General features: G+C 37.3%; 2 protein-coding genes across 7 annotated transcripts; one reads left to right on the forward strand and one right to left on the reverse strand.

Moving 5' to 3' along the window:
* Window positions 1-2,599: 2,599 nt before the first annotated feature.
* On the forward strand, window positions 2,600-17,658 carry gpnmb (glycoprotein (transmembrane) nmb). 2 transcript variants are annotated; one of them, XM_084130305.1, is made up of 12 exons: window positions 2,600-2,766; window positions 3,578-3,709; window positions 7,079-7,222; window positions 7,367-7,540; window positions 7,624-7,785; window positions 10,989-11,309; window positions 11,500-11,559; window positions 13,227-13,466; window positions 15,030-15,135; window positions 15,397-15,620; window positions 16,621-16,714; window positions 16,795-17,658. In XM_084130305.1, the coding sequence occupies exons 1-12, from the start codon at window positions 2,697-2,699 to the stop codon at window positions 16,940-16,942; spliced, it is 1,875 nt and encodes a 624-aa protein (XP_083986431.1). In that variant the 5' UTR covers window positions 2,600-2,696; the 3' UTR covers window positions 16,943-17,658. The 2 variants fall into 2 exon arrangements, with proteins under 2 accessions (XP_083986431.1, XP_083986430.1); XM_084130304.1 differs by having other exon boundaries at window positions 2,602-2,766; window positions 7,079-7,240.
* Window positions 17,659-18,465: 807 nt separating this feature from the next.
* On the reverse strand, window positions 18,466-48,284 carry igf2bp3 (insulin-like growth factor 2 mRNA binding protein 3). 5 transcript variants are annotated; one of them, XM_084130833.1, is made up of 16 exons: window positions 47,666-48,284; window positions 46,668-46,728; window positions 39,894-39,942; window positions 32,686-32,737; window positions 32,519-32,582; window positions 31,231-31,509; window positions 30,197-30,331; window positions 29,676-29,798; window positions 26,781-26,916; window positions 26,556-26,690; window positions 25,197-25,268; window positions 24,214-24,333; window positions 24,003-24,077; window positions 23,772-23,903; window positions 20,802-20,915; window positions 18,466-20,461 (listed from the first exon to the last, which is right to left on the reverse strand). In XM_084130833.1, exons 1-16 carry the CDS (start codon window positions 47,838-47,840, stop codon window positions 20,363-20,365), a joined length of 1,821 nt encoding a protein of 606 aa, XP_083986959.1. In that variant the 5' UTR covers window positions 47,841-48,284; the 3' UTR covers window positions 18,466-20,362. The 5 variants fall into 5 exon arrangements, with proteins under 5 accessions (XP_083986959.1, XP_083986958.1, XP_083986960.1 ...); XM_084130832.1 differs by having other exon boundaries at window positions 24,214-24,336; window positions 47,666-48,175; XM_084130834.1 differs by lacking the exon at window positions 25,197-25,268 and having other exon boundaries at window positions 24,214-24,336; window positions 47,666-48,281.
* Window positions 48,285-52,236: the final 3,952 nt, after the last annotated feature.

The raw sequence follows: 52,236 nt of genomic DNA on the forward strand, positions 1-52,236 counted from the left end.
CCATCATAAAATAATCCATACTACTCCAGTGGATTAATAAAGGCCTTCTGAAGTGCAGCGTTTGGTTTTTGTAAGACAAATATTCCATATTTCAAACTTTATAAACTAATCACTGGTTTCCAGCAACAGCCGTACGTGTGTTTACAAGGGAGTCGAGGTCCAGAAGGGTGACCTCTGACCTGACGTAGCACATACAGTAGCATAAGCTTAGGTGAGAATTGAAGAATGCGGATGCACAGAGGATAGAGCAAAACAAAATGTCCTGTATGTCATACATCAGGTCAAATGTCTCTGCCGGAACCAAAGTTTGTCTTCATAACCTTTAATCAGTATATTTTCACTGAATATCCTGTTTCACATGGAAATGCATTGCATTACTGGTTGCAAATGGCATTTTATTTTGACATTGACACATTTCTTGTGCATGCACATCTTCTGTGCATAATTATTGAATTAAATAATTAAAATAATCAGAACTCTAGAGAGCTATATTCCATATATGCCACTATTTAATAGATTTAGTCAAATTTACTTTCAATAAAACATTTGCAATGTGTTTGTTTTTATGCATGTTTGACCTGAATTTTTGTTGCATTTACACTGTTCTGACCAGCAGGGGTCACCAGCGTGTGGCGTTTCGAACGCTTCGAAACAGTGAATCATTTTGTGAAGCAATTGGTTCAATTGATTCGAAGCTTTGAAAAGCTTAATTTCTCTCATCACTACAGTTCGTGATAAGAGAGGTGTGTGCCAAACATTATCAAGCAATATTAATCAGTTAAATATAATATTGATAATAATATTGAAAATGTATTTCATTGTACCTATTTAAGATACACAGCCTAAATTGCTAGCTGTGAAAGCAATAGGTCCAGGCTATATTCCCAAGCAAGATGTTCACGACAAAATTGACAAAAATAATAGCCTATAGGCTACTAGATACTGAGGGTTGTCAGTGAAACATCGCGATATGACTGTACTTGAAAATAGGAAAGTCTCCACATACTTTTCATCAGTTATTTTCTTTTTTAAACTATTTCTGGGGGGGGTTCTGTCTTTTCAGTGTTGGTTCTGGTGGGCAGGATAAATGAATGTCACATAAATGTCATGGAAAGTCACGCCATTATGATTGCATTAAAAACTGGGAGGAACTTTCAAGCTGAGCTCGTGAGAGACGCATCAAAGCATGTGATGACATGACATGCCAGTTTCCTTATGGGCAAACATGAGCTGATGATTTAGAGATGCATATATGATTAACAGTTATTAGGCTATGCTGCATAACTGCCTAAATACATTTTTCTCATGTTTTTATTTTTTTACTGTAGGCTATTTTAGCTGACTACTTCAGTCTTACTTTAAAATAATTAAAGGAGCTTTGCGCTCAATAAATCTTCTGCAATCGTTCGTTCCTTTGACCTCCAACCGTTTCCCAAAGACTCTGTCTCCTGAAAGCGCGCGGATTTGTGCAAACCTCAGCTTTATGTCTTGAAATCTTATGACATCCGAGTTTCTAAATTGTTTTTAACGCTTTGCAATTAGATGACACGACCTTTTTTTGTCACGAAAATATTTTACCCTATGCTGCTAATATGCATTTAAGCACATGCCAGTTAATTTAAATATACTTTTCTGAATATTTCATTCACCACCAGACTGTGCGAATGTTATTTAGTCTAATTTAATCTCTTTTACTGTCAACGGACATTCTGTGCAACACAAATAGCCTAAAACAATAAAAAGTAGTCTACATAGCCTAATGTTAGTTAGCCTACGTAGCAAGACTTTAATGATGTTTTTAAACTGACAATGTTTCATGCTTATTCACTTGAATACATCTTCAATAAACCTCTTTTGATTAACATGTTTTAAATGTTTGACTTAAATTTTGTATAGCCGATTTTCGTAGGGGTTAAATGCCTAGCAGTGAAGTTTTATTATTAATAGGACTATATTTAAACAATATTGTCCCCAAATCTAAGTCAGTGGAAAAGATATTTTGGCCTTTTTAATGAAAAGGCAAGGTTAGTTCAGGTCAAACAGAGTAACTCAAAGAAAAATTTTCGCGATTCAAAACTTTTTGAAAATAATTATCAAGTTGTACACCCAAGTGTAGCCTATCCCAGGTCAGAAATTTTGTTGAAATTTTATAAAGGATTTTCAAAAATGTATGAAATGATCAATCCAAATATTACATTTTTAATAACGTGTATATACGTTTTTAAAAATATGTCCACATATAATCATTCTTACTTGTCGTTGACCCTCAAATCTAAAAAAAAAAAGAAGAAGAAAAAAGGACACTACAGATCAAGAATATGTAATATAATGGGCCATTAAAAAGGCTACAATGTAGCCTACCATTTGTTTTGGACAAGACTATAAGTCTCAGACAACAGTCTAAGAAAAATAAGATTATTTTGAAATAGCTTGTGTTTCGAAATGCAAGGAGAAAGCAACAAGGGTCACGCCAACATGAGACTCCGAGGTCTCCTCTCAGCTCGCGCTCGATCCCAATTAAGAATCAGATGCTTCTTGTTACAGAAACGTCACATGATTGTTGTATTAAATTAGAGCTCGTGCGAGTGACTGAGCAGAAGAGAGTTGAGGGGTCTGGGACGAGCAGCTGGACTGGCAGAGTGGGACATACAAGAAGAAGAAAAAAAAACAATCTGATCAATTCTATTTGTATTGACATGATGCATTTGGAAATGTTACTTGTGCTGGCCTGGGCATTTTTCGTTCCTATAACGAACAGCAAAAAAAGTAAGTAAAAACTTTTTTTAACGAAACGATTAGTTTAAAAAAAAGTAATCAGTGTATGTTTATAATTGTTACATGCTGTCCGCACATTTTCATAATAAAGTTTTTACGTTTTTGGACAAGTGATTGTTGAATCAAGGTGATTTTGAATAGGCTAAACCACTAAAATAATCTTATATAGAGTGTAGCCTAGTGTAAAATATTCCTGGTTGCCATTTCTAAATTCCCCCAATATCGACGTAAATTATGTTTGGAAAAACATATGATAGGCTATAGCCTACATAACTTAAAAATGTTTTACAGTGTGTTGGAATAGCCTAATTGTTTTCGTCCGCGCGCTGCAGTCTCATGAAACTAATTAGGCTACGATACTTGCGTGCAGATTCCAAGTCAGTCTTGTGAAAATACTTTCCTCAATATTTCGTCCAGACTGTGCGAATATGCTTTCTAGTCTTTTCTTTTTAATATATGAGTTCGTTAAAAGTATCCATACGCAGAATGCAAGGATGGATAAAGTTAGTGCGTAAATTAAGCGCATTTTAAGACTTATTTTTGGGAAGAAGGCTATATCTGGGGCTATTGTCCCATGTTTTAGTAGGTTGATATTTTTACGTTCACCTCTGTTTTTGTAGATATAGCCCAGTGAAAAGTGGCAAATTCCCTGTGTGACAACTAGCCCAGTTTTCCCTGATATGGTTTATAAAATTTCAAGACTAATTAATGTAAATTGTGTAATGGAGCCATGAGTTTTGCATGGTTTTATTTTCATTCACAATGCTTTTAAAATATCTGTTTTCCCTTGTCATGAGTGCAGCTTATGGTGACATGTTCCCTCACAAACACAAGCTCCCTTTTCCGTTCCCAATCCCTGGATGGGATCCGGACACGAACCCTTGGGACGAATCTCTGTATCCCCCCATCAAACAACAGCTGACTCGCAGACATGGTAAGAGTTCTGTAAAATAGCCTATCAGTGTTACTTATATTGATCCACAAGATCATTCCTGAGTGAAATAAATATAAAATAATTTGTATAAAATTGTACACCACGCTTCAGAAATGCACAGAAGAACCATTTTTGGTTCCACAATGAACTTTACAGTGAATTGTTATTAAACAAACAAACAAACAAACATGTTTTTCTTAGTGTGAAGAAAAAAAAGAAGAAAAAAAAGATTTTTTTCCACTATAAAGAACCTTTTGTGTAGGCTAATGGAAAGGTTCAGTGGATACAGGTTCTTCATGGAACAATCGATGCCAATACAGAACCTTATTTTTAAGAAGTGTATTAATTATAACATGATTATTTATATTTACACAATAGATATGAGATAATTATTACCCCGTTTTAATAATTGTGATATCAAAATAATTTCTGGACTTTTGGCAAACATAATGTAAAGTTTTAGAGTGAGACAAGCCAGCTAATAGCACACATCACAGAATTCATCAAACTGCCAGTGGGTGCGTCTCAATCAGCTCTCTAGCTCCCTCGGTCGGGAATCAACATATCGTGTTCACCAATTCAGGCACTGGGATGGACAGTAAGGACCCTGGCTCACTACGCTAGTAGTAATGAGTTACTACTATAGTAGTATTATTAGTAACTAATGAGTATAGGCCTACTATAGAAAAAATAGAGACACTAATGACTCTATTTCCGGTGACATGATAACGTCCTCATTGTACAACATGTTATGAACAACAGCAGAACTGATATCGTTCAGACATTATTTTTTACATGTTATTTAAAGTAGCCTACATTATGATAAATACCTTGCTTGTTGCATATATTTGCAACATTTGCCTGTTACATAGGCCTATGTGCATAATTTCAGCTGTAAATAAATTATAGTATTAGTTAACTTATGTTCACTATACCTGTCTAGTGATGTAGGCTATGCTTATGCTATAGGCCTATTAAATCTAAACAAATTAAATCTTTTTTTTTTTTTTTTTTTTAAGTTGCCAGGCACTGCAGCGTTTTTGATCATTTTCACAAAAATGTCATGGCCCCCAGAATATTTTGTTGTATGAATATCTGAACATGCAATATATCAATAGAAAGAACATACCCTCATTAAAAAAAAAAAAAAAAAAAAAAAAAAACGTTTTATTCTAGCCTGCATATTCTCATATGCAAATGATTACATATGACATCGCTTGTTTCTGCTTCTTACTTCTTCGCCTGTGCTTTAATCTTCTTCTTCTTTTAGTTTTATGGCGGATTGCAACCATGACTTATTATTTTATTAAAAATAAATAAACTAAATCCTATAGTATATACTCCTATATCCTTCAGGTATTCCACAACAGCTTTCTATGTATCTTTTCCCCCTTCTCCTGTTGTTCCCAATACACCCTCAAGGTTCCATTTTCTTCCCGCCTGACTTATCTTTTGCTTTAGTCTAATCCTCTCTTCCCTGTATTTCCTACAATGAAACATTATATGTTCTGCACTTTCTGTCATTTTACATTCCAAACATTCATCTGATTGACTTTTACCTTATAAAACCCTTTTTTTTTTATTTAACCCTGTGTGGTCATACCTCAGTCTGGTTAAAACGGACTCTTCCCTTCTGTTCATAATCACACCCTGCAGATTTCTACACTGTAATATTTCCTTCCACTATTCCCACCTGTCCTGCCCTTTCTTCATCATTTCTTTTTTGATCACTGCCTTAGCTTCTCCTTTACCAAAGGTAATATTTATAACATCGCTCATCCTGGTTGATTTTTTTTGTTCCTATTTTGTCTGCTCTCTCATTCCCCTTTTTTACTTAAGGTAGCCTACCCAGCAAAATATCACATCTATCCGAAGCCTCCGCAATCTAAATAAACTTTGATGTATTTCTAGCATTTCAGTGTTTTAATCAAGAGATTTAGTACTCTTTCAGAAGATGTGTCATAGCGCCCCCTAGGGGCCCTTGCGTATTACAGTGAAAACACAGAAGCCAGGAAAATTCTGTGTTTGTCTGGGAAGCGTTTTCTCACAAATAACGGAAAATTCTGTGTTTGGCGGGGAAAGAGTTAAATAATTCATTTATAATAAAACAATGGTTTGTTTTTTCAAAACATCTATTAGGCCTACATGTTATTGTGTGTGATGAGTTGGCTCGCGGGATGTAGGCTATGTTTCACACTTCAGAACTTTCATTAAGGGAACAGGGCTGGCCTGGCTGTGTCCGAAATTACATTTAGCCTACTCTTTTGAGTAGCCTATGTAGCCTACTTATTTTAATTAATTAATTAGGCTACTTCACGACCGCTAAAAAGTATGTTCTTTATAGTATGAATGTGAATGTGAATATAATCTGGACAGATACTACATTCGCCATGTTTTCATTAACATGCCATTCACAAATCCTCTCCAGTGGCCTCATGGGATATTATGCACACTTCAGAATCTCGCCAGGAGAATAATTTGCTTAAGGAAGCTACTTTTTGCCCACTCTTTTATGAGGACTGTGAATTTAGACATACTACTTTTGTCACATACTGTTTTTTGCCTGCTATAGGAAAGTATACGATTTCGGATGCAGCATAGTGAGCATCGATGTTCCCTGGTTTTCATTATACATTGTGGGATTGTTTAGGAAGCGAAAGTTTCAGTGAACTGGAATTATTTTGCGACTGAGACAGCCCTTAAAATGGCAGGCTCCCTGATCAGTGCCCTGACTACTGAACTAGGGAGCTGATTGAGACGCACCCCATACTTACAGATATATGTGCTGATGTTTTCCCACCAAAATTATATCTCTTACATCCAGGAGGAAGATGATCTCATTAGTTAAGTGATATTATAAAAGTTTGACAAGATGGAAAGGTCATACTAAGGCCACACGAAAAACCTAAAAAAAGACTTCCAATTTAAACAATATTCCAAAGAAAACGTTTTAGAAATTGCCATTTTGTCCTTTTATAATTTCCATTTTTTAAAATTGTGAGATTAATATTTTTAAAAATGTTTCTCCATTATGTTAACAGATATTGAGAAAAAAAAATACTAATCTCACATTAAATTGGGGACATGAAAATACACTGCATGACAGGAATAAAAATGTACATTAAAGCTGGATGATGACATCACGGTTTTCTCCAGAGCCGCTATATATATATATAAATGAACAAAGTTAATAACTTTTTTACAACAAAATGAAACATCACTGAACTTACTTAAGCTGGACTGTGACGCTATTTTCTTCTGGACTTTGTTGCATTTTCCTGTTATCTCTATAAAGCTGCTTTGAAACAATCTGTATTGTAAAATGACCCCACACAATAATCAGTCAATGCTCTCTCGTGAACATCACAGACAAACCACCGAAGGTGCGCCTCACGAGCGACAGCCCTGCAATGAACGGCTCGAGCATGTCGTTCACTGCAGCTCTGGAGTTCCCACCATGCCAGAAGGAGGACAGCAGTGGCAACCTGGTGTATGACGATCACTGTGACGACGGTATGATGGAGGCCTCAGGTGCTTCATACCCCTATAATCTCTATGCACAATTGCAAGGGGAAAAAATGAGCTGTATTTCAAAAGGTTGCATTTACATATCACACATTATTTTTTCATCTGTTCAACCCCTTTGCTTTTTTTCAGCTAATGGGCAGGTGCGTTCAGGGTATGTGTTTAACTGGACATCCTGGTTGGATGACTATGGCTTTGGGAAGTGTACAGATTTGAAGAGGTGCAATGTTTTTCCTGATGGAAGGCCTTTTCCTCAGACCAATGACTGGAGACGTAGAGGTTATGTCTATGTGTGGCACACCATGGGTGAGTTTCAGCCATTCACTGACCCAAATGATATCAGTGTAACCACACTAATGTACCATCATCCTGTGGTTTTTCCCTCACAGGCCAGTATTTTGAGACATGTGATGGCTCCTCCTCCCATCTGACCCTGAACACCACTAACATGACATTTGGAGCTGGTGTGATGGAAGTGATGGTTTATCGTAAACGTGAGCGCAGAAAGTACAGCCCGCTCTCTACGGACAGTACTGTGTTCTTCATAACAGGTCTGCCAGTTACTTTTAGTCATATTTATGTACAGGATCATACATGTCCCTTGATTGATATATATATATCAATACATAAATAATATTATATGTATAATATTGTTTTTTATTATACTATTAATATTATTATTTAATTCAATATATTACCTTTATTATGTAATTATTTTGTTTTGGGTAAGATTTATTTAAAAAAAAGAAAAGAAATTGATACTATTCAGCAAGGATGCTTCAAATTAATCAAAAGTGACAGAAAAGACATTTATAATGTTACAAAATATTTACATTTTAAATAAATGTTGTTCTTTTGAACTTTATATTAATAAAAAAATAAAAAATAAAAAATAAAAAATCCTGAAAAATGTATCATAGTTTCCAGTAATTATTAAGCAGGAAAAACTATTTTGAACATTGATAATAGTAAGAACCATTATTGATAATTGAGCACCAATAATATCTGACAAGTCAGCATATTATAATGATTTTTGAGGCTTAGTAATTGAGACTGGAGTAATGGCTGCTGAAATTTACAGGAATAAATTACATTTTAAAATATAAATATATATAAATATATTTAAATAGAAATCAGTTATTTAAAATTGTAATAATATTTCACAATATTACAGTTTTTTTCTGTATTTTTTAATTAAATAGATGTAGCCTATATAAATGCAGCCTTAAATATGTATATATATATATATATACAGTGAGGAAAATAAGTATTTGAACACCCTGCTATTTTGCAAGTTCTCCCACTTGGAAATCATGGAGGGGTCTGAAATTGTCATCGTAGGTGCATGTCCACTGTGAGAGACATAATCTAAAAAAAAATCCAGAAATCACAATATATGATTTTTTAACTATTTATTTGTATGATACAGCTGCAAATAAGTATTTGAACACCTGTATATCAGCTAGAATTCTGACCCCCAAAGACCTGTTAGTCTGCCTTTAAAATGTCCACCTCCACTCCATTTATTATCCTAAATTAGATGCACCTGTTTGAGGTCGTTAGCTGCATAAAGACGCATGTCCACACCATACAATCAGTAAGAATCCAACTACTAACATGGCCAAGACCAAAGAGCTGTCCAAAGACACTAGAGACAAAATTGTACAACTCCACAAGGCTGAAAAGGGCTACGGGGAAATTGCCAAGCAGCTTGGTGAAAAAAGGTCCACTGTTGGAGCAATCATTAGAAAATGGAAGAAGCTAAACATGACTGTCAGTCTCCCTCGGACTGGGGCTCCATGCAAGATCTCACCTCGTGGGGTCTCAATGATCCTAAGAAAGGTGAGAAATCAGCCCAGAACTACACGGGAGGAGCTGGTCAATGACCTGAAAAGAGCTGGGACCACCGTTTCCAAGGTTACTGTTGGTAATACACTAAGACGTCATGGTTTGAAATCATGCATGGCACGGAAGGTTCCCCTGCTTAAACCAGCACATGTCAAGGCCCGTCTTAAGTTTGCCAATGACCATTTGGATGATCCAGAGGAGTCATGGGAGAAAGTCATGTGGTCAGATGAGACCAAAATAGAACTTTTTGGTCATAATTCCACTAAACGTGTTTGGAGGAAGAAGAATGATGAGTACCATCCCAAGAACACCATCCCTACTGTGAAGCATGGGGGTGGTAGCATCATGCTTTGGGGGTGTTTTTCTGCACATGGGACAGGGCAACTGCCCTGTATTAAGGAGAGGATGACCGGGGCCATGTATTGCGAGATTTTGGGGAACAACCTTCTTCCCTCAGTTAGAGCATTGAAGATGGGTCGAGGCTGGGTCTTCCAACATGACAATGACCCGAAGCACACAGCCAGGATAACCAAGGAGTGGCTCTGTAAGAAGCATATCAAGGTTCTGGCGTGGCCTAGCCAGTCTCCAGACCTAAACCCAATAGAGAATCTTTGGAGGGAGCTCAAACTCCGTGTTTCTCAGTGACAGCCCAGAAACCTGACTGATCTAGAGAAGATCTGTGCGGAGGAGTGGGCCAAAATCCCTCCTGCAGTGTGTGCAAACCTGGTGAAAAACTACAGGAAACGTTTGACCTCTGTAATTGCAAACAAAGGCTACTGTACCAAATATTAACATTGATTTTCTCAGGTGTTCAAATACTTATTTGCAGCTGTATCATACAAATAAATAGTTAAAAAATCATACATTGTGATTTCTGGATTTTTTTTTTTAGATTATGTCTCTCACAGTGGACATGCACCTACGATGACAATTTCAGACCCCTCCATGATTTCTAAGTGGGAGAACTTGCAAAATAGCAGGGTGTTCAAATACTTATTTTCCTCACTAAGGTTGCATTTATATAGTTTATAATATATATAACTCAATTGAGCATTCACCCAATATAATTATCTCATTTTTGACAGAGGTGGCTTTTAGAGGCTTCTGCATCAGAGGTCTTCATATATGTATAGTTAGTGGTATGTATGAAGACTTCTGATGCAAAAGCCTCTAAAAGCCACCTCTGTCAAAAATGAGATAATTATATTGGGTGAATGCTCTCCGCACATAGTATGCATTCATCAAATACTTTCACTTCAAACTCACTAAATCGCAGCCTCAGCCCATTCTGAAATGCCGGTACTTGGGTAGAAACCTATACATAGGAGCCTGATAAAAATGTTAATATTAAAGAAACACGTTAGATGGACTTAGAGGCTTTTGCATCTGAAGTATATATATATATATTGTCGTATACCCCGATCCAGAGCATCCTAAACATGCTCAATGGGTGACATGTCCGGTGAGTATGCTGGCCATGCAAGAACTGGGATGTTTTCAGCTTCCAGGAATTCCCGCCCCTAACCCTAAAACAGTAAAATTGCACATTTTAGAGTGGCCTTTTATTGTGGCCAGCCTAAGGCACACCTGTGCAATAATCATGCTGTCTAATCAGCATCTTGATATGCCACACCTGTGAGGTGGATGGATTATCTCGGCAAAGGAGAAGTGCTCACTAACACAGATTTAGACAGATTTGTGAACAATATTTGAGAGATATAGGCCTTTTGTGTACATAGAAAAAGTCTTAGATCTTTGAGTTCAGCTCATGAAAAATGGGAGCAAAAACAAAAGTGTTGCATTTTATAATTTTGTTCAGTGTATATATATATAAAGATTAAAACCCCTTCAACTTCTTTTATTGATCAATTTTTGATTTTTAACCAAGGTTTTTTCTTTCATCCAGATAAGATTCCGCTCTCTGTGAACATTTCCCAGAAAGAAGCAGCCAGCATAACTGACAAAAACATCTTTGTCAGAGGGTCTGATGTGATTTTCAACGTCCAGATCCACGACCCAAGTAACTATCTGAAGACAGCTGATGCGGTGGACTTCAGTTGGGACTTTCGGGATGGCAACCAGTTGGTCACCCACAGCAATGTGGCAACCCATGCATACAACACTCTTGGAAATGTTACAGTCAAGCTCTTAGTGGTGGCATCATTCCGTGTACCCTGCCCACCACCGACTCCAACACCAATGCACTTCACACAGGCTCATACCCCAGGTAATCTCATCAACACAGGCACTTTACACTCCTAGACAACAGATATCCTCTTACCTAAGCCAGACATATAATATTCATTATTATCCAATAAAATCAGGTCAAAATGTGGACACTTATGCTTAAAACTGCTGTCATGTTAAAGGCCAGCCAATATACAGCATTAATCTGTTTGATGTGTTTTGTGTTTCAGCAATGCCTACTCTACCTCCTGGCACTCATGCATTTACTAGCAAAATGGAGACCACCAAGGGTAAGACAAGTTGTATTTGACGCAAGAAAAATTTCTAATATGAATGACAAACAGAACATGTAAAGGACATTTCTACAACCTCAAATCCTGAAAAGTTGGGACCTTTTGTAAAATGCAATGGAATCAAGAATCTGTGATTAGTTAATTCTCTTTCATCTTTATTTAACTGACAAAATTACAAAGAAAAGATTTCCAATGTTTTCACTGAACAACTTAATAATATTTTGTAAATATAAACAAATGTTGATTTTGATGGCTGCTACAAAAAAAGTTGGGACAGAGGCAAAATTAAAAAAAAGATTATACAATATCCAAGTCAAACTCTTTTGAAACAGTTCACAATGAGCAGGTGAATTGGTAATAGGTGAGGGTATTGTGATTGAGTGTAAAAGAGCTTCTCAGTCTTTGCAAGCAAAGATGGATCATGGCTCATCACTTTGAGCCAAATATCACGAGTGAAATGTCAAACAATTCAAAAATCACATTTCTCAAATCAAGATTGCAAAGAATTTATGTCTTTCACCATCTACCATACATAATATTGTGAAAAATTCAGGGAATCCATAGATGTCAGTAGATGTAGGGCAAGGCAGGAAACCTCTGTTGAATGTGCGTGACCTTTGAGCCCTCATACGGCACTGCATGAGAAACAATCCTGCTGCTCTGTTAAATATATCCACATGTGCTCGGGAGTTCTTTGAAAAACTTTCGTCACTTAACACAGTCTGACGCTGCATCAAGAAATGCAACTCGAATCTCTGTTACTTCAAGGAGAAATCTATACATCTGTTTAATGCAGAGATGCCGGCGAGTTCTCCGGGCCTGAGCTCATCTCAGATGGTCTAAAAGACAGTGGAAAGACAGTGTGCTGCAATCAGTTGTGTCCATGTTTCAGCTTGTTTTTTGGGAAAACGGACATTGAGTTCTCAGTCCCACAGATAGACGAAAGGGACCATCCAGACTATCATCAGCGACAGGTACAAAAGCAAACATCTGTCATGGTATGAGGTGCATCAGTGCAAACGGCATGGCTAAAGGTGCATGTGTGTGAAGGTACATTGACATGGTGTAGGCGTATATATTTGTATATATATTTGTATATATATATTTGTATGTATATATTTGGATTGTACAGAGACATAAACTGCCATCAAGATGACATCTTTCCTGGGAAGCAAGACAATGCCAGGCCTCATTCAGCATGTTCTACAACAGTGGTTTCTTAGACACTTTACACCATAGAGTGGATGTGCTTGACTGCAGTCCAGATCTGTCTCTTATTGAAAATGTATGGCATATCATCCAAAGCAGAATCAGACAACGACGACCACGGACTGTTGAGCAGATTTCTGATATCAGGCGAGATTAGGCAAAAATTCCACTTGCAAAACTTAAACAATTAGTATCCTCATAGTGTAATTAACAGTTGTAATCATGCCACTGTCCCAACTTTTTTGGTGTGTTGCAGCCACCAAAATCAACATTTGTTATTATTTACAAAATACAATTAAGTTCAGTGAAAACATTGGAAATCTTTTCTTGTACTTTTGTCAGTTAAATAAAGCTGAAATCACAGATTCTTGATTTTATTGCATTTTACAGAACGTCCCAAATTTTCTGGATTTGGGGTTGTACAATGTGTTTAATACTTTTTAACTATTCTCTAGCTCCTATCACCAATCCTTCACCAAGTACAACCCCTCAAGTTCATACAACTGCTGTCCCAGCAACCGAACCATTCCAAACTGATTCAGAGGTGACATCTATTACAGCAACTGCTGTACCTGAGGCCAGTTCAACCTATAAGCAGCCCACCTCTCCGCCGATGATCAAACACACACACTTCAAGGAGTCAGACTGTTTCCGCCACATGTATGGTTCATTTGAAGGCGAGATAATCATCACTGGTAAGAAAATTACCAGACCACGATTTTTTTTTGGTTTGTATCAGGGTTATCGCTAAAACTAAAACCATTAAAAAATAATTGTTTATAATAAAATAAACAATAACTGAAATAAAATAAAATATAAAAAAGATACATTTCTCATTTTCATTTACTTTAAAGGTGCAGTAAGCAATTTCTGAGAAATGCTGTTGAAAGTGGATCAGACGGAGCAACACAACAAACTTGTAGCCAATCAGCAGTAGGGGGCGTGTCCACTCATGATGGGGGAGGAGAGAGAGTGAGCAAGAGGGAGATTTGAAGAAAGACTTTAGAAAGAGAGATGGCTGAGAGACATTACAAAAGAGAAAAGCTCAGGGGAATATCACTGGAAAAAATAAAGGTTATGATCAGGCAACAGTTTTAGGACCCATGTTACCACCTCACACAAGCTTAAAAACGGTTTTGCGATATATGGGAGTTTTTGTGAAATTGATGTGTTTCCATTGGGCGTATTTTCAATTCATGATTTCAATTTGCGCAATATGAAGGGTAATGGAAACGCAGCTGTTGTGCTGCTGGCAACTAACAGCAAACTCTTGCTTGTATACTTCTGTGTACTGTATATGTTAATTTTTTGTTCTTCCTTGTTCTTCGTTCATCATCTTTTCTTTATGTTTCGCCAAGCATTATTTTAGCTTCTGCTATGATAAAAGAGACATCCACTATTGCATTCATCCAATACCTTTAATTTGTTATACTTTATGCTTTTCAGCAAAAGACATCAGAAACTTAAATTTTGCCCCATTATGAAACCCTCTGCACACAGTTCTTAGCATATCGGACATACCCGAAAGACTCAGTTCAGTGTACTGTTGGACTAACTGGAGTGCAGAATGAGTTGGCAAAAACCCGCATCAAAGGACATACTCCGGATATTGGCTCATTTCAAGATGGTATGACTGTCAGACACATCTGAAAGTGTTTGATTGAGTAACTGGTAGATCTGTGCTGATTTGAGCCACAAACTGTTTCAGACGGTTCAGTCCAATATGGTGAACTGGTTCAGCCAGTTCACTAAAAAGAACCGGTTCAAAAGAACGATTAGTTCGCTAACTGGACATCACAACTGTGTTCGTTTGGGTTGATTTCAAATATCAACAGTGTTTCTCAGAAATCGCTTTCTGCACGTTTAAGTTGAACTAAATAAACAAAAAAAGTTCCCCGCTGGTTCCACAGACTAAAATGCATGTTTGAGCTGGTTTAACTGGAAGCAAATTGCACTGCCATGTGTTGTTTTTTCCTAAGGCACGTTTAAAAAAGCTACTTAAATGTCCTTATTGAACTAAGGCCTAATCCTGGCTTTATCTAAGTCCTGTCTGTGAAACCATGCCTAAAAATACTAAATTTAAATGTAAAATGTAAACAGAAAATATACAAATAAAATCTAATATACTCTAAAATATTACAAAAAATATATTAATATATCAGTGATTCTAAAATAACACTGGTATGTTTTGTCCTTATTATAATAATACATTATTGTTTTTTATTTAAAAACAAAAATGTTTATGTCTGTTTCTACAGAACCTCCTCCAGCTCTTCAGAATCTGCCAGCTAATCAGATTTTAAAAGTGTCAGCTGACAAAATTTCCAACACATCTGTAAACTTCATGGTGACATGCTCAGGCAGGTAAGATTTAGACAAATCGCATATATATAGCCTATATATATATAAGCAGACAGAAGATCATGTGCTTCACATGAGAAGACAGAAAGTGAAGAGCATTTTTAGATGTAGTTGATTCTGATCTGCAGTGAGCATTTGAGGCCCTCCAGCTGAGACATTTCACAGCACGTCACCGTCATGTCAAAAACATTCAGTCACATTTACAACACAGATGACGTGTGGATCACACCCAATATGATTGAGCATCATCCCTCCTTTTCTCAGTGTTCCCTCAGTGGCCTGCACCATAGTGGCCAACTCCGCCTGTCGGGAGGTCAAGAATATCTTGTGTGAGGACGTGGCCCCTTACGGCGAGGGCTGCAAGATCAGTTTGACACGCATTTTCCAAACGCCAGGCACTTACTGTGTCAACATCACACTGGGTGTGCCTGGAGGCTTGGCTCTTGCCACCACCACCTCAGTCACAATTGGCAACAGCCCTGACAAGAGTAAGTTTGTATGAAGTGTCCCTTGAATTTTTTTTTTTTTTTGCAATTTATTTTTATAGAATTATCCGGTTTCACTTTATTTTGACGGTCCCTATAACACATTCTGTTGACTAAGTAATGTTGCACCTACATGTCTACTAACTAACATTAGTAAAGTATTAGTAGACTGGTAGGGTTAGAATAAGTTGGCATGTAGTTGCAAAGTTACTTCTAGTCTACTGAATGTTCAAAAGGGACCATCAAAAGTAACTACCAATTTTTTATAATATATATTGTTACAAAGTTATTTTAGTATTATTTATATAAAATTATAGTATTTAATATTGTGAATTAGCTTTTTTTCTCGTATAATTTTACATTTATTTTGTTATGTGCTTTTGCAGTTTTTATTAGTTTCTAAAAATATATTTCAATTTATTTTTACTTCAGTTTTAGTTTTGGTCATTTTAGTACTTAAACTTATTTTATTTCAGTTAGTTGCCAAAGCAAATTTTCTAATTGTCATTTAAGTGTTTTATGTAAAATGTAGGCTATAGATTTTTTTCAGCTTTTTAAATACAATTTTTGTTTAGTGGTGCCAACTATTTCCCATAGCTAAAGCCTGCTCAAAAAAGTCGTTAAATGTTACTAGATGACGTAATGCACCAACTCCTAATATGTGCTCACATACTGTATTTTAATATTATATATATAGTATTTAATACATAGCTGATCATTTACATATTTTCTGTCAGACAGCAGAACAATATAGTGACTGACTAAATGTTAACCAGCAGTCCAAAAACTCACTAGTTGCTTTTTTTCCCGTTAAAGTCGCTAAAGGGGTGTGAAGTCTCTAAACTGAACATTTTCTGTTTTGGTCCTCACAAATATTTAACTTTAAATCAAACTTTTATAAAGATTTAGAAATGTATAAATGTACAGACTTATAAATAAAATATTTATAGAATTATAATTGGCTGATGAATATTTAAAAAAAAAATGTTATCCCTCTTCTTAGACTCTCCTAAATCCTCCCATGTTGCTGAGGTGGTTCTGTCTTCCAGCGCTGTGCTTATTTCCATCTTTGCATTCATTGCCATCATGGCTTACAAGTGAGTACCACTGACCAAACTGATGTTTTAAAAACATAATACGAATCTTAATCCCTTCATTTTTTTTCTATTCCTTTTAGGCGATATAAGGTGTATCGTCCAGTGAGACGCTCTATGCTGGAGGATGCCGAGAGAAATACTGGTAGCTGGAGTTTAAGCGGACTAAGAGCAGCTCTGTTTTCTGCCAACGAGGAGAGAAGTCATTTATTGACAGAAAGGCCACAATAGACTGATCCGAGTTGTCGCAGCATCTAGTTTCTGCAGCTGCTATTTATTCGATACATCACTCAAAGCTGTAGTCTATCTATAAGAATAACAAGTGATCTCGTAGACCAGTGTTTTCAGCAAGATTAGATTACTCTGGCATCTTCTATTCAGTTAAGTTAGAATAAATAATCAAAGCATTTTAGTTACCGCACATACAAGCTTTAAAGATTTTTAATGGGAGATATGGGATGAATGAGCTCAAATATACCAGATCTATGAACCAGGACTTAAAGCTGAAAATTACCGCTTTTGGCCAATTTTGAGTGAAGCTTTGTGGCATTTGATTTGACATGTTCATATGAAATGTTTCTTAATGTGCAGAAAGGATGAGAAAGTTGAGTGAGAAGGGTAGTGTAATGTTCCGAGAAGATGCCAGGTTTTGAATATATTCAAGAGATATTGGATTCATTTTTGAATGTTTGGGGAGTGGATTTGGTGCACTTTTTTGGAGAAGGACCGATGTCTTTCAGTTGATGGTAATTAAGCTGTTATTTCATAAGAAAACACTTTACTAACAATTTCTTCTTATGACATGAATTTGGGAAATTTGTATTGATCACATACATGCAGGTTGGGTATTTAAATTAATTTGACAGCACTTCTGGAAAATATAATTAACCACTCCTGTAAGTGCTGTATATATACAAAAATATTCTAATAAACTTTCTAAACCACTATCTGCTAATGTATCTGCCATTTTTATATATTGATAACCCATTTTGAAAATTCTTCAACCTTTGTAGGGGTCATTGTATTTTAACTGAAATTAGTTTTGGGGATGGGGAGGGAACAACCTTCCAGTTCACAAAGTGACAAATATGGACACACAGAACAGCCAAGGAATCACAAACAATGGTTGCTAGGAGCCAACTTGACTTTTAATTATTTTCTTTGTATCAGAGGCATTTGACAAGTGGAGGTGTGTGAGGGCGCACAAGCACGGTCGGAGGGGATGTTGCTCATCATGCTGAAATCGGACCACGTTTTTCCCAGGAACTATTCCAGATCCCAGAATTCCACATCACATTCCCACTGAAACATGATTCACCACACAACACAGCCATGAAATGAAATTGGATCAGATCAGATCAGTCAAAAAAAAAAAAAAAAAAAAAAAAAAAAAAAAAAAAAACTGTAGCATCCATAAGACATGAAAAAGGTAAAAAATAAAGACTCCATTGTTCATATTTCATAAGCAAGAAATGAAGCAGGCCCTTGAAAAAAATTCTATAGCCATCATTAATCAGATTCCAAATTAAACACTTTGACCTTTAATACAATACCTATGCAAGAAATAAAGCCCAATACAAGGAAGCCACACCACCAAACCAAGAAGCGGAAAGAAAAAGGGGGGAAAAGCAATTAGGTGAGGTTTCAAATCAGTTAGCAGAGAATAAATTGCAGGCAAAAATGAAATCATTTTCTTAGTCATCTTTAAAGCCTAGCCATACATGATTTTTTTTTTTTAAATGATATTTTTTTTTCTGTGAGGAAAGGGACAGATGAGATATGACCCTATAGATTCTAACAAATAGCAATATGCCTCTAATTTAAATACTTTTCTAACAAGAGGTAGATCAAAAAACGGTGTAAGAAGTGTGGAAAGAAAAACAATACGATCACTTGTGCCCCTCTGGTCAGCGCTCGGCGCCACGCGCATTCCCAGTGCGGAAGTGTTCGCGAGGGACTCGAGGTATCGCTGCGCGCGCTGGAGGTCTCGGGTGAGATGGAAGGATTCCCGCCACACACCCTTTCCTCAGCTGAGGTAGACAATGGTCTAACTAGTGTGGAAGCATGGATGCACTCTTTTACCACAATCAAATCATATTTACATTCTGCATGAAAACAAAGGAATATTGGTTTTTTCACTTATTTACTAAACGTTTAGTTTCTTTGCTAATGTTCATTTTATATATTTTTTTGCTTTTTCACTTTGAATGATAAACGAAAGATATAAATGAAACCGTTCGCGCGTTCATCTCTACGTCATAGCTCGTTAGCCTAGAGACGCGCCCCCGACTATTGTAACCTAATAGCTATTAACGCAAAAGCATCAGAACAGTGAAACTTCCCAACCCCGACATGCATTGACTGACGTTAAACACTGAAAATCTTCGGCATGTAAAGCCCAGTTTGATGCAAAAAGCCGTCCCAAGACCAAACGGAGCGCATTATTTGGAAAAGGGGGAGAGAAAAAAAAAAACGATGAGCACGGGAAAAGAAAAAACAACCTCAATCGGGCTGGTCGTTCTTTTTTATTATGATAGACAACTAGTCGCGTTGAGGATGAGGGGGTGTCAAAGAGGTTACAGCAGGACCTTGATTATCCCTGACCTCTATTGCTTGCATCCAACCCTAACTGAAGTGTAATGAATTGCGGGTTAAACGTATGCTACCGCCGAGACAGGTATTAGCATATTAGCACGGCATTGCTGCGGTATGTATGGTTGGCGTTATTTCTCATTACCTTGACGTGTTCAGAGGGTGGTGGCTCCTCAGCGACACTGAGGCGCTTTTCTTTTCTTTCTCCTATCTGTAGTTAACATAGAAGCCCAAACTCCGCACTTTTACACACCAGATATGCGCAAACTTATATACAGTTGAGTTATTAATCGTGCGCACGCTGCAAACGGAACAAGGCGGAGTCCGGGATTCATCCGTTCACTACAGACTAAATTTTACATTTTCTTAAAAAAATAAAAATGTTCAAGAACTATTAGCTTTATAAAGTATACAAAATACCACAAAGCAAAATAAAAAAACAGAACATTTTTTTTTCATATATCATTTTCTTTTTTTCTGAGGTACTCTAGCCTGAGGTAGATCAGTAAAATGCATATTAACTTGGTTTCCTGGCCAACACCAATCAACACTTCCCTCAGTCATAAGTGGCAGTGTTGCTCCACCTTTCATAATTTTACATATGTATATATATATCTATTAATCTATAAAATGCATCAGAATTTATAAAATGCCACTATGGATCACAGGACAGCGTGCGTACTTCAACAATCCTCTTTCCATCTCAAGCCGAAGACCTTAAACCCCACCCCGTGTCACCCATTCCGCACCCCAAAAAAACAGGCTCAAAATGCCTTTTACACTCAAATGCTGCATTTCCCAATGAACTCAAATATCAAAAACTACGTTTAACGTTTGTCAATTAAGGACTGTGCATTTATCGTATTAAGGCAGGGACTGGGTGGCTGATTTTCCTATGATTTGATTCAAAGAAATTGTGAGGGGAGGGAAGGTGTACACAGTCTCAATGAAACTTCAGGAGGAATGGGTGTAAAAGCAGGCGGGGTTGTAAGGACATTCCCTGACCCCTGAGATGGACGCGTCCCGTGTCCTGTCAGTCTCCGAGAAGACGCGGTGGCTCTATTTCCTCCGGGTGACTGGTGGACCTGTGGCCGAGGCCTTAGGCTGCTGCTGCCGCCTCACCTGAGAGATAATCTCCTGGATCTTCCGCTGAGCCAGCTGAGAGACATGAAAGATAACGGAAAAATACTCAAATCAAAGCGCAAAATAACATAATATCACAGTATTTGAGCAATAAATGAAAAAAGGCTGGATGATTGTATACTGGATAAAGCTGTGTGTAAGGCTCAATGAAGAATTAAGAATTAAGAAATGATCAAATGTGACTAAAGTCAAAATAAATATTGAAATTAATAATAAAATATTTATATATAATTGTAAGCATTATTTAAATACAATACATTAACACATTTATTGGGATCAGAGAAAGTATTTTACCACCAGAGAATTTCACATTTTAACCATTATTCAGCTCTAGCATGTCTAGTAGCTCAATCACCTGGCTTGCATAGAAGTGGCCTGTGATTTTTACTACTACTTGGTCATTTTCATCAGGCGTCTGGTCCCGCGGGACAACCACCTCTGCACTGGTCAAGTTCTGTAGTTCATTCACCTAAAGACAAACAGAGCAGCTCGGTCATTCCTGGGAATCAGTGCCTTTGGTGTCCCCCAGTTAAGATTATGATTTTACTGCCTTAAAATATTGAACAATATCAAAGCTGTCTTAGTCATAAATAACACCATTTGAACTCTAAGCATATTGAAGTAGATGATAATTGTTTTTTTTTTAAAGACATTTTACAGCATTTTGAACCACCATATAGCTCCATTTTTCCTATGTCCCCAGGTTTGCATACCCCATTTTCATGTTAAATACAACACATACGATGTGATTTTTCCTATTTACATTTTTTTTACGTTGTTGGGTATATCAGTATTGATTCTCTCTAAATAAAGAGTTTAATTATTAAATTAATTTTAACAATTACAATAAACATTTTTAGCTTGTCCCTTAATTTATTGTCCACTCTTATTTTTGACTACTTTCTCACTGTCTATTTTTTTAAAAATAAATTTTATCTTTGAAATTCAATGTCAACCTGTTAAATCAGAAGACGTAACAGAGTGGACACCGAGTGTGTATCCGAAGGACAGTGCTTGCACAGTAGTGTCCCCACTCCCATCAATACACCGGGGCATTTGGACCCACACAGACCACAGGGAGAGCACCCCCTGCTGGCCTCATTAACATCTTCCTGTAGCAACCTGGTTTTCCCAGGAGGTCTCCCATTCGGGTACTAACCAGGCTCAACCCTGCTTAGCTTGCTTAACTGCTTTTATGCTTTTAAAGGGACATGAGTTGTCCAAGATAAAATGTACGCCCATAAACTAGAATCTTTAAAAAGTGTTTTAAAGGGGATCTATTATGCAAAATTCACTTTTATATTGTTTTTGAACATAAATCCATCCACTCCAATTGTTATTTTCCCCATTAATATGTAACAGCGTCTTAAAGGCTACGCGCACACTGTGAGCCTTAGTGCTTAATTCTGATTTATTGCTCAGATCAGATTTTTTTGTATAGTTGTTCATGAGATGATGAAAAGAGCAGAATTTAACATTTCTGATACGAGCCCTCATTGATTTGCTTGCATTTAAAGCTGTTGCTGTAATACCGGTACTTATAAGTTCAGAGACATCACTGTCCTTTCACAGACTTCCTTGAGCAACTGCCTTAACTTCAGCTAAGCAAAATCTTTGAAGTGGCTCCTATGAGCGCAGAATTGTGACGAATATTGCTCAAAAGGAGTGTCGTCTAAAGTACCGACCTCGGTACCAAGTCGGTACTGAAATTTTAAAAATGTGACCGGTCCGCTGATAGACGCCTGCGTGTGCTCTCAAACGCTCCTGTGCGTTGATCATTGTAGCCAATCACAGACATACAGTATCCTATGAGCGTGTGAACAATCAGATGAGTTTTACGATTCCGCGCTCAAGAGTCACATTTTTTAAATTTCAGCACCGTCTTGGTACCGAAGTCGGTACTTTTGACGACAATTCCGACTTATTCATATTAACATCATACACAGCAGTAGGTATTGTATATTATAATGCATTCACTTTAATAAAGATTTGGTATACACATGCGATTTCTTTCCCCACCGTTTACATTCACATACATAACCGACTGTGTGTGAACTTTGTGCGTTTTTGACAATCTTGTGTGAATGACAGTTTAAGCGCAATAAGACGCGAAAGTGAACTTAGTTTAATACTCACGCGACGCATCATCTGACATCCAGCTTTCTATGAGTGGGCTCAGAAAACCATAAATCAGAAGTTGGTATGAACTGATATAGCTTTAAAACTCATGGAAATAAACTTCCATGATGAAGAACTGCAATGTCACGTGAGCATGACCACGATAGAGATTGCCAAAAAAATCTCAGCATCTGTTTGATTTTGATTGAGTATACAAGGCACGAGCTGTAAAGGCACAGCGCTATAGAATGGTGCAGGTATGACGTAAAATTGTAGGCCAAAACAAGTCACTTTCCTACTTCCGGATCTTCCCGAAGTGAATTTTTTTTTTTTTTTTTAAATGGGTTTTTGGTTAAATGGCTGAAATAAGGTCTGTGGTAGTCTCAGCCTCAGACGTCACGCCCACGGAACGTTGGCTAAACGTCTGATGCATATGGTACACTTAACTGGAAACACTTCAGGAATGTCGAAGTCGTCATCTGATTGGTTGAATTTTATCGGATTTCCGGGGGGCGCGAGTGTCGCGTTTATTTTCGGTCCGCCGGGAAACAAAGCGCAGACGTGTGATTGCGGAAGAAAAACTGTTGTGTTTACATGAGTGACAATGAGCATTTATCAAGATCAGCTAAAAGATGTGGTAATGCAGACGCCATTGTTATACGTGCACGAACAGATCAATGACTTACTGCTTGTTTTCTTCTCCTTCTTTGATTTTCTATGCTGACTGACTTGTTGCACGCCGGTCTGTTGTTGTGGGGACATTTCCACGCCCAGAAACGTGACGCTGAACGAAACGAACTGTAATTGGTTGTTTGACATGTCGGTCAAACGGCCTTATGGGCGGGCCTTGGCCAAAGAAAGCTGCTATGAATTCCAGACCTTCAGCCGTCAGTCTGAAGGTCTGGCTACGCGAGACTAGGTCTGTGGTAACAAGCTCAAGATACTTTCGTGTTTTATTCTACCACAAAATACATCAGTATAACCCTCCTCGTGATTGTTTTTTAAAGCTGTTATTCATCTTGTACCCGAGCTTGACAAATCATTTTTCAAATGTAAAAACAGAGTTTGATTTTCTAAATTTTATGATGTCCAAAAGGCACTTCATGCCAGGATTTAGCTAGCTATGACCATTGAATGCTGGAATAAATGCATCTGTAAAGCAAATATGAGCATTGAAAACTTATAAAAAAGAAAAGTGCCCGTTTACCGTTTTGCCTCCTTTGCCAATGACTCTGCCAGCGGCGAATGATGGCACTTTTATGTGAGCCTCTAATTTAACCTCCTCCTTCGGTCCAAAAAAGTTCTCCTCTTTTAACTTCCCAAATATACGTCCCTGAGCCTGAGAAAAACAGCGGAGAGAATCAATGCATGAACACACAATCAAATGACTGTATATTCATGCAATGAATTGATTCATAAAACGTCAAAACATTGTTACCTTGAACTGTGCCTCCGGTGGTCCAATAATAATGACCATTCTTTGCTTGGCGTCAACTTCATCAGCAGGTGCAATCTATTGAAGACAAAGTGACAGATCTTAAACTTTAATATTGCATTAGCATGGTAAAAATAATACATCATACCTATAACTATTAAGGTTAACAAACAGGATTAGAAAAAGATCACAAGTCATTCTTGCGGTCACTCACTTTGATTGACGCACCAGCAAAGCGACTTAGCTGTTTAATGTGCTGGCCCTGCTTGCCGATAATAGCACCAACTGCCAGGGCAGGAATGAAGAGGTGCACGGTTTCTGACTCCATCTGTGACTGCTGACACAAAATACACTCATGAGTTATGATCACACATTTAACAAAATAAATCTGCTTTTATGCGAGATACATCAAGAGAATATGCCACAAGACAGCAAACAACGTCCTAGGAAAAACCATTCACTTAACTAGTCAACTATCAGGGGTCATAACATAAGGAATGAAGACTTCATTTATAGATATATTAATACCCAGCCTATTCAGCAACCAGAAAATCTGCTCACCAAGTTATAGTGGGATAAAACTATTTAACTGATGCTGTTATTTTTATGCTATACGATTACTTTTTAACAGAAGTCCCCAGTTCAGTCTCAACTTTGTGGCATGCAAAAAATGTATTTTAGAACTTATCACAGGTGCGACCAAACCGCTTGAGCAAACGGTTTCAACTCAATTCACATATGAAGAGGTTTTTATTAAAAGGCACAGCAGTCAGAAAAAATAAAATCTCTAAAACTGAGTCATACAAATGTAGATTGAGCAAACATTCAACATGAGAACTATTCAGAAAAGCCAAGGGGTGAAAAATAAATCCCCAATAAGCCACTATAGACACAATATTACACACCTGTGCATTTCATTCTAGTTTTTGGGTTAGTCCAACTCCATGTTATTCATGCCCTTTCAAACTTGACAACGTTCATTCCCACCCATCACAAACACACACACAAAGCACTTTATGTCTACATCACGTGTTAAATATTTGACCCGCAGTTTTTCTGCATTTCTGTTAGCTGTGGAGGCTGAGCGACGTCCCCGGGGCAGCAACTAATCAGGGAGCAGACGTTTGTCCCTTCAGCAAATCCAGTAGCGAGCAGCCAAGCCATGCAGTGCATGGTGGGTAATAAATAAAAACTTACAGAAAAGGCTGTACTGCTGCTGGAGGAGAGCGTAGAGGCCCAAAACGGCACCTCACTCCCAAACACGCTGCACTAAGGAAGAAACATACACATTAACACGCACACTCCCACACACACACTATACAGCCGTGATCAAAAATATAGGCAGTGGCATGAATTGTTACGCAAAGTTTGTCACCTTCTTCATAGCCTCCCTCTGCAACTCACTCTGGCATGCTGGGTATCAGCTTCTGGGCCAAAACCTACCACAGATCCAAAATTGCTATGTACCGGTAATGATCTTCAAGCCACTTCATTACCACTGTTGTCTTCTTGCTCAAACATGCTGCAAAATGCACGGATCACCAAATTGCTTCTGGATCATTGGGAGAAGTTGTTCTTGCTGGACATTTTGATTCCATTCTTTATTCATGGCAGTGTTTTTGGGCATACTTGTGAGAGAGCACGATTCCTTGGATGAAAAGCAACCCCACCCATGGATGGTTTCATGATGCTTCACTGTTGGCGCAACACGACTCATGGCTTCTTTTCTGCCCTTTTTGACACCAAGCCATTGTCCAAAAGTCTTCTTCATACCCACCTGCTGCCAATATTGAGAAAGCTCTTCACTGGCGGTAATGTCTAGTACTTGTTCACACTTTCCCCATGTACTGATGATATTAGTGAAAATAAGTTAGCTGGTCATTTTGTGCCAGGGCCAAAAATATGAAATAATGAAATTTGGGTTTTGTCAGTGTTAATTTCTTTGGCCAATGAGGCCTTTTTGCACATGATCACTCTGCACAATAATCTAGAAACAATGTGAATCAACACCACAACAACTTAAGCAGCAAACAAAGGAAAACTATTTATGTCACCGCCAATAATTTGTCCACGGCTGTAGGCGCCAACTGTACATATTGCCGTTACATACGTAAATAGCGGTGTCAAAAGTACAGACTCCGGAACCAAGTCGGTACTGAAGTTTTAAAAATGTGACTGAGCGCTGTTGAGCGGAATCGGAAACACCTCTGATTGCCCATTGTGTTCAAACGCTCATCAAATATGTCTGTGATTGGCTACAATGATCAACGCTTCAAAAACATGTTGTATATATACACACACACATTAATGATGATCTTCACCTAGCGCTTGCACAGATCCACACAGAGCGTTTGAAAGCAGGCGTCTATCAGTGGACTGGTCCGCTCAACAGCGCTCAAAGTGTCACATTTTTTAAATTTTAGTACCGACTTGGTACCAAAGTCAGCACTTTTGACAACACTATACGTACATTAACACGCTCTCAACTTGCATAAGTGTACACCAAACATACATCTCTCACACACAAATACAGACAATTATAGCTAATTTTGTTACCCCAAAAGATTGATAGCCAGCTTGAGCCCCTGCCGGAGGTCCTGATACCACAGAGGGTGACATCCCTCCACCCGCTGCACCGGGAAAAATACCCAACGCGTTTAGATTGAGCCCTGGAATCAGGTTAGATTGTAGCTAGAGGAATAAAAGGGCAGATATTTTGTTGTCGTGCTGTATGCAGTCTCATATGAAAATGAATCCATAATGATATCATTGCAGACTTACATGCATGGCGGCTACATCATTCTCATAGGACTCGCGGATTTTCTTCATGACTTCTTCTTCTGCTTTTGAGCAAGCATCTAATGTACCCTTAACAGTAATGGTGCGCTCTGGGTTATACAAGGTCAGATCCTGCAGACTAGGATTGGAGGGATATGGAAAGAAAGATAAAGAAACATGAAGTAGCTCTGTTAATACAAATATATGCTAAAGAAATCTAGTGTTACATTAACTAAAACTATTAAAAATATTTGATCGTAGAAATAAAGCTGAAGAATTTTTTTTTTTAAATTAATCTAATATGTGTATATATATATATATATATATATAGTGAGGAAAATAAGTATTTGAACACCCTGCTATTTTGCAAGTTCTCCCACTTAGAAATCATGGAGGGGTCTGAAATTGTCATCGTAGGTGCATGTCCACTGTGAGAGACAATCTAAAAAAAATAAATCCAGAAATCACAATGTATGATTTTTTAACTATTTATTTGTATGATACAGCTGCAAATAAGTATTTGAACACCTGAGAAAATCAATGTTAATATTTGGTACAGTAGCCTTTGTTTGCAATTACAGAGGTCAAACGTTTCCTGTAGTTTTTCACCAGGTTTGCACACACTGCAGGAGGGATTTTGGCCCACTCCTCCACACAGATCTTCTCTAGATCAGTCAGGTTTCTGGGCTGTCGCTGAGAAACACGGAGTTTGAGCTCCCTCTAAAGATTCTCTATTGGGTTTAGGTCTGGAGACTGGCTAGGCCACGCCAGAACCTTGATATGCTTCTTACAGAGCCACTCCTTGGTTATCCTGGCTGTGTGCTTCGGGTCATTGTCATGTTGGAAGACCCAGCCTCGACCCATCTTCAATGCTCTAACTGAAGGAAGGAGGTTGTTCCCCAAAATCTCGCAATACATGGCCCCGGTCATCCTCTCCTTAATACAGTGCAGTCGCCCTGTCCCATGTGCAGAAAAACACCCCCAAAGCATGATGCTACCACCCCCATGCTTCACAGTAGGGATGGTGTTCTTGGGATGGTACTCATCATTCTTCTTCCTCCAAACACGTTTAGTGGAATTATGACCAAAAAGTTCTATTTTGGTCTCATCTGACCACATGACTTTCTCCCATGACTCCTCTGGATCATCCAAATGGTCATTGGCAAACTTAAGACGGGCCTTGACATGTGCTGGTTTAAGCAGGGGAACCTTCCGTGCCATGCATGATTTCAAACCATGACGTCTTAGTGTATTACCAACAGTAACCTTGGAAACGGTGGTCCCAGCTCTTTTCAGGTCATTGACCAGCTCCTCCCGTGTAGTTCTGGGCTGATTTCTCACCTTTCTTAGGATCATTGAGACCCCACGAGGTGAGATCTTGCATGGAGCCCCAGTCCGAGGGAGACTGACAGTCATGTTTAGCTTCTTCCATTTTCTAATGATTGCTCCAACAGTGGACCTTTTTTCACCAAGCTGCTTGGCAATTTCCCCGTAGCCCTTTCCAGCCTTGTGGAGGTGTACAATTTTGTCTCTAGTGTCTTTGGACAGCTCTTTGGTCTTGGCCATGTTAGTAGTTGGATTCTTACTGATTGTATGGGGTGGACAGGTGTCTTTATGCAGCTAACGACCTCAAACAGGTGCATCTAATTTGGGATAATAAAGGAGTGGAGGTGGACATTTTAAAGGCAGACTAACAGGTCTTTGAGGGTCAGAATTCTAGCTGATAGACAGGTGTTCAAATACTTATTTGCAGCTGTATCATACAAATAAATAGTTAAAAATCATATATTGTGATTTCTTGATTTTTTTTTTTTAGATTATGTCTCTCACAGTGGACATGCACCTACGATGACAATTTCAGACCCCTCCATGATTTCCAAGTGGGAGAACTTGCAAAATAGCAGGGTGTTCAAATACTTATTTTCCTCACACTAATTAATTATATATATATATATATATATATATATATATATATATATATATATATATAAATTAATTAGTGTGAGGAAAATAAGTATTTGAACACCCTGCTATTTTGCAAGTGATATATATATACACACACACACACACACACACACATATACACACACACGTATACATATATACTGTATACATATATTTATTTTATACATTTATACATATACGAATAAATAAATTAGAAAAATTACCAATATTGCCATGGCTTAAGTTAAATTAGTACTAAAATGACCAAAACTAATAAAGCCAAATATAAATGACAAATGCACAAAATTACTGGGAAAAAAAAGAACAAAAAAGAGAAAATAAAAGCCAATTCAAAATATCAATAAATCCTATAATAGTATCTAATTAATACTAAAATAACACTAAAGATAACCAGTAGAAGCAAAGCGAAAACACACCAAGTTAAGTCCTTTGGTAAAGTGGCATAGACGGAGTCATCAACCTTAGACATGTGTGCCAAAAGAGGCAACCAGTCACACACGAGTGATAAAAGTGAGAAAGAGGCATAATTTAGTAATATATAATAATAAAATAATAAAAACCTAAATCCCCTCACATTTGAAGGTCAAACTACCACTTGAAGTAACAGTCCTCATTATTATGCAGCCTACATTATTTAGTAATATGCTGGATGGAATCCAAACACTCCAACTGAACTGTGCAGCATGGATAAACCCACTGGACAAGTTAAATGCATATTCAGTGGGTCACACAGTGTATATCTGAGAATGTTGCCTCGAGCAAAGTTTTAAAACAATGATCTCTGCAGAATAAATGACATCTTCGGAAGTTTGTATGGTACCGAATAAAGATTCAACCCAGTGTACATGATTTATTCATGTCATGGTGCATGCTGGGAAACATAACCAAGCAAACAGACCTCAAGGTATAAAGTATAAAAATAAAAATACTTACGGTGAGATTGTGATCTTTGTGTCAGTATCTTGTTCAATTTTCTTCAAGTTGCGTCCCTCCTTTCCAATCAGACGGCCGACAAAATTATTATGAGCCAGAATCTTTAGAGGGATTTCCTCAGTGCTGTGTATATGGAGGGTATAATGGGTTTAATGTGACTAAATGTGCAACATTGAGTGTAAATGACTATAGTTGTGTCCCACATGATACACTGTACACAATGTACTTATGCACTATGTACTTAACAGTGTAGTGTATGAATTCTATATGGATATTTTGTCATTCTCCCTCCGCTATGTAATTAAAGCTGCAACTTTTCTGTCAATTTAGTGCATCATCCGGGGATTTAAAGTGCACTTTTGGGAATTTTCAGTGAGAACTACTCGCACTATTTACACTACAAAACGTCATAGAATAGTGCACAAGTACACAAATTGGGACCAAGTTTGTGTAACAGTGTAGTATGACATACAAAAAGGGATCAACAGAAACAGAATGACAGAGTTTGTATATCATCGCACATTTTAGTGTCAATTGCCTCTTTCTGCATGATCTCCATGATGTTTCGACAGGCAGAACTGCATCCCTCTGGAGTGGAGTGAACAGTGATGGGCTTCTCCGCTGCCCCTGCATTCTCCTTACGATGGATATCAATCCTGTGTGCACATACACAATATGTTATCAACTTGTTAGAGCAGTCTGACCAACGCTGGGTTCCCATCCCAAACGCAAGGATGTATTAAATAGACCGAAGGTGACAGGTAAAGACATTCATAACGTTACAAAAGATTTCCATTTAAAACAAATACAGTTCTTTTGAACTTCTATTCAAAAGAATACTGAAAAAAAAAGTCTTACGATTTCCACAAAAAAGTAGTTTTTCAACGTTGATAAGAAATGTTACCTGAGTATAGCATATTAGAATGATTTCTGAAGGATCATGTGGCAATGAAGACTTGAGTAATAGTTGCAGAAAATTCAGTTTTGCCATGACAGAATTATTATTATTTTTTATATATACATTAACATGAAAAGATATGACTTGGATATTAATTTTGAGCAACATATACTGTTAAAAAAAATAATAATTCTTACCAACCCCAAACGTTTGATTGGTATTGTAAGTACATTTGCACAATCGGAAACCATTAAAATCATTTGTACATCATCTACAGAGCTGGGAATTTGAAAACTGGTTGTAAAATGGGCCAATATTTTTTTCTAACCACTTAAGTTGTACATAATTACGCATCAAGCAGTGGTTACACTTTTTAAACAAACTTTTCAAAAACAGTCTTTAATGCATCAATTTGGAGAGTGATTTTATAATTTTATTAAATACATTGATTTTATTTAATCAAATTCTTCAATCATCGAGAATACAACTTTGATCAGTTCGATTTCATTAAATCCAATATTGCAAAAGATTTTAATAAACTGGTATATAGAGCAAATAGGCTCAGTGTTGAGTGTAAATGTTGTAATGTTAATATGTGGTACTTGTGCGCATTGTGAAACGGGACTGTTTACAAGTACGTACACAGAGCATTCTTACTTTGAGTGAGTCTGCTTGGTTATGTTGCGGATGGTAGCACCTTCCTTGCCAATAATAGCTCCTACAAACTGGGTGGGCACCAACATGCGTAGAGGCACGTCTGACTGTAGTTTAGGTCTCGCGCCCAGATTGGGAGAGCCTTGACGAGGCGGTCCGCGTGAGTTGAAACCTCTCCTGCCGCCCACGGCAGGGGTATCTGCTGTAGCCGTCTCATCTGGGATATAGGAAACCTTTAGTGCGTAGTTCTCCATAAGGAAGCCATTTAATTTGTCCAATGCTCTGGAAAAGTGAGCGCAGAGGAAACATTAACTTACTAACGAGAACAGATCTTTTTATTAAAGAACTCATTTTTAAAAATCATGTTTCATTTAGAAGTTATATTTCAGTGAAAGGACCAAAGCAATGATGGATGAACAACGCTACTTTTATAAACAAACATCCCACTTTTATGTGTGGGATATTATGCTTAGTTGAATAAAAAAAATAAAACTGGGCCTCATTAATGAATGCAATTCTGCATTTCAGCAAAATATTGATTATATTATTGCATAAACACATTTGAAAAATGTAAAAAGTTTTTGGTTTAACTATCCCTTTAAACAGATTGGCTCTTGCTGATTTGGAACAAATTAAAATAGTACAAGTATAAAAAACAACTGCTGAAAATAAGATAGGCCTCATTTATAAGAGCATTTAGTAAATATACATAATTCAATTTTTGCAACAGTTTATACAAAAATAGTTTTAATGAACATTCCATGAATGAGGCCCAGTGTTTTGCAAAACTATTTTTTATTCAATATTGGCCATTTTCGGGGAATAGCCCTGGCGACTGAGACAAAGGGCATGAAATCTGCTTTTCAGCTTTCTTCTCAAACAGGACACATGTAAAACGTATGCTCTTCAACTCCCCATCGGTTTCGCTTAAGGCTTAGACATGATGTAATGCCAGAGCCCTTTAAAGCCACCAAATCTTTCATTGACATCTACTAGCGGATGGTAACAGGAACTCCCTATTGTGTGCAAACAATTGCAGAAGATTCTTTTATCCAAGCCTTTCCATTCATTTACCAGAGGCTTCTTCACCAACCCCTGTGACCGCTCTGCAGTTCAACTAATCAAACAGTAGGTGGCACTGAATGAGTTATTATAATTGCTGAATAAATCCCAATAGCAGTGCATGTGTAACCGACAGTCTCACATTTCACTGCGAGACGTGGGACAGAGATGCACTGGAGGGGGTGGGGTGGTGACCGAGTCGGCCGAATCCGAGGCAGATGATACTCACTCTCTGGCTTGGTCCTTGGCGGCATATCGCACATTGACTACAGCAGTCTCCGTGTCAGTGTTGACTGAAGATGGAATAGAAAGGAGGAAGACAGAAGGGGAGAGAATTAACTAATCTTTTAATATATGAATTACTAAAGTAACAATCTGCTGAAGAGCACATCCTACCTTGTTCACAGCTCTCCACTGTGCCGTACTGGGCTAACAACCCGTCCAAAACCTGTTGGTGAAGACAAGAAACAAACCTTCAGAATAAGATTAATGGTGTAAGAGACTGGAGGTAGAACTCCAAGAAATAACCAAATAGTCTAAGTAATGGGGTCAAAAATATTGAACGGTTGAAGTTAAGAGTTGACCCAAAAACCATTTACTCACCCAAACCGGCATGACTTTTTCTTCTGTGTCAGAAGAAATGGTTGCTTCTGAACCATTTTTAGTTTTTTAAAACAAAAACAAACAAAAAAGCCATTAGCTTTTGTGTTGCTCAGAAGAAAGTCACACAGGTTTGGAACAGATGAGGGAGTGTAAATGACAACATACATTTTCTTCAATATACATAGTCACTGCAGTTAATGAAACAAAGTAACAATAGATCTTTCATAATGCGATGTTAATCTGAAATTTAACGGATTATCGAAATGGAAAAGGAACTTTGTATGCATCAGTTGGCTTAGATTAAGGGGTTAAAGTGGAATAAATGGGATATATGATTGGAAAAGTCCAGCATACATCACTAGAGCGAAGTCTGTTTTAACTGGAATGTCCAGTTGTGACAAACTACCTTTTTTTTTTTTTTTAAACACCCACACGGATAAATTGTTCACATTAAGATCTATAACATGCATTCTGAAAATAAATAGGGTGATTTTTCATTTCATGTTGACTTTAAGCAGTTTGCCTCTTAATGATTTGAAGGGGTCTTGACCAAAGATTTGAACTCAAAAGCACACTTATGGTATCTTATACTTTAAAAAAATAATATCCTCTCCAAATAAATAAATAGCACTGTTTTACACCTCATTTGCCACAGTTCTTCGCTTCTACCACTCCTGCTCTTAAGGAGGCGTGCAGGCAAACACTGAACATGGGTAAAAGGAAGCCTACAGGCTTTCACATACACCAGCCCCCTATACGTCACACATAATGCCCCAAACCACCGCCACTTCCCTTCTCCATTACAAGCAGTCCTATTGGTTGGCGTGTGCATTACTATGGAATTCCCAGCAGCCATTGTGCATCTCTAGTCATTGGCTACATAACCAGTCAGTCATTGAGTCCAGGCCAATAAGACGACGCTTCCTTCAGTCGGGTGAAAGAGGAAGGGGGTGTGGTTGGCTTTCAGACAACATGCAGTGAGGGGAAAGGTGGGAGGGGGGGGGAGTGGGGTTGATCTACACATTCTGGGCGTCCGCACATGGAGCAGGCCTGTAGCTAGACGGGGCAGCAGGTTAAAATCCAGCCCCGGCTAAGCTCGCCTGAGCTTGGTCACACAGCAAAATGCACATCCCCAAAGCTACGCCATCACAGATAACACACACACACACACACACACACACTCCAAGATCTCAACATGTGCCCACAGTAACAAGACAATACACATACCTTCTAACTGAACACAAATGGCAGGTCAAATTCAAAGAAAAGCAAAGGGAGAGATTAAATAACTAAATCTCGCTTAAGTAGGTACTTGACATTTTTGCAGCCTGACATCATGTGACTGCCGATTCATTTTGAGCTGAAATAAGAGATGGAAATTTAATGCACTATAAATTAAGTAAGTGTATTTGCAAGTGCATGGGAAATAAAACAATTAGACAAGGTCCAATTTTTTTTTGTTAACTTTTGGTTCATGCCAAGTTGATACACCTATCTGAATATAAATACAGCATATCCAACTAAATGCTTGTGGTTTTAAAAATAGTACATCCGAAATTCTCTCAAATTATTTATTGAGATGTACTGCTGAAAAAGTACTCTTTTTGTACTTTTAAAATAATAAAATGCTTTTATTCAGCAAGGATAATTAAATTGATCAAGTGATAGTAAAGACAAATATATACACACTTCAAACAATAAAAAAAAAAGAAAAAAAAAGTTTCTTCAGCAACAAATTAGCATATAAAATTAATTTCTGAAGGATCATGGAACAATGTGGACTGAATGTCTGTCAAAAACTCAGCTTTGCCACTAGAGAAATAAAGTACATTTTAAATAATATGAAAAGTTATTTAAAATTGTAATAATGTTGCACAATATTACTGTATTTCGTTTAAATAAATGCAGCCTTGGTAAGCATAAGAGAGAAAAAAAAAATTGAACTTCTGAACAGTACACTAAAATAATGACTCTTCTTATCTAGCTTTCTTTCACAAATGGACTACAGGCTAAAATAAATAAATAAAGTGAGCCTTTATGACCTTTACAATTGACTTAATCTGCCAAACTGAGAGGCTAATTCACCATGGGTTCCTTCTGGAATTTATGGCTTTTTAGCATAGCGGTTTCAGTTTGTTTTGTTTTTTCTCAAAAAAAAAAAAAAAAAAAAAAAGGTCTGTGATAAACATCACTTTAAAAGACTCATGCTTTGTTCCAAAACAAATGACAATCATACTTCAAAAGTGAATTTTAAAGCATTTACTACATAGTTGATTTTTATTATTATTTTTTTTTAGTACATTTCTTGCAGTATTACATAAGTTACAACATAGGGATTTACAATGGTTCGCTTTGTCAAGCACAGAAACTCACATACTTGCGGTAGTCGTAGCAACTTATAGAACAAAACGTGAAGGTATCTACAAGTCTTAAAGTCACTGGAAATTCCCAAGGAAGCCCATGGTTCAAATGATCATTGTCTTCCGGGTTAATGGACTACAAACAGATTAGTATTATCCAGCAACAGAGCTTAACGCCACAAGGCAAAACCTGAGTAGACATGATTCATCAGATGGATCATAAATACTTCAGCAGAATTCTGCTGCAGAAAACCTAGTATATCAGGATGACGCAAAATTTACACAAGTTTCATTTTGATATTTTATATACACGTTTAACATTAAAGGTGTTATTTACAGTGCTAACAGCCCCCCCCAACAAATTTCTCAAATTCAGACCTAACTGCTTAAAACGTACAGAATGCATACAAAAGTTTTGCAGATTACATCAGCCTTGTAAATAGATACTTTTTAATAAGTTGACAACATCCCATTCACTTTACTGATAGATTGTTAAAGAATTCCATCAATTCAATTCCAACCATTTGCATACTGAATTGTGATTGTAAGAAAACCAGTCTGTGTGCCTATTATCTATTCAGGGAAGACATCATATTTCATTTTTCACATATGAGACAATGAGGCCACGAGGAGTTAAAGTCTGCTATATCGGTGTATTGATCAAAACACACACACACACACCCCCCCACACACACAGGTGACAAACTCTGGAATATATTAATACATACATGTTTAATTATAATAATTAAACTGGTTTAAATGGTCAATGTTCTATAATCCATTTAAGAAACATTTCCCCCAGAATGTTCTCTTAAGAGAATACATCATTCTTACTGTCTTCTCTTAATGTCTTCTACCTGAGTATGGATCATAGCTACTTCAACACGAAAAGGAAACAGAAAGCATGTGGCCATTTAAATAGGAGATTTTTTACACAGCTGTGCAAAGAAATTGAAACTAAATTCAGAGGTAATAATGAAACACTTTTAAAAGTTGAACTGTTTTGACATGGTATTAAAATTAAAAATGCTAGGGAGAGAAAAACAAACAAACTCACTTACACACCAATTAGTTTCTGTTCTCAGTCTACACCAGACACAATTACGTACAACAATATCAGAGAAAAGTGGTTCTTAAGTCGAATAAAACACTGTTCAAGTTTTACAGCATCTTTTAGGAACCTTTAGACAAAAATATTAAGATAAAAAAAAAAATATTAACCCTAAAGACTACTATATCAATTTCTAAGGCCTCGATTCAGCATAATCACAATTTCGCTGAAACACCTGTTGTTCACAATCTACTACATGCCTTATGATTGATAGTTTATACTTCATCACATGAAGGTGTTTATTTTCTTTTACTTGATAATGCAAGTGATGTTTTACAGTGAAATCTTTACAGATTTTTATAAAGTATACGCAAGAATAAATTTACTTTAAAAACACATACTGGACTTAAGCAACTCCAGTTTACTTGATTACTCTTACAACCAACCATAAAAAACCCCCACTATTTAAAGAAAGATACATCAGGCTTTTGAGGACTGTTTCTTTGTACATTTGCCCCACAATAAAAAAAATACGGAGCTTTGATCATAAAACTAACCATTTAAATATCTTGAGTTTATTAAAATGAATGCCATGTTAGCATCAGGGCTATTTATATGACAAACACAAGGTAAACAATCCATGCCATTTAAAATACTATATTGAACATTTCAACTTGACAATGTTTTCTGGTAGCATCATAAAAATTACAGTCCAACAGAATATGTTTACCAGTCAAAGGAACATGACAAGAGTCAAAGGAGGAGCTTCGCCTTTCGATAGAAAACCAAATGCGAGTCTTGAGTTACCCTTTCAAGATGACTTAGTCAGGTCTTTTTATCCTGGGCTTTCTTTATTTTTTTTACATTTTTTTAAAAATATTAATTCTATTCTATCTGCCACTTGTTAGTGACATATAAGCTAATTAATGGTCTGGATTCAGAAGGTGGTATTTGATATTTCCAGGTCAAGCACTTCCCTGGCAGCCACGTCCCAGAACCCAGAAAAATATCAAATTAAAGTTTTCCTTCTGTAAAAGCTCTAGTTTAGATAAAATTTCAATCTCAAAGTGGTCAGTCTTTATGGATTCAAGAGCTTTAAGACAAGACATTGAGTCGGAGGCAATTAAACAGACCCTTGACCCTTCTCAATATTTTCTAGAACCAACAACAACGCTCGAGTCTGAGCTGTGAAGATAGAGCTTCGGTCCGGAATATGAATACCAATACCATATTGTTGATCCCCCATTACTGTTGCTGCAGATACACTGCATTCCCTGATGGATCAAAGACCAATAACAGTTCTATGTAGTGGAAGTGAACCTAAAGAAAGTAAGACATATTATTGGAAGATATAAAATGACAACTGATATATGCACTTTTTGCAAGTAGTCTGCTATATAGATAAATATCTAATTGATTTACATTTACAAGCTATCAGAATTTAATCTTTTTGGACATTAAAGATATATATATATATATATATATATATATATATATATATATATATATATATATATATATATATATATATATATATATATATATATATATATATATATATATATATATATATATATATATATATATATATATATATATATATATATATATATATATATATATATATGCGCAACTGCATATTGCCTACAAATTTAATATTTTTGCTCAGTCTGGACCTCTGCTTCTTTCCTCGAGTATGAAGTCCATATTCTACGATCATACAATGAGAGCCATAAAAGCCTAACATATCAATTCAATTATGATACTCCAAACATGCTTTTTTAAAACTAATATTTTTGCCTATAGGTGCAATAAACTATTACAATACTTTGTTTTTCATACTTTTCATATATGAGGCTTTTCAGGTTTACTTACATCAACATAATTCATAATATTGTCAAGGAACACTTTAAGTAATCATGATCGATACATATTGATATAGCCTTTAAATCGGTCACAACACTTCATATATTATAGCTGTTTTACTGTGACTGCAAACAATCCCAGTAGACTTTATTTACTCATTTTACCTGTAATAAAATATGCAAAAGGACTGCTGCAAACAAGAATAAGTGATGCTAATGATACAGTGTGCAGTGATTATGCAGTAATTATTCTTACATTTGATTATTCAATTTCTGTACGTCTTACTTGAATGCTTCTGATAAATAGATGTAAATGAAAAAAAGTAAAGCACTGTTTATTTACTTTTTTCTTATATTGTTTTAGCTCTACTGCTTGTTTTTTGCATATTTGTTCTTATTTCTATTAAAATAAAAAGTTAATGAGAATTGGGAAAAGATACATTATGAAGCGCCGAGAATCATTTTATAATCTAATTGTTATTCTCCAAACCATAATTGGTTCAGGAGGCAAGTGAAGATTCACACCTCTTATATTATTATTATAATAATAATAATAATAATAATAATAATAATCATTAACCATTAGCAGGTTTTGCACAAACATACATACAGCAGTTCTATTAAAAGCTTATTATATTGAGTTGGCTAGGGAAAAAAAATAAACCACACACACCGAAAGCTCCCTATGTTGCTGACTAAATCTATGATGGAAATCACAGCTAGTCGCCATTTTAATTGTAGTTATTGTCGACTCTGTTTCTTTAAATCATTACATTTAATCCAACATCAAAGAGGCAATGACCTACTACTGTAATAATACATTTAAATGAAACTGGTAGTTGAGAAGCCCCCTACCCAGCACCCCCAAAAGCTGGGGAAACAACGCAGTTTTGAATCTGAACTGATTCCTATGATCAGAGCACTTTTGTAGACTTCTGTAAGGCTATGTTCACGAGCAGCCATGTAAACTTGCAAGAATGGAGCGAGAAAGAGGGATACGCAAAACGAGCATGTCATGCACGCTTTCAAAGGGTCAGTGAGATCTTGTCTCAAGCTCAGATGAGAAGCAGGAGGGCAAAGAGCAGAGTACTGAACCGTACTGATCACTTCTACAGATAGTTTGATCTGATAAGTGAAAGACAAGAATAATGGGTTAGTAGGTGTAAAGGGGATTTTTTTTTAACTGAACATCATATGCTTTTACTAGATCTGTTCTAGACTGGCACCCACACTATGCTAATCAAGAAAAGCCAGATAATACCCATCCATCTTGTGAGATAACGGCACAAAATCAGGATTTTTTTTAATGCCAAGTATTTTAGATCCAAATCTTTTTTCAAAGCAATTTTTGTAACTCTACATCACATGACGAGGCTTCCCAGAGCTCAAACCTCACTCACAAGTCACACACCTCTAAAACGAACATACACAACAGGCTACTTCACAAAAAGCCGTTTGAAACATTGATTAATATGAAGGATACATATGAAGGATAATTACTTAAAACACAAGGCCCAAGATGTCAAATTCTAGGACATTACTCAGGAGGGCTGCTGGCTTAAATAATAGTGTTGCTGAGGTGTGGTGGTGAGCCGGCAAGTCACAGTATGGCTTCAACACCACACCTCATACAAGCCCCTTCACCTCGGAGGAGGAGGAGGAGAAAATGGAAAAAAAAAAGAAAAAGAGAGAGAGAGAAAGAGAGAGAGAGCGCGCGTCACTTACTTCCCACTGCATGTGAGGGGGGATATTCCTGATCTGCAGCTTGCAGCTCCTGAAAAAAAAAGGAAAAAAAGAGAGGGGTCATTGTAATACAATAAAAATAAAAATTGAAACTTGCACTCTGAAATAGGCTTTTTTCCCCCTACAAATCAATGTAGTAATTGTCAATTTCTATACATTTTCCATTTCTTAGTTGAGACTTGTCACCAGAAGTCCTTCCACTTCCCACTTTGGTTTCCACGAAAGGAAATTACTGGTAAATTAAAGCTAGATTGTGTCCAATCAAACAGCCTCTCTAACACAGCAAACAGCAAATAGAAAATGGGTTTGATCTTGAAAAAAATTAGGTTTATTTAAGCTACATAATCTCCCATAGATGGAGTTTTAGTAATTCTAAAGACCTCAGTTTCAATATGTAGACCTGCAAACACCAATGTATTGCAAATACATGCATTAGCTGTTCCTTCATAACTCAAAGAAATTATCTGACAATATGGTACATGTAATTGGAGATTAGGGATCCAGTTAGGGGCAATATTAGCAAACATAAGTAACTCATCAGACAAGAGGGAAGCAAGCTAGTGGTTTTGTGAGCCATTGATACCAAGATAGCAAAAAGACATACTGGAGTCCATCAACTGGAACAAACACAACCTGGGATTTGTTGTATTAGGAAACAAAGATACTTAACGTAAACCAGTCTCCTACTACAACTGAGTCTGGAATTGGGGTTTATAAATCAAGATAATTGATACAGAAAGGTTGCCCATCCTTCTCATGGAACGATATGTGAAGGAGGTAATCAGCTAGAGTGTAGAAAATGGTGAAAGTCCAACGACTTAAGTGTACATATCAGTTGGTTTTTAAGTACATTACAGCCACAGAAAGGGAACAGTAAACCTGTTCAAATAGGTAGAAAAGGCTCAGGCCTTTTAAAAGGCTTTTTGACAGTGGTTTCCTTTAAAACTCATTTAATACAGTCACCTTGAAGTCTCCGAAAGTCTCAATCAATCATCTCAAAGGTCCCTAGCTTTTCGTAAAGCAGCATGAAAACTTAAACAATGGTAAAAATCTCTTACCAATGTCTGAACACCTTGCTGACTCATGTATCTCGATTTAAACACCCTTAGTCAAGATAATTCTAGTTATTATTTAACATGTACATGTTCAGAGCCAGATGTGTTTTAATTATCCTCCAGTTGTAGATGCAATTGATTTTGCATATATAGCAGACTGATAAAACCTGACTATACAAGATGTCATTATGTCTGAGATGTTTGGCATATTGCCACATGCCTTGATTTCACAAACGCTGACATAATTAGATAACGTAGGGTGAACTTAAAGGTGAACTTAAAGGTGGTTTTATATAATGGACAAGCTTGATTCAAACATTATACCATAGGTCAGGGTTCCCCAAATCTTGGCCTAGAGAGTTTAGCTCCAACCCTGATCAAACACACCTTAGAAAGCTAATCAAGTTCTTCAGGATCACTAGGAAACAAAAAGTTAAATAAAAAAAATAAAAAGATCACAGGCAGGTGAGTTTGATCTAAACTCTGCAGGGTTTTTTTTTTGTTTAAGAAATTCAAAACAGCACACTGTCTACAATACCAACTGGTCAGAGACTACAACCAAATCCATTATGAATCAACTATTTTGTCAATAATGTGAAGAATGTGTCAGTTAACTTTTGAGGAAGACACCTGTAGCAGTCAAGAACCCTGACAAGGTATTTAATGTTTACATTACTACGAGTACAAAGACAACTTGGCTACAATCCTAATATAAACTGCACAAATGAATTATTCCATGGAGAAAAAAAAAAAAGAAAAAAAAAGATACTGATGGCCTACACTTTCTTCAGATTCATTTAGAAATGACAGCATTTCTCAGATTTATACAGAGCCAGTAAATGTCAGTTGGCACTGTAAAATCAATTTTAATGGTGGTATAGATTTTAAAGACCAGTACTTTTATTTTAATATAGGTTTCAATAATAATGTGTATGTTTTGGTGTAGCGATTGTGAAAGATCTATAACCGGCCACTTGACTTTACACGGCTCCAAAGTTCACGGTCTGTATACTTGCGTATTTACACACTAACATTAACAAGAACAGAATGTACAGAGGACATGGGAACAAACAAGCCTCTACCTGAACAGGTAGACACACTCCCTCTCTCAAACACACACGTTTTACACATGTACATAGACTGGGGCCTAAATAGTAATAATAGGGGACTCGCAGGACACTGGTGTTCAAGAAACTGACCCACCATAATAGAGTAATCAATGTCGATGCACATAGGTGCTTAAAGCAAACAGTGTGCATCAACAGTTTTGATGGCTTTATAAACTCAATGGTTGATCGGGATTATTTACTTAGTGTATTGTGCTCTAATTACTGGCTATCGAAATGTCAGCTTTCACCTCCCTAAAAGACAGTAAACCACCACCACAAAAAAAAAAACAAAAAAAAAAAAACATCTTGTGCAAGTTGTTTTAATGACAGTGAAAAAACAGATGGAGGATCTTGTTTTAACAGCAATGTCTTTGCTGCAAAAAAAAAAGTTAAGAATTGAGCAGTTTTCAAGCTGAATTTATGATTATTCATTTAGACAAAAAAAAAAAAGAAAGGGAAAACTAAAAATTTGCATATTTTCTCCATTTCCTGTCATGTAGATTGTACAGTTACAAATTTAAATAGCACTACATTACCATGTAAATAATTCAGGACTTTGTAGCAACTAAATACAAACTCAAAATGGTCATACCATAATGCTTCTGCAAATTGGAACAAGCTTGGATATAATATTTGGACATACACTGCCACCATTAACTCCTGCAACAATTTTTGACCTTTTAATTTGTTGTTTTACCTTGAAATTGACAAGTTCAAATACTCACTGACACATTAACTCTTAAACTTAAAGCATGTTAAAAAAAAACTAGACCGTCTACCCTAGCTTTGTAACGCTAAATGGAGTAAGGCCTAGAGATGAAGTTGTGCATGGTGTAAGGGACATTTGCACTCATGAAGAGTGTACATGTCAAGAGGGGAACAATCACTGGGAGTCATCTCAGGAATGATCAAAATGCATCACAACTTGCATTTAACATCTGTGTGATTCCTGGACATGTTTTCCCCAGCGTGTCTGTGGTGTGAAAAAATCCAAGGCAGCGCAATCCAAATTTGATTTTTGTAACCAGTGAGGCAAAAATACCACAGGTAGTTCAGGGCTTATGCTAACATCTAACAGGGAAAAGCTCCTATAGAGAAAACAAACTGATATAAAAAATAATTTTGAGCTTAAAGTCATGGGTTAAGAGTGATACTACACACACAACACGAGAAGCTGTCCATGCTTCACTTAAAATCCACTGTGGCTGTAAGCTCTGACAGAATTACGTAACCTAAAACAGCAATATACACATTCAATATTTTAAATTTAAAAAACTTAGTTCATACAATCATATCAAAATTAAATCTACTAAAAAGGAACAGACACAAAGAAAACATTAGCACTCAACTGAATGAACAGAGACATATGCAGGACTAGAGAAGGGGGGGGGGGGGGGGGGGAGCCAAGGCCAACAGTATAGCATTAACTGGGGTGAGTGAATTTAAAAAAAAAAAGAAGGAAAAAAAAAACCAAATGCCATTTCGTAAGCCTTTACGTTCACTTAAAACCAACTTTAGCGGAAAGTACAGCCGTACGACATTCCAGGTTTGACATACGAATTAAACACTTCCCTTTTCTTTTCAGGAATTTGGTGGGATTGGTGTGCTTTTCCAGTCCAGGTCTGCATTCCAGTGGGAATGCATTATGGAATGTTCTCCTACGGCAGATTAAGCTATAGGAGCAAGAGGGGAGTGAGTGAGTGTGTGTGTGTGTGTGTGTGTGTGTGTGTTTGTGTTGGGGGTTAAGACGGGGGTGGGGTGTTAGTGCCCCATTTCAGGGTAACAAACTCTCTCTACCCCAGGGGGTGGGGTCTGGTTACCATGGTAACATGTTAGCCTACAGACAAGAAAGGAAAGAAGGGTTGGGGGATTGGTTGTGACGTAAAGGAAGTAGAGGGCATCTTCATTTACTTCAAAATCCAACGGACATGCAACAACTGTCTCTGTGTGTACACGTGTAAGAACATACATAGCACAATGGGGGGATTGGGGTAGACGTCCCAACACAAACACTCCTGGAGGAACCAGGAAACATGGCTGCATATCATTCACAAGCCCGTGACTCCATCACAAGAACCCAAAATTCTGTCTGAATCAAGACACTTCAATATTTAGGTTTTATACTCACTAGTTCATAAGAGTAAAAAGACAAGAAAAAAAGAGAACATTTCAACCATAGTTGATATTGCATAAGTTAAACAAAATAAAATAGAAAATACAATTGATAAAATTACCACCAAATTCATTAGCACAAAGAAATAAAATAAAATAGCAGCTACACATTGTGTGACTTGAAATACCAAAGTAGGGGAGGGTTTTCAACCATACACCAATTAAATAGAACTTTTTATGCTGTAAGGGACACTTTACATTATATTACTGAAACCAATTTTTTTGTGTGTGTACATTTTAGCATTTTTTTTTAACCAAAGTAAAAAGAAAGCCAAATATCTAGGAATAGTTTCTTCCCAACTTGCAAACGTTATAGAATTTTTTTTTTTTAGTAACATTAAGAATAGCAAATTTCAGCACTGTAATATTTATTAAATACAATAAAAAGACCACACAAAGCTTAAAAAAATTTCCACACACAACAGAGTATCTGTTCTAGCTGAAGACCCTTTTCCCCCACTCTCTTTTCCAGTTGGGGCCCCCCTTCAAGCCCCCCCCCACACACACACACACGTGTGCATGCACACACACACATACAGCGCAAGCTCTGAGTGAAAACGGCTATGCTAGTAATCAAGAGGAAGCTACAAAATGAAAGATGGCGTATGAAACTAAACTTTTAAAGGCCAATGGGTTGTCCATGCAGACCCCCGCTAAGCTCACGTTGTACACACAAGACTGGTTAAAGTCTGACTGGTCATCATGTTGTTATGTATGAAACATTTTAACTATGCTACAAAATTACAATTCTGAATTAAAAGGAAAAAAATAAAATAATCCAGCCTAAATGTTGAGGTGAATAATACTGAATATTTACATAATTAAGTCCCATGTACATACAGCCTTGTACACACGTTGCCACCCTGACCACACTAAAGCTCCCAGAAAACGGCTCCATAGCATGCACAGCACCCCTTGACACACACACACACGAGAGAGAGCTAAGGGGCCAAACTTTACCCAAATCTTATGTTTTGTGTGTGTGTGTAAAGGTGGGCAGGGCCTAAGCCGAGACTCGTATGATAGAATGCAAGATCACTCCCATCATGCATTTCACTATACTTAACTCTCATTGGTTCGCAGTTCAAATCAACTTTACATACACAACCTCTGACCTGGTCCTATCAGCAAGTAGGCTATAGCACATGTGCAGCACACACACAATGAGCATTACACACTTAAATGATAGTTTTTCTATAATTTACACACAAAACTCAGCATATTAAGCCATAGTTTGACACACGGTTAGTGGATAAAAATTAAATGGCAACCAAACGGCTTGCATGTCACCAACATTTAACATTAGCTGTTCCACCTTAAAATTTAAAAGAAATTAACTTAACATGCGTTTAACCAGTACGAGAAAAAAAATCTAAATAAAGTAATCAAACACTCCGTAGCATTTATTTGAATTAAACGTTTTAAACGCTTAAAATGCAACGTCTTTAATTAAACAATTATAAATGTAGGCTATATCGCGTAAAATCTGTGTGTAAACTGCGTTGATTTTTGCCTGAGCAATCAATATTAAAAACACTGCACGCTAGTTATTAATAAAAACACAGTAGCTACGCCAAGGAATTGTGTAGCCTTATTATATACGTAGCTCGGACGTATATTGAAAATAAGGGGAATATTCATTATAGCCTAGGCTAGCTATAGTGTCGTTACGTCAACTTGATTAAAATAAAACGGCAACCCAATCGTACACGGTTGGTATATAGTGCTTTGTGGGTTAGCCTACACCGGGTCTTAGTAGTTACAGTTCCTGTGAAACCACAAACCAGTTTTGTGACAAGACCTCGACCCTTGCAGTCCACACGCGCTGAGGAGTCCATCTCGTGCCTGAGCAGCGCGAGGAGGGGAAGAGGGGGCGGAAGCACTGAGTGAGCGGCATGACTGAATAGTAGTTTCTTCTTAAATGGACGCCACTGCAAGCATGACTCCATTAATGCACATTCATGTGCGGTCTTATTTTTACGTTTGTGTTCTCACGTTGGACACCGTGCTACGTTCCTTGCTACATTTGGTCAAGGCCTAAAGGCCCAGTAATATGTGAACTCAGCACATCAAGGGCCTCTGATTTGTTACAAAAACCCACATTCCTCACGCTGGCATGGAGGTTCAACCAGTAGCTTACACACCTTATTTTGTTACTAAACACACCGGCAGATTTACATTTAATGCAGATGCATGAAACACCGTCACCACCCTAATAATGCATTTAGCTCGCAAATAACAGTTTGAATGATCATATTAACGAAAACAAATCAAATTAGTCATTTGAAAGAATAAAAACAAGAATCCCCATTTAAAAGCAGGGCTACAGTGGACAGAAATTTAGAGGTATTAATTCAAAACAAAAACGTGGATTCAATTTCAACGTAGATGAAATTGCGAAATTTACAAATGAATCTTACCTTTGTCGTTTAGGGACAGAGTGCTCCACTTCTAAGACTTTTCCGTGGAGTTCTACTTTCCCTGAAAAATATTAATTGTATTTTAATAAATCACATTCTTATTTCAAACAAAATGTCTATTATGTGTCAAATGTTTACAATGTACTAAAGTGCAAAAAAAATTAAATTCCTATTTATGTTACGTGTACAGAAACTACACTGACATGTAGGCCTACTAAATTTCCACGACATCTTAAAGCAAAATAGGTTTTTAATTTTTTTTTTTTTTTCATGGATACAAATTCCCAGAGGTTAAACATGGAAGGCAAATTTGCCCCACGCTTGCGCTAAGGCCTCAGCCACGAGCAGCGAGACACTGACTTGTTTTTAGAAAAATCACGAAAATGTCCACTGACTTATACGTTCCATTTACAGCAAATATTGCAGCCTTTACACAATTTACACTCATCCCAAACATAATCAACCCATATTCTGGAGACGAGGGGAGTAGTCGAAAGGCCTACAAGCCACCAATGCAACCCAACCACCTGGTGTTCTAGAGCAGCTAGCGATAAAAGTGATACAATTTTACAATGGCAAAGTTCGAAGACGACCAATTCTGAGTAACACTTCAGTTCACATTCAGAAAGTGCTCCACGAGCTGCGAGCTGCGTTTAAAAACCACACCAAACATGAAGACAATTTTAATTCAAATAAATAATATGTGCAACCACTCGCCACTTGGACACAGCATTTCACATTTCGCCCTGGTTAGACAAGCAACGCTGCAACTTTGATGGACACTTGCCGTTCAGTTATTTTGGTTCTAAAGCGAGACTTGGCGTTCTCGACGAGTAAAGCCCGTGGTTTAAAAAACTGAAAGTGAATATTCAACACTTGCTCAATCTACGTGCACATCCCTGCTTTGCATAGGCATTTAATTGTTAAACGCGACCGTTGCGTGTGCATTGTAATTCATATGGAGGGTGGACAAAATCACATTCGGATAAAAGTCTCACCTGAAAGAGTGTCAATGGCCCTCATCGCTACCTTTTCGTCGGGGCAATCCACAAACGCGTAGCCACTTTTTACGAGAAAGGGTGCACTGAAAGGTATCTTCCACTGCTCAAAGATACTTTCCAAGTCCAGCGCGCTCGCCTGCTCGCTCACGTTCCCAATGTAAAGCTTATTCATTTTGTTGTATACAAAAAAAGAGCGACCGTGTTGCAGAGGGGCAGCCCTTTATCGCGTCGCTCGGATGGGCAGTGTTTGGAGAGAGAACCGCACTGTCGCTCAGCGGAGGGTCTGGGAGTGTTCTCCCAATCACTCCAAGCTACTGAGATATTTGATGGACGAGATCGCCGCCGTGGTTGCGCGCACTCGCGTTTCCTCTTGATTTAAACGAGCTGAATTATTTATTCCGTCACCTCTGCGAGGCAAGGGCTAGGAGGAAACCAGAGAAAGTTTCTTTATTCTTTGGCGATGCGACTAAATTGTCAGACACGTTTGTGTAGGCACCGCCTCTCAATAACATCAAGAAAACGGAAAACAAAAAAACCCTAAGTTCTGCCTTTTTCAATGAGCCACGTGTTCAAACTACAAATCAGTCCTGCACGTGAGGTGTCCCGGTTGCTCAATTAAGTGTCGGATTGGGGGAAAATGGCACAGGGATGATGGGGTGGGGGGAGAGAGAGAGAGAGAGAGAGAGAGAAAAAGAGAGAGAGAGAGAGAGAGCATTTGCAGGGATCCCGTGCAAAGCTAGCTGTACTCGTTGTACCGTTCAATGATATTCCGTTCGGTGGACTTTTCTCTACTAATGCAATTCTGCGCTCTTATTGGTTGTTGTTGGAGTTGTAAAGAGGCGTTGCACGCACTCTCGCTCTCAGCGCTAAAAGCCAACAATGTTATCTGCACTTATGGTGGGCTGCCATATAGGGGACGAGGGGGAGGGTCTGCCATTCATACAGCATCTACTTTATTTTCTATACATTATATGAAATGCAATTAATAAACCTCTATAAAACTGAGACAACGTGCAATCAATCAAGGGACATGGTTTAAATTATGCCTCTTCTCTGCTATTTCATTAAGAAGTCCTACACGCGTAACTATGTATTATTAACACAGCTACATGTGTGGTAGGCTACATTTGTGTCACGCTAATACATCTTCATAAATGTACATACAGTATATGACAATTGTGGCCTAATGTAATGCGACCTGACCCGATTGAACAAAGCGAATTAAACACTTCCGGTGCCTAAAGAAAGGGGAGGGCCATGCGCAACATAGAAAAGTCATAATGGCGAGTGGTTAAGGCGGGCCCCCTTCTGGCACAGCGGGGAGGAGATCATAGGCCTGTGTTTGTTCATGCAATATACTTTAGAGTTCTTCCCTTATAATTCGCTACATTTCTTTCACGGTTCCACAGAAAAAGACGAGTTGCATAAATATCTGGATGTGCGGCCTGCAAATCGCTCGACCTTCCACGTAAAGCGAAGGCATTTACACAGGGCCCACGCCCATGCGCCTCTTTCTCTCCCCCTCTCTTTCTGTCACGCACACACACACACACACACAGGTCGTGTTGGATTCCTTAAAGATTTTTCTGTACACAAAAATAGAGAAAGTCAGTTTTTGGTAAATATTCAAGTTGTACAATTAATGCACCGCAAGTCTAAGATATGACACGTTCGACAGATTTCGGATAGTTAGGGCGTATTCAATAGAGCTGCGAGATATGTAGCGCAACCTGAAGTGTGTCGTTCTAAAATGTCAACAACAATAACAACAACAACAAAAAAACTTAACTAGTGGCCCTTTCACAAGGCCAGTATTAAAGGTTATCCTACATAAGACGGCCACGTCAAGAATTATTTTTCTGTTATTTTTACGTGAAGCGCTCCCTCGCGATTTAATTCAAGGGAATTTAGATAATTTGTTACCTGGCGTTTCAATTAAATGAGTAATATTCCTAAAAATATTTTCATCTTTAGTTTTACCAAACGTCACACGAAGTACACACATCAGCTAATTAAATATGCTATATTTGATACATTTTAAACAAATCTGTAACCAGATAATCGCGCATATTAAGGTAAAACTATGATTAAAATAATTAAATTACACTGTCCAGCACCTTCAGGGTAATCACATATTAGATACTCAGTTTCGAATGAACTTTGTGCTTTTTTCCCCAAATGATTTTATTAATTACTGTTTTTCACGTATCGATCTTTAGCCTATTTCTTTTTTAGCCAGGGCCATCTTTCCAAAATAATGTTTTGGAAATCTGGTGGCAATGTTCTTTTTCTCGACAATTTACTTTTATCCCAGATTCTGTCTTGCCAATATTTATTTATCTTTTTTAACTTATTGAGACACAAATATAATTGCAGAATTAGAGTAAGCCATACATCATGGTTTGTTCTATAGCAGCATTATAGCCATGTTTCTAATTTAAAATCCTACGAAGAGGATTATCTTCATACGAAGAGCACCGACATCTTAATTTGGTTTTCTCATAATTAAATAGAACTAGCTTCTTTTAGTGCCATAGATGTGAACTTTAAATGGCACATAAAAATGTAAGAAGTAACAACAGCTGACTTCTTAATGTGGGCCTAGATGCCAGTAGTATGGCTTGCACAACTGAAATACTACTATAGAATGGCACGCACATGAAGCGCTCCTATTGGTCGAACAGGAGACCAATGAAAACGCAGCTCCTTTCTGCTTTACTACTCTCGCTGTCTGCTGCGCCGACTGTTCATTCATTGGTTTTCATCCACTGCTCTTCGGTACAAATCCAGGCGCGAAAGTCTACTATGGGGTGGAATTACTTTATCCAGTCTCAAAACTAGAAACCGGAACACATTATGCACTTTACATTTTCTTTTCGTTTCAGATTCAAAAGATAAAGGCATGCAAAGAAAAGAATATGTGGAGGAGGACTTCGTTTTTTCATGAGGTATTTCGAGGCAGTTCGCATGAATGTGTTGCATATAGAAATTTTTTTCAACTTGGTTGTTGGTATATATATGTTAGGAGACGTGGCGGAAAGTCTTGCGTTGCCTTTAGATACCCAGTCCTTTTGTGTGGGGGACTCGCCTCCCCTCATTCGTTGGTCAGATCGGAAGCTCATTTTCATGCCCCCCTTTTACAACGTCAATTTCTTATAGTAAACTTTTATATAGATTGTGATAATAAATGCTTTATAAAATCACTGAACATTTACATTCGTGCAGTATGTTTGTGAGGTTGCTTTAAAATGCATGTTATTGAAAAGGAATGCGACCCGTTGCTCCACCCGTCAGGGGAGACGTTTTCTATAGGAAAACATTGTTTATATAGTACGCGGATTGAGGGTGGTAAATATTGCTGTAACGATGGAAATCTACGGGCTTTCCTTAAAAGCACCGGGATAATTTGCCGTTTTAAGTCGAATTAGTGACCCAAACGATAACATAAATACGTTTTAAACGTAGCATATATATTATATACAAACAAAAGGCTAACAAGAGCAAGAATTGATGTTAGCTTCGCTTTCGTTGAGGAACAGTGGATTTAATCACTTTGTAAGTTAAAACGTATTTTATGTACCGTTTCAGATTTTGTACTGTTTTCAGATTATGTTCCCTGATGAGTGGATGTATGGAACATTCTGTGCAGCTATCGCCATGTTTTTGAATAATTTGCTTTCAGAAACTTCCATGGAAGTTTCGTGTTTAGCAAGTAGTTTTGTTTCGTGTTCTCAAATAAGTAATTTTTTGAAAACCGACTTCTTCTTCACTCCTCTTGGTTTTGTTTTAAGGACATATTTTATGACAGTTTAGTCGATGTTTATGTTCTTGGCTGTATGAACCACCGTGTATTTATACAGAAAATGGCGGTACTGATTCACATCTTCCAATTGTTTTTTTCCAACCTGCTTCCTGTGTTCATGTCAAAGAACTCATAGTTCATATATTTACTTTAACAAGCGTCACAATTACATATAACAACCTTTTTTTAGGTTAGGCTACTAATGGCATCTTAAGCAATGTGTTGGGTATAGTCATTAGTTGTTTAGACTACGTTACGTAGGCTACGTTTATTCAGTTATTCATTCACTTTATCCTGTTTTGATATTTAAAAGAAGACTTCGAAAGCTCAAATAAAATGTTTAATGTTATGTTGCAGAACATTTGTATTATTATTATTGTGCCTTTACACAATGTAAAGTTGAAAGTTTTACGTATTGCATATTTCCCTTTAATATTGTTATTTTGAGATATTAGTATTAAGAAATAATAATGATGATTGTGATCCATAAATAAATAAAACAACAAGAATAATAATCAATCTTGGGCTACATAAATTATTTGTAAATCATGGCCTGTATAAAGCTATCCTTGTACAGTCTGAATATTTGATTCTTAAAAACCACACGTTTTTGTTTTTTTATATTGATTTGAGAATGAAGAAGGGATTTACTAATTGCCTATTGGTCTCAAATTCGTTTTAAGGAAAAAAAAAAGTTGCATAACCCATGTGACGAGGTGGGCCTGACCTTTGACTGTGGGGCCTCAAAAATCAAAGCTCTGCAAGC

Source organism: Abramis brama (assembly GCF_963993115.1).
Source record: "Abramis brama genome assembly, chromosome: 12".
NCBI lineage: Eukaryota > Metazoa > Chordata > Actinopteri > Cypriniformes > Leuciscidae > Abramis > Abramis brama.

Excerpts from the sequence above, each read along its gene's own strand:
- igf2bp3 (XM_084130832.1), bottom strand. The coding sequence starts at position 47,840 with ATGAATAAGCTTTACATTGGGAACGTGAGCGAGCAGGCGAGCGCGCTG. Across the intron at positions 24,337-25,196 it reads GCAGCAGTACAGCCTTTTCT|CAGTCACAGATGGAGTCAGA; the intron begins GTAAGTTTTTAT and ends ATTTTGTGTCAG. Across the intron at positions 24,078-24,213 it reads TTGCTGGTGCGTCAATCAAA|ATTGCACCTGCTGATGAAGT; the intron begins GTGAGTGACCGC and ends TGTCTTCAATAG.
- gpnmb (XM_084130304.1), top strand. The coding sequence starts at position 2,697 with ATGATGCATTTGGAAATGTTACTTGTGCTGGCCTGGGCATTTTTCGTT. Across the intron at positions 11,310-11,499 it reads CACACAGGCTCATACCCCAG|CAATGCCTACTCTACCTCCT; the intron begins GTAATCTCATCA and ends TTTGTGTTTCAG. Across the intron at positions 13,467-15,029 it reads AGGCGAGATAATCATCACTG|AACCTCCTCCAGCTCTTCAG; the intron begins GTAAGAAAATTA and ends CTGTTTCTACAG.